This window comes from Ctenopharyngodon idella, chromosome 14 (assembly GCF_019924925.1).
Source record: "Ctenopharyngodon idella isolate HZGC_01 chromosome 14, HZGC01, whole genome shotgun sequence".
Classification (NCBI taxonomy): domain Eukaryota; kingdom Metazoa; phylum Chordata; class Actinopteri; order Cypriniformes; family Xenocyprididae; genus Ctenopharyngodon; species Ctenopharyngodon idella.
This window is the reverse complement of record NC_067233.1, coordinates 21,345,229-21,415,639: the sequence shown is the minus strand read 5'-3', so window position 1 is coordinate 21,415,639 and position 70,411 is coordinate 21,345,229. Positions and strand designations below refer to the sequence as shown.

Genomic DNA, 70,411 nt, shown 5'->3' with positions numbered 1-70,411 from the left:
GACTATACCTTTCTGGCTACGAGGGTTACTGTAGGCCCAGGGTTGAGCGATGTCCACGCTTGTGGTCCAGGAGCTCCAAATATGGCTAAACTTTGCCGAGATGCGGGATGCAGAGAAAGTATTTATTCTCGATGCCCTCATCGTCCAAGCTGACACTTTTTGGCAACACTGTCGAGGACTTCGTGCAGCAGTTCTCGGCAGTGAAGAAGCAGATGGAGACTATTAAGCACATCTAGCCTCGGCTTGGGTATTCTTCTAGACCCCCGAGAGCCCAAACTCCACCTGCTTAATGCCAAGGGTGGCCTCCTGCGAAGGCTGCTCTGGCCCCGCAACAGCCTGGAATGGCAGCCAGACCTCAGCAGTCCACTGACAGGAAGGTGGCACCGCCCGTCCGTCAGCAGGCCATCAAGAACCCTCATAAGGCTTAGAATTGATCCTGAGATGGGCGACCCAGGGAAGAAGAGACTGCAGACCTAGAGCCTCACTCCCAAAGGCCAGCCATCGAGTGTTTGCACCAGAACCTCGGTGGATGGACGCGAACATTTCCCCTCCCCCACATTCTGTTGCAATGGGTCTATGTAGAGCCAGTAAGTGTCACGAATATCGATGAGGTGCAGCCCCCTCACCAACTGCCTCCACAGCGGGCCCTGGGAGCAAGGTAGGTGTTTTGACACCCCATTCGCCACAAGTACCAAGAGACGCGAAGCCTCCAGACATGGCATCATCCCCTGCTCCCCCTCGCCGCAAACTACACACCTCGGGTACACCAGACGTGGTTCAGTTGGTGCCGCTGGTACAGAGTTTGGACACATAGTTAGTGCTTTTAGAACAATCTGGTTCAGCTGCAATTCAGTTCTTTCTACCTCAGTACGAAGCGAGAGCACTGCTATACTTTGGGTGGAGATCTCTGTCCTCCTAGCAAAGGATGAAATAGAGTCTGTTCCTCCGGCTGAGATGAAGAAGACGTTTCACAGCCCTTACTTCATCGTACCCAAGAAAGGAGGTGGATTGAGACCAATCTTAGATCTGCAAGTTCTGAATCAGGCCTGTACAGGCTCCCATTCAAGATTCTCACTCAGAAACACACGTGTCCAACATCAAGATTGGTTTGAGGAGATACACCTGAAGGACCTTTACTTTAAGGCCATTTCTTCGGTTTGCCTCCGAGGGATAAACAATTTCTTAAAATGTTATGCATAGTCCTGTGACGTCTGTTTTTATATTGTTTGTAAAATATATAATAGAAAATTAAATTATAAAAGTAGCCTATATAAAATTACAATCAGTACTTTTTACTTAAGTACATTAAAAATGAAGTACTTTTGTACTTTCACTTGAGTAATATTGTATTATACGTGTCTGTACTTTTACTCAAGTACTTGATTTGTACTTCGTCCACCACTGGCAAATTGTGACGTTGATGTTTTATTTAGTAAATGGTTTGTTTGTCAGTCAATGGTTTCTACTCATCAAAGTTATTTTAATTGCGGTCGATGCTCAGTGATGCTGCAGTTACAAAAGCAACCAGGGTGACGAAAACAGCTAATTAACATAATAATATCTTCATGAAAATTAAAAATTGCAGAAGCATTAGTCGATGGAAAGTTCCCACCATAGAAAAGAAAAGTGTTCTTGTGCAAGACGCTCAACCCCAAACCTCTCCAGTAAATGATGTCAACTTCCTTTTCTCTCAGAAGTGTGCAGTAGTCTGAATATACGGTGAGCACAGATGAGTATCAGCAGATCTTCTGTCAGAGTAAGAAGCGATTGTGTGACTGAAGCAGCTTCTTCTCTCTTCTGCTGGATTATTGGGCTCTTCTGGACTCTAGAGAAATGAAGCTCATCTTTGGACTGATGCTGCTGAAAACTGCTGCATGTGAGTCGACTTTCAGCTCAAACTCATCTAATGATGAAGCTCTGACATAAAAACACTGTAATATTTAATTAAGAGTGTTTCCAAAAACATCTGCAGGATCTAGTAATAGAGTTGTTGTTTTAAGTGTTTAAATGGGTTTTTTTGTGTGTGTTTTAATAGTGTTTTCTTCACAGTGTAGTTTGTGGAATATTAATCGGTGAGATGGAAGAGTTTAAAGGGTTAGTTCACCCAAAAATGAAATTTTTGTCATTAATTACTCTCCCTCATGTCGTTCCACACCCGTAAGACCTTCGTTTATCTTCAGAACACAAATTAAGATATTTTTGATGAAATCCAATGGCTCAGTGAGGCCTCCATTGACAGCAGGATGTGACTGCAGTGGTTCTACCTTAATATTATAAAGCGACAAGAATACTTTTTGTGCGCCAAAAAAAACAAAATAATGACTTTTCAACAATATCTAGTGATGGTCGATTTCAAAACACTGCTTTGAAGATTTATGAATCTTTTGTTTTGAATCACTGGTTTGGAGCGCCAAAGTCACATGTTTTCAGTAAACGAGGCTTCGTTATGTCATAAGTGTTTCAAAATTGCAATGGTTCATGTGACTTTGGCAGTTTGATACATAATCCGAACCAGTGATTCGAAACAAAAGATTCGTAAAGCTTCATGAAGCAGTGTTTTAAAATCGCCCATCACTAGATATTGTTTTTTTTGTATAATATTAAGGTAGAACCACTGTACTCACATGAACTGTTTTGAATATGTTTTTAATACATTTTTGGACATCTGAAAGTGTTAATTATCTTGCTGTCAATTGAGGCCTCACTGAGCCATCAGACTTTATCAAAAATATCTTAATTTGTGTTCTGAAGATGAACGAAGGTCTTACAGGTGTGGAACGACATGAGGGTGAGGAATTAATGACAGAATTTTCATTTTTGGGTGAACTAACCCTTTAAGTCACAGTAAAAGAGTTTAGAATGTGTGTTAAATACTCATGAAATCAAAATCTGACTTCTATGTGTTAAAGTTCACTATGGATACTAGTCAGGAGTCCAGATTCATCACTCTTCTTATAACTCTCCCAGTGCAAACATTACAGCTGTGCTTCTAATGATAACATATTAATTTAAAGAGCTTACAAACTAAGCTAGCATTTTATTTTTTAAAAGTTTACCTGCAGTTCTGTTCTATTATATTCTATACTGTTCAAATACCTTCTCATGTGGTTTGGATAGTGTTCTGCTGCTCTCTCTCTCTCTCTCTCTCTCTCTCTCTATCCATGTCTCTATCCTATAAGTTCATAGTATATCTTTGCATTCATCTATACTCTTTTTTTTTTCTTTTTAGCAAACTAAACTCAATTTACTGTGTTTATCCAATTGATCTGTCCAATGTATTTGAATGAACAAAATTTTAAAAATGTATCCCAACTTCTGGAAGTAACTAAAACTCATTAGAAAAAAAAAAAGCCCATGCATGTAAAAAAGGAACAAAAAATAATGTTGAGATTTTTTTACAGTGTATATGATATACTGCTCAACATTACAAGATTAGATTATATCTCAATGATGCTATACAATTCTATGAATGTTTGTGTAATATTTTAATTCACTCTATGTGTATGTGTGTGTGTATGTGCGTGTGTGTGTGTGTGTGTGTGTGTGTGTGTGTGTGTGTGTGTGTGTGTGTGTTTTGTTCTTCAGGTCTGGAGTTTAACTGCAGTTTTTATCAGTCAGATCCCTGTTACGCAGCTCTGGGACACAAACTCAGTCTGCAGATGGTGGACGCTAGTAGATACAGCCTGAAGATACAAAAGATAATAAGCAGCACAGAAAAAGATCCAGTTTGTAGAGTAAAGAATGACACAATGATGAACTGTGATCTTTTCAATAACAGACCTGAAGTGTCAGTCATTAATGGGACTCTGATAATAAACCGTGTGATCAGAGCAGATTCAGGGACTTACAAATTATATCTCGAAGACTCAAAAGGCACAGAAACATCTAGAGATCTTCAAGTGATTGTTGAAGGTACAGTAACTCTCTCATCAGACTCATTACAATCTCATGTTCTCCAAAGATCTCACTCTCATGCAAATCAATCAGATGAATCTCTGTGAAGGTTTTTATTCATGTAACACACAGTAAACACACTACATACTCCAGGAATAGTATGAGTAGTGTGGAAGTATGGCATTCTGCTACAAATCAGTGTTATTTTACTTTCTATTTTAGTGTTAATATAGTTTTATAGTTTACAGTATTACTTTGAAATTGTCGTGAATATGGCTCCCACGGCTCATCCTCCGGACCGCCGGAGGGAGCCATCTCCGGAATATTGACTCTTTGCCATTCGGACTCCATTTCCCATAGGCCCTCATTCCTGGGACTGATTGCACTTTCACCTGCACCACATCACACACACACTATTTAAGCCTCACACGCACACCACATCTTTGTGAAGTCTTGATTTGCTACGGTAGTCATTTCTGAGCGTTATTTCTGTGGACTGATCTCTTGTTATTACCCGGACCGTTTGTTATCTGTGAACCTCTGCCGCCTGCCCTGAACTTTGCCTGTACCTTGGACTGTGATTGTTTGCTGCCTGTCTTGATCTCTGCCTGTGACCCGTCTCTGATTCTCGCTGCCTGCCTCGACCCCTGCCTGTCCCTGACTACGGTATTGCTCTGCCCTTTTCTGTACTGCTGCTGTGTGTAATAAAGCTGCTTATGGATCCACACTGTTGACCCATCACTACAGAAATAGCTTTCACTTTTATATTTTTCAGTTTTCATGTTATTTTTTTGTAAATATTGCTATTTAGGTTTAATTTATTTTTATTTCAGTTTTTATTTATTTCTAGTTAATAAATTTAGTGCTTCAGCTTAAACTTACGTTTTCCAACTAATATTTATATTTTATTTTATTTCATTTCAATTAACAAAAGTTTTAATAGTTTTAGTCAATGATAATAACCCTGCTACAGCAATTTAACAGATTGATTGATTGTCTGTGTTGTTTCCAGAGAGGTCAGTGTCTGTGGTGTTTGTGCTGCTCTGGTGTTTTCAGCTGATGTTTCTGTTGGGTCTGTTAGGAGGTTTTCACATCTACATGAGACACACGTCAGGTCAGAGACATTTATCATCATCATTATGGATCTGACATGCAAATATTAAGAGTGTGAAGATGATGATGAGAATCTGATGCTTTTAGGAAAGAAACAGGAAGATCAACAAGTGAGAATGAGAAGATTTAGAGAAGGACATGAACACACAGCAGAAGATTGATGAGACCAGCAGCAGATCTCATCACATCTATGAGAAATCACTTCAGAACGTCCAAGACTTTCACATCCGACATTAATTTTACACATCTGGAGTTATTTATTTATAAACAGCTTCACAAACAATCTTTTCAAACACACAGTATCATTATTTGTAAAGTGTTAGTGAATTTGTTGAGATTAGCAGTCTGGTAAACTCATTTTACAAGTATAATAAACACAAAAAGGAGTTGAGTTTTGTGTATTTTTTCCCTTACTACTATTTTTTTATTGGTTGTTTAATATTTTTTCTTTATTATGAAAACTGAAAACACTACACTGGTGACAGCAGAGATAACATGAACAAAGACTGGATCCTGAGAGCTGCTGTTACTATGGCAACAGACAGAAGTGTGCTGATGGAGACCTCGTGTGGTGAACTCGAGTAATGACAGAGATCTTAGTGTCATTTCACTAACAATTTACTTCATATTTGTGGGTTTCAAAGTGCAAGGTTTTGAAAACGTCTCTCTCTCTCTCTCTCTCTCTCTCTCTCTCTCTCTCTCTCTCTCTCTCTCTCTCTCTCTCTCTCTCTCTCTCTCTCTCTCTCTCTCTCTCTCTCTCTCTCTCTCTCTCTCTCTCTCGTACTGCTCAAAGTAACAAGATTAGGTTTTAGCAAATTTACACACTTAAAACACCTCAATGATCCTATGAAATACTATGAATGTTTGTGTAATATTTTAATTCATGGCGACAGGTGTGTGTGTGTGTGAATTTTTTATTAGTAACCTTAATGTATTAACTAACATGAACTAACAATGCATTTACAAATTAATACATTCGTTACAATATTTATTAATCTTTGTTAATGTTAGTTAATGAAAATACAGTTGTTCGTTGTTTGTTCATGTTAGTTCACAGTGCAGTAACTAATGTTAACAAATAAAAAATTGATTTTAATAATGTGTTAGTAAGTGTTGAATTTAACATTAACAAAGATTAATAATTGCTGTAGAAGTATTGTTCGTTCATAGTTCATGTTAACAGAAGTAGATAACTAATGTTAACTAATGAAACCTTATTGTAAAGTGTTAAATATCTGCTCTTGATCTTTTAGTTTTGCGGTGTCTGTTTTTTGCTCTCTGTGGTTTTGAATTTGCAGTTTTTTTTAGACGGATATTAGCATGTTTAGCCACATTCATGCATTTTTCTTCACAAGATCTTTGTCATTATAGAATATTGCTCAACACATCGTTCTTTAAGAATTGTAAATGGAGTCTGTGTTGAAATTCAGATGAACTCGGTATTGAGTTAAATTAAATTCTAATTTTTCCTGTCAAAAGCTGCAATCTTGTTTGATTTTTTTAAGCAATTTCAATTAATATAGTACATTTTTATTTTAATTCACAGAAAGCACACATTAATTTATTTATTTAAACATATTTGGAATTTTGCAATATAAAAAACAAATTTAAATAGATAAATTATATTAAATTATAAATTATAAAATTAAGTTTAGTAAATGAGTCCAGCTGTAACTCTTGTTTCCTCCTGCAGATGTCACTAGAAACCAGGAAAGTGTCTCTCCGCCCCGGTTCCGTTCTGAAGTGCACTAGATCATCTCAAAGGCCCTGTCCCAAATGGCACCCTAAACCCTCATGGTCTTCCTCTGAGTCTGCACTTTCACGACGTAATGCCACTTTGACTGCCAGGTAAAGTCCTCTGCGTTGCTCACAGGCCCTGTCCCAAATGGCACTCTTCTATGCACTTTTGCCCCCTTTGCGGCCGATTTGCGCCCTCGATGCACGCTTTTGCTGAGCCCTCACTGGTGCGAGCTCCGCGGCAGACTTCTTCCCGACAGTCAATGCGACGTTACGTCACGAAAGTGCGGACTCGTAGGAAGGCCGTGAGTGTTTAGGGTGCCATTTGCGGGCTCAGCAGAAGTGCGCATCGAGGACGCATAGCAGCCGCAAGGGCGGCGCTCACGAGCACCTTCTTTAAGCTTAAATGACGAATGGGACACCCTACGGTCTTGTGAACTTAACGGACATGCGCACGCAGCGGCCATTGTAAGTCCACAAGACCGAAAGTGCACATGAAGTGTGCCATTTGGGACAGGGCCAAAGTCGTGGAAGGCACCCAAAGAACATGCTTTGCTGGCTCCTCCGTCCTCACTACCCTTGATGGAGGAGCAGCACAGGTATGGAGCTGGAAATATGACTAAACAATCTGAATTTGAATTGTGTAAATTTGAATTAGCTATCGACAAGTGTTATTTAACAGAATTGAATATTAAGTGCCGTTTTATATAGATTTGAATTTGAATTTGAATTTTTTAAACTTGAATCCTGGACATTTGAAATTGAAAATTTATGGCATAATTTTCTACATATGTATTTTCAAACAGCGTATGTTTTGTTCTGAATTCTTAGACTGAAAATATTCACTTCTTAAAAAATACAGCTTCAAGTTTTCAACATGAATAACAAATTCAAAACACCAAATTCAATATTCTAAAATTCAGATAGTACTGAAAGTAAGTCAGAGGTCCAACTTCCGGGTTCCACGGGGAAGAGTAGAGGATCTCGGGAAAAGTCGAACGTTGCATTTTGGCCAATTACAGAGTAGTAATAATTCTCAGCATGTGAGACATTTATCTCTGGAGGTCTCTGTTATGCCTATTTGTTTTAGTATAAAGTATATTTAGTATGGAAGTGATTAGCATGTGTAACAGTCACACGTAACACTATAATTACTATATTTCTGCTGCATTCTGTTATCGAAGTTGGATGTTAGGCTATTTTGCTTGCTGGCGTTTTCAGCTCAAGAACGTCACAAATTATCATTCAGAAATGTGTAACATAGCAGGCACCATTACATGATTTATTTCAGCTCAATATCATGCAAATTGTAGGCTTATTAAGGCATTTAAAGGCTAACAACTCCTCAATCCAGCTTGTGGCCATTTTGCTTGGTGACCTCGTTTGTTTGCCATGCTGCCTCCTTTATACTGGCTTACTTCCTGATTCCTGTCATGTGATCAGTCACATGACAGGCAGACCCAGACTCATTTAAAGACATACACACATTAAAGTAAAAGGAATAAAATGGACTAAAATGACTAAGACAACATGTAAACCTATTAAAACTCAAATATATATAAAACCATCATGATATATATTGAGCGGTACAACATGTGTCCTGTGTGACAATGTCACAGCATAACACCACAGTGAGGCGGTGGTCACGCTGAACTCCAGCAGTGTCATTTTTATAGACCACATTTTATTTTGATGAACAGGCTGTGATGTCAATTTAACAATCCAGCTGATAGCCTGTTGTGTGTACTGTAGGCGTGAGGCGCCGGCGCGATCACTTGGATTTCTTTCCCCGCAAGACTGTGAGCTACGCGGAGGACTTTACCCGGAAGTCAAAGCGGCATCACATCATGAAAATGCGGACTCAGAGGAAGACCGTGAGGGTTTAGAGTGTTATTTGGGACAGGGCCTTTGAATCATAACGAGCGCGGGCTTTGACTGTGACGGTCGCTGCTGAGAATGAAGATGAAGATCACCGGATAGAGTGCTGAATTTGGATCTGTTCCATTTTCTAAAGATATGGAGTACAGTGAACAAATAAAATTGATGTGATTTGTGAATTTATGTTGTGCTCTGGTGTATCTTATGGTTGTATTGTCAGTCGCTGCATAGAAGAAAACGCCTTCTTTGTCGCACAGCAAACAAACTAAATATTACAAAATGGTTAAACAATTACAGGAATGTTGTTTATTTTAACGTTTTAAATTGTAGTCTTGTTTAACATTATGTAATCCTCTGAAACGAGTTTGCAGCACAAGTCACGAACAGAAATGTTATTTCAGATTAAGTAGATGAGTACACTGCATTTAAATAAATGCCACTAAAAACATGTATTGATGTGACAAATGAATACAACAGAATCAAAACATTAATGCCACGATTTTAAGATTAATACATGGGAATTAATACACATTCACACTTGGATACATAAACAATTTACGTTTTATTGCTGTCAATACGTAAGTATTTTTTCTATAAATACGTCAATATTGTACATTTTTGTGTATATGAAAACGTAAATGTACGTGTGGTAGAAGCACACTTTACGTAAAAATACACGTATTCTCATGAGATCACGTTGGTCATCCCCCATATTGGAACGGTCAAATCCAGTCTGTGACACTCGAGAGCAAGTTGTTCTGCAACCTAATTCTGATGTCTATATCTGCAATAGACCTAATAGATGATTTTCACACCATTTCTGCATAAGAATATTGCATATTAGGTAATACATAAAAACACAAACCAGCACATTCTCACTTCTGAAAGTTTATCCCACTTCATCTGGAATTTTTATCTCTGTGGTTTTAGAGCCATAGTCTGCACAATGCTGTGACATTTTAAAATTTACATCCATTTGGATTACACAGTCTTAACATAAATTCAATGTGATGCATATTTGTCAGTCAGTATTGAAACAAACCCATCAGAAACGTAAAGACACATGATTTTGTTCCTCATATTTGTTTAAGTGGTTTAATATCAGGAATACTGTACATTTGTGATCCACTTTATGTTCCCTGAAGTTATAAAAAGCAACAAATGGGTGACAAAAAACAGCTTATTAACGTAATAATGTCTTCATGAAAATGTAAAAATGCAGAAGCATAAGTCGATGGAAAGTCCCAACCAGGATAGAAAAGAAATGTATGTGTTAGTTATTTTTGTATCCTCGTGCTTGGACTTCTCCAGTAAATGATGTCAACTTCCTTTTCTCTCACAAATGTGCAGTAGTCTGAATATACGGTGAGCACAGATGAGTGTCAGCAGATCTTCTGTCAGAGTGAGAAGTGATTGTGTGACTGAAGCAGCTTCTTCTCTCTTCTGCTGGATTATTGGGCTCTTCTGGACTCTAGAGAAATGAAGCTCATCTTTGGACTGATGCTGCTGAAAACTGCTGCATGTGAGTCGACTTTCAGCTCAAACTCATCTAATGATGAAGCTCTGACATAAAAACACTGTAATATTTCATTAAGAGTGTTTCCAAAAATCTGCAGGATCTAGACGTGGTGTTTTCTGGTCATAACAGTGTGTATTAGTGGAGTTTTATGATATGTCAGATGGAAGTATTTTAACAGTCAAACTCTGTGTTAAAGACCCATGAAATCAAAATTATATATATATATTTATATATTTTTTATAATTATATTCTGCATATGGTCTTTATGGACAAAGTATAACAGGTATTTTTGTGTCTCCATACCAGAAAATTCAAATATCATTCTCTCATTGATTAAAACCTGTTACTTTAGCTTTTACAGTTTTTTTCATCTGCTTACACACAAAATCTTTACTTTTCACACAATTTCTGAAAGCTGACACTCAAACAGCAGAACCACACACCAAATCTGCTAAACCATACACTAATTCTCAGCCTTTGACTCAGTTTTCAATTTCATAAAACACTTTTTGCAAAACACAACACACAATTCTCTAGGTAACACACAAAAATCAGTAACACGGTAAGGTTCATTAGTTAATATTAGTTAACTACATTATTTAACATGAACTAATAATGAACTGCACTTATACAGCATTTAATAATCTTTGTTAATGTTAATTTCAACTTTACTAATACATTATTAAAATCTTGTTAACATTAGTTAATGCCCTGTGAACTAACATGAACAAACAATGAACAATTGTATTTTCATTAACTAACGTTAACGAAGATTAGTAAATACAGTAACAAATGTATTGCTCATGGTTAGTTCACGTTAGTTAATACATTACAGTTTTTTTCTTTAACTGCTTACACACATTTTCAAAACTTTGCCTCTTTTTTTCAAAACTTTACACACAAATCCAAGAATTGCACACACAAAATGCAAAATGCCTCACATCTCTTGCAAAATGAAGCACTGCATTCAAAATATCACAAACACATCTCAAAAGCAAACATTTGTCTTATGCTTCAAACTGTCACAAGTGAGGCTCCCGCACTTCCTCCCCCGCACCACCGGAGGGAGCCTTCACCGGAATATTGAGTAACCATCATTCAGACTACATTTCCCATAGGCCCTCATTCCTGGGACTGATTGCACACACACCTGCACCACATCACACTCACACTATTTAAGCAGCACGCACACACACACACACTGTGAAGTCTTGATTTGCCCCGGTGATCTTTTCTAAGCGTTTTCTGTGGATTGTTATACTGTTGCCGTTTGGACTGTTTACCTCTTGTGATTCTCTGCTGCCTGCCTTGATCCTTGCCTGCTTACTGGACTGTGTTTGTTTGCCGCCTGCCCTGATCTCTGCCTGCTTCCTGATACCGTTTGTCTGCCGCCTGCCTCGACCATTGCCTGTCCCCTTTTACGTCTCTGCCTCTGCCCTTACCTGTGTGTATACTATTCTTAAATAAAGCTGCAAATGGATCCCCATTCTGTTGACCCATCATTACAGAAGACTTCGCCAACTAGCGATCCAGCAGCTATCATGCAGCTCACCACTGAGCTATCCGCCCAGGCCAACCAGCTCGCGGTTCATCAACATCAGTTGAACCGACTAACTTCACTTACCGAGGAGCTGGTAAAGACTCTACAGGGCCTTCGGTTCAGACCCCCCGAGGCCGCCGCCTCGCCGCCCGCGGCTCCCAACAACCAGGCCTTCACTCCCGCTCCTGCGGTGAACCCGCGACTCGCCTTCCCAGAGAAGTTTGATGGCAATCCAGCTAAATGTAAGGGATTTCTGCTTCAATGCTCACTCTTTGTTAACCAACAGCCTGCTCTGTATCCCACCGATTCCAGTCGGATATCCTTCATTTGCTCGCTGCTGTCTGGTAAAGCGCTGGATTGGGCCACGGCAGTGTGGAGAGAGGACGGCTCCGTGTTTCCCACATTCTCTGCATTTCTTCAAAAGTTCAAAGAGGTTTTCGAACATCCCGCGGGAGGTAAAAGCGCTGGAGATCAACTGCTGTCGCTGTGCCAGGGCAAAACCACCGCTGCTGAGTATGCTCTCACGTTCCGAACTCTAGCAGCTCAAACAAACTGGGTCGATGATACGTTGAAGTTGCTGTTTCGCAAAGGTCTGTCTCTAGAACTTCAAGCCGAACTAGCCTGCCGCGACGAGGGAAGAACGCTTAGCGAATTCATAGAACTGGCCATCCAAATTGACAACTAACTTCGCTCTCGACATCCGATCCGATGGCCCACTTCCCAAACCTTAACCAACCCCACTCCAGAACCCATGCAGCTCGGCTATACTCCGCTACACCCAGAAGAAAGAGAAAGAAGAAGACAACTCCACCTGTGTCTGTACTGCGGCCAAGCCGGTCACATCAAAATCAATTGTCCCATCCGGCCAAGTCCCTCTAACCCGAAAGCGGTGAGTTCCCAGCAATCCACCAGCTATTCAGCTAACAGTTTCAAAATACCAGTACATGTGACTGTTAACAACCAGCGCATATCCACTCAGGCGCTCAGACTCCGGGGCGGCAGGCAATTTCATGTCAAACACTTTCATTCAGGAACACAACATCACTCTAACTGCTTGTGATTCTCAATTGACAGTGGAGGCGCTAGATGGTCGGCCCATCGGAGAGGGGAAAGTCGCCCACATCACTGCTGAAGTTGTTCTGCAAGTAGGAGTATTACACCATGAACCCATCAGATTTTACGTCATCCACTCACCCAACAACTCAGTCATCCTTGGTCTCCCGTGGCTCAGGACCCACAACCCACACATTTCCTGGAAGGAGGGACAGATTATTCAATGGGATCCATCCTGTCATGAACTTTGTCTGAAACAAGTCACCCCATTCCCAGTTCAAGCTGTATCTGTCCACAAAGTTAATTCCGACGAGTCCCACATCCCCGTCGAGTATGCTGACCTGGCAATCGCTTTCAGCAAGAGCAAAGCCACAGAGTTACCCCCACATCGATCCAGTGACTGTGCCATTGACTTACTACCAGGTACCACGCCCCCCAAGGGCAGAATATTCCCTTTATCCCAACCTGAATCTGCTGCTATGAAAAAATTCATTGAAGAGGAGCTAGCCAAAGGATTCATCCGGCCCTCAACGTCCCCAGCGGCATCAGGCTTCTTCTTTGTCAAGAAGAAGGACGGCAGTCTCAGACCCTGCATTGACTACCGCGGACTTAATGATATCACCGTCAAATTTCGTTACCCTTTGCCCCTGGCTCCAGCAGCTCTAGAGCAGTTACGGCAGGCTAAATACTTTACCAAGCTGGATCTTCGCTGTGCCTATAATCTAATACGCATTAGAGAGGGGGACGAATGGAAAACTGCCTTTTCCACCGCCACTGGCCACTACGAGACCCTTGTGATGCCGTTCGGGCTGGCCAACAGTCCCTCCGTGTTCCAGTCCTTCATCAACGATGTCTTCCGTGACATGCTCAACCGCTGGGTCGTAGTTTACATAGATGACATCCTCATCTATTCCAACACGTTTGAGGAACACATCCAACACGTCCGGGCTGTTCTACAACGCCTCATTCAACACCAACTCTACGCCAAGGCCGAGAAATGTGAGTTTCACCGCACATCCACGTCTTTCTTGGGGTATGTCATCAGTCACGAGGGAGTGGCTATGGACGACGGCAAGGTGAGAGCAGTTCTAGAATGGCCACGACCACGAACACTGAAAGAACTGCAACGATTCCTGGGGTTCGCTAATTTCTACAGGCGGTTTATAAGGAACTTCAGTGGCATTGCAGCACCTCTAACCTCCATGACCAAACGACAATCCACACGTCTCACCTGGTCCAATGAGGCTATACAGGCTTTCCAGGAATTAAAGGAACGTTTCACCACTGCTCCCATTCTCCGTCACCCAGATCCAGAGCTCCCCTTCATCGTAGAGGTTGACGCATCCAGCACAGGCATCGGGGCCGTACTCTCACAACGTCAAGGAAATCCAGCCAAAATGTTTCCATGTGCATTCTACTCGAAGTTATCAGCAGCAGAACGAAACTACGATGTAGGCAACCGGGAGCTACTAGCTATGAAGGCAGCATTGGAGGAGTGGCGGCACTGGCTGGAGGGAGCACAACACCCATTCACCATACTCACTGACCACAAGAACCTTGAATATCTCCGTTCAGCCAAACGCTTAAACCCCAGACAAGCCAGGTGGGCCATGTTCTTCACCAGATTTCAGTTCACCGTGACATATCGACCAGGCTCAAGGAACCTCAAAGCCGACGCACTGTCTCGCCAAGTGGAGGAGGTAGAGAGAACAAAGATCGAGGAAAACATCATCCCCGACAAACTTCTGGTCGCTCCCGTACAATGGGACATCATGACAGAAATCACCGAACTCAACGCACAGACTGTACCACCCCCGGAATGCCCACCAGGTCGCACGTTTGTACCAGAAGCCCTCCGCAGCAAATTACTGTATTAAGTGCATACTCTTCCCAGTTCTGGTCACCCGGGTATTACTGCCACACTCCATCTGTTACAGAACTGGTTCTGGTGGGACACCATGCTAGCAGAGACCACTCAGTTCGTAAAAAAACTGCACAGCCTGTCAAACCTCAAAACCATCCCGTCAGGTACCCTCCGGTTTGTTACAGCCACTGCCCATTCCTCAACGCCCCTGGTCCCACATAGCAATTGACTTCGTCACCGACCTCCCTGTGTCCCGTGGCCACACCACCATTCTTACGGTTGTGGACCGATTCTCTAAAGCCTGTCGACTCATTCCACTACCCAAACTACCATCTGCTTTTGAAACCGCAGAGACCCTCTGCAACTACGTATTCCGTTTCTACGGCCTGCCTGAGGACATTGTATCGGACAGAGGGCCACAGTTCACATCCCGGGTATGGGCAGCTTTCTTTAAACACCTGAATGTCAATGTCAGTCTCACATTAGGATACCACCCCGAATCCAATGGCCAAACAGAACGCATGAACCAAGAGCTCACCAGATTCCTACGCACTTACTGCCAACAAAATCAAAATGACTGGAGTCGTTACCTGATGTGGGCGGAATACGCACAAAACTCTCTCCAGAAAACCGCCACCGGCGTGACTCCCTTCAAATATGTACTTGGCTACCAGCCACCACTTTTCCCTTGGTCCGGTGAACCGACCAACCTACCATCCGTGACAGAGTGGCTGCAACGCAGTGAGGAGACCTGGGACCTCGCCCATCACCATCTGCAGCGCGCTGTGAGAAGGCAGGAGGTACAGGCCAATCGTCACCGGCGTCCCAGTCCAGAGTACACCGTGGGCCAATGGGTCTGGCTATCCACACGAGATCTTCGCCTCCGACTTCCATGCAGAAAGCTCAGTCCCAGGTTTGTAGGGCCTTTTCAAATTATTAAACAAATTACACCCGTGTCATTCCGATTAGACCTACCCGCTAACTACCGTGTTTCTCCCACTTTCCATGTGTCGTTGCTGAAACCCTCTGGTGGTCCGAGGGGGGAGTCGGAGGGAGTCGAGGCCCGCAACCCCCCACCCATGCTGATCGAAGGCGAGGAGGCTTACCAAGTTCGAGAACTACTCGATTCCAGGCGCCGGAGTGGGAGACTTCAGTACCTGGTTGACTGGGAGGGGTACGGCCCGGAGGAGCGATCCTGGGTCGATGTGGATGATATCCTGGACCCCTCACTCACAGAGTTTCACAGGACGCATCCGGAGAGACCAGCCCCTCGACCACGTGGTAGACCCCGGCGTCGTCCGCCTCCTCGCGTCTGGAGCCGCTCGCAGGGGGGGGGCTCTGTCACAAGTGAGGCTCCCGCACTTCCTCCCCCGCACCACCGGAGGAAGCCTTCACCGGAATATTGATAAGCATCATTCTGACTACATTTCCCATAGGCCCTCATTCCTGGGAGTGATTGCACACACACCTGCACCACATCACACTCACACTATTTAAGCAGCACGCGCACACACACACACTGCAAAGTCTTGATTTGCCCCGGTGATCTTTTCTAAGCGTTTTCTGTGGATTGTTATACTGTTGCCGTTTGGACTGTTTACCTCTTGTGATTCTCTGCTGCCTGCCTTGATCCTTGCCTGCTTACTGGACTGTGTTTGTTTGCCGCCTGCCCTGATCTCTGCCTGCTTCCTGATACTGTTTGTCTGCCGCCTGCCTCGACCATTGCCTGTCCCCGTTTACGTCTCTGCCTCTGCCCTTACCTGTGTGTATACTATTCTTAAATAAAGCTGCAAATGGATCCCCATTCTGTTGACCCATCATTACACAAACACATTTGCCATAATATTCTATTTTTGGATATATCATATACACACAGTTACTCAAAACCTAAAGCTCTTCTTTCATGAGCTCCTGTGTACATTTCTGTACAAGACTGAAAGTAATTGGCAGAGAGATGTTGAAAAATTCACAGTAAACAGGAAAGCAAGATTGAAACCAAACTATTTTTTATTTTATTTTTTTTACTGTAAGCATTTGTGGTTGTGAATACAGTATTGCACAATATGTAAGAAAATATAATACATCAACCATGTGTAGTTGGACAAAAAAAAAAAAAAAAAGCTAGCATAATTTTGAAAAAGGTGAATATTCCAAAGGAATGGTGTGTATGTGTGTCCTGGTAGGGGACCAAATGTCCTCACAAGTATAGTAATACCAGTGCATTTTGACTTTGTGGGGACATTTATATACAGAATATACAGTATAAAAACCATTACGCCTATGGAGTGTCCCCATAGAACATGGAAACCCAACGTGTGTGTGTGTATGTGTGTTTGTTGGTGGGTGGGATGGTTGGGTGTATCTAGGCTTCATCTCTCCTCCTGGCTGGGTCCGGCCACAATACTTCATCCACGTCACATGCTATGTCCTCTCTTGCGTATCCTTGGATGGAGGCAGCGTCAGTGTCTTCATATGCCTCCTCCATTGCCTGGAGAAGTGTTATGTTGACATAGGGATGATGATCATGCACTTTCCAGCACCATGTGGAGAAAAATTCCTCAATAGAGTTTAGAAATGATGAATATGGAAGCAAGTAAACAACAGAAAAGTTGTTTAAAGCCTATAACTTGACCTTTGGCCTATTTATAGGCCTATTCTAAAGCCATGATTGGTTGGTGTTAAGTAAAGCAATGAGTGTTTGCACATGTGAGGAGTTAGTGTGAGGCACTGATGAATTAGTGTGGCATTTTGATTGGTTGTGTTTGAAAAAGGAAATCAAGATACTTCCTGTTAGATTTTTGTGTGTTACCTAGAGAATTGTGTGTTGTGTTTTGCAAAAAGTGTTTTATGAAATTGAAAACTGAGTCGAAGGCCGAGAATTAGTGTATGGTTTAGCAGATTTGGTGTATGATTCTGTTGTTTGAGTGTCAGCTTTCAGAGATTGTGTGACAAGTAAAGATTTTGTGTGTAAGCAGATGAAAAAAACTATAACTGATGTTTAACTAATAAAGGAAGACTTTAACTAATAAACAGGAAGAATCTTGATTTCCTTTTTCAAACACAACCGTTGTTTCTTTCCTACTACACATGGTTGATGTATTTCTTTTCTTTCGTACTGTAATACTGTATTCACAACCACAAATACTACAGTAAAAAATAAATAGTTTGGTTTCAAACTTGCTTTTGTGTTTACTGTGAATTTTTCAACATCTCTCTGCCAATTACTTTCAATCTTGTACAGAAATGTACACAGGAGCTCATGAAAGAAGAGCTTTAGGTTTTGAGTAACTGTGTGTATATGATATATCCAAAAATAGAATATTATGGCAAATGTGTTTGAAGCATAAGACAAATGTTTGCTTTTGAGATGTGTTTGTGATATTTTGAATGCAGTGCTTCATTTTGCAAGAGATGTGAGACATTTTGCATTTTGTGTGTGCAATTCTTGGATTTGTGTGTAAAGTTTTGAAAAAAAGACAAAGTTTTGAAAATGTGTGTAAGCCATTAAAAAAACTCTAAGAAGTCTGCAAACTAAGCTAACATTTTATTTTAAGAAGTTTATCTGCAGTTCTATTCTTGTATTCACACCTCATCACATCCTCTTACAACTCTCTCTCAATTCAATTCAAATGAGCTGAATTGGCATGACAAACTATACATTGTATTGCCTAAATATGAGCAGGAAAAATAAAAATAAAGAAAGCAGAGCAAATTGTGTGATGAACAAGTGTAGAAAAACAGGGGAGAAAAGTACAGTGTATGTACTATGAGTGGTGTGTGTGTTTGCGTACGTGTGTGCATGTGCGTGTACAAGAGTTTGTGTGAGTTCACATGTCATGCAGTGATGGCTGGGCAGGAACACAAAGCAGAAATGGATAAAGCCCCTGTGGTCTCTCAGGCACCACACTGGTCTTGCTGCTTGGCAGAGAGAGTGTGAGCGGCCAGGGAAGCTCAAGCTTGCAGGACAGGACTGGAACAAACAAGAGACAAAGCAAACACAAGACAAGACACAACGAGACAGATGGCAGAGACTAAAGCTGTGAAGTAGCTAGTACGACTAAATAAGAGAACTAATAACGCTTTAGATTACAGCCCGGAAAGTACTGCATAATTACAACGAATTTACAGCGTATCTTTCAATAATTATAGTGTACCTATAAAGTAAGTACTTGTAAGTATAGGGGAACAATATGTAAAGTCTTGGGAATAAAGGGGGAACAACCAGGAAAATAACAAATTATTTATACTCTAAGTATTTTAGAACTAAGAGGTACTTATACTATTATGATAGACAACAATCTTACGTTTGGGAGCAATTTAGCGAGAAAGTGCACTGATTAAGTTGTTTCAAGGCAAGTAGAAAGAACTATTGCAATCTTTTTTAATACATGGAGAAATATACTTTTGTTTCATGTAGTTACAGGGTAAGTAATAAAAAAAATCGCAAACAATCTGTTATCACTCGGAAACCTTTATTTGAAAAACAACTTATTTCAAAACAGATTTAAAGTTACAAAACTTCTTATTCGTTTCTCTTGTTTGGCTTCCTCCTCCTCTTGTTCCTCTTCTTCTTTTTCTTTCTTTCCACTGATGAATCTTAAGAGGGAATCCCATGTCATTTGCTATTCTGTATTAAAAGAAAATACAGTACACCCGGAAATGTGCTCACCGTTTACTCATCTTTTACCCTCATGCCATCTGAGATGTATACGACTTTCCTTCTTCAGATGAACACAAACAAAGGTTTTTAGAAAAATAAATCATATCTGGGAACACTTTATAATGTAAGCTCATGTGTTCCTAAAAGTCGAAGCATCAAACAGCACAAACAACAATAACTACAGTAATCCATACGACCCCAATGGATGAATCAATGTCTTCTGAAGTGAAACGATACGTATTTGTAAGAAAAATACCAAATATTTAAAAATTTTAAACTTTCGACCAACAGTCACCTGCGCGTGCATGAGAGGGTTGAGAGTTCATGCTTGACGTAACTTGAAGCGTGACGTAAGCGTGCCGAGAAACTCACACGAAAAGTCACGCAGATGTCGTTATTTTATTTTATTTTTTATTAATGCTCACAACAAAATACACAGAATAACAGATAATGATAATGAGAAACAAACAAGACAGAATCACAGAGACGGCAGTTCTCGTGCGAGTTTCACATGAATCTCCCGCGAGAACGTCATGAAAGCTTCACGTTGCTCATCACAATATGCTTCGAACGCAAAGTCGACTCTCATGCAGGCGCTGGTGACAGTTGGTCGGAAGCGAAAATTTCTGGGTGTACTGTATTTTCTTTTAATGGGATTCCTTCTTAAGATTCATCAGTTGAGAAACAAGAGGAGGAGGAAGCCAAGCAAGAGAAACAACAACAACAAAAAAGGGGACAAAACGTGTTACTTTCTGTCAGGACTTTAGAATTTGAAATGAAAAGTTGATTTTAAAAACAAAATGAATAAATGAATAATAAGTGTTGTAAACCTTGAAGTTGTTTTTCAAATAAAGGTTTCTGAGTCAGTGATAACAGATTGTTTGCGGGTTTTTTTTAGTTTTTTTTTTAAATTACTTACCCTGTAACGACATGAAACAAAAGTATATTTCCCCATGTATTAAAAAAGATTGCAATAGTTCTTTCTACTTGCCTTGAAACAACTTAATCAGTGCACTTTCTCGCTAAATTGCTCCCAAACGTAAGATTGTTGTCTATCATAATAGTATAAGTACCTCTTAGTTCTAAAATACTTACAGTATAAATAATTTGTTATTTTCCTGGTTGTTCCCCCTTTATTCCCAAGACTTTACATATTGTTCCCCTATACTTACACGTACTTACTTTATAGGTACACTATAATTATCGAAAGTTACGCTGTAAATTTGTTGTAATTATGCAGTACTTTCCGGGTTGCGTTACCGAGGGAGAACTAATGCTAGGAATAAAGTAAAAGAGCTAGTCAAAAAATTAAGGTTAAAGGAAGACTACTAATGGAGAAAATAAGGGAAAAACTAAATACTAAAGTTAACAGAACTCTAGACTAAGAACCTAAGGAACAGGACCAGGCAAACAATTCAAGGTAGACCAGGCTTAGGGAAATCATAACAGTCAGGAAATCCAGAGGGTGGGATGGGAGGGAGGTACAGTCAGACACAGGGACCAGCTTGACTGGTCTGGACTTCCATCTGGGCTTGGTGACTGTGGAAGATTCAGGGGGAATCTCTTGAAGGACTGTGAAATAAATCCAGGAGCCCGGACTGCACTAATAGAGAAGGAGAGTGTCTTTGAAACAGACTCAACTGGAACGGGCAATGGAACGCCCTCTAGGCTTACAGGATCAGACTCAGAAACAGACTCAGAAATGTCCTCAGAGGCTGGACACTGGACTGTGCTCAGGGGCTGGAGAGGGCTCTGGGACTGCTCTCTCTGGAGCTGGCTGCTCGGAGATGGCTTCCGTGGCTATAAGGGGCTGAATGAGAGCCTTATAGGTACATGAGTGATATGAGCAAAGATGAAACTCAAATCACTCAATTACAGCTAAACATCTGCCATTAAGATCAATGTGAATGAATGAGTGAATGAAGGAATTAATGAATGTGAACTTTTTAAGAGTTAAGATCAGATCAAGTGTCTGATAGAGTTCTGTGGAACTCTAATTCTGGGAATGTTTGTGACATTCGTGTCTAATAGTAATTTATGATGAGAGATTTTTATACACATTTATACTCTCTCTCTCTCTCTCTCTCTCTCTCTCTGTATGTGTGTATGTGTGTGTGTGTGTGTGTGTGTGTGTGTGTGTGTGTGTTTTGTTCTTCAGGTTTGGAGTTTAACTGCAGTTTTAATCAGTCAGATCCCTGTTACGCAGCTCTGGGACACAAACTCAATCTGCAGATGGTGGACGCTAGTAGATATAACCTGAAGATACAAAAAAGAATAAACTACAACTCAGATGATGATCCAGTTTGTAGAGTAAAGAATGACATGATGAAGGAATGTGATCTTTTTAATAACAGACCTGAAGTGTCAGTCATTAATGGGACTCTGATAATAAACCGTGTGATCAGAGCAGATTCAGGGACTTACAGATTATATCTCGAAAACTCAGACGGCACAGAAACATCTACAGATCTTCAAGTGATTGTTGAAGGTACAGTAACTCTCTCATCAGACTCATTACAATCTCATGTTCTCCAAAGATCTCACTCTCATGCAAATCAATCAGATGAATCTCTGTGAAGGTTTTTATTCATGTAACACACAGTAAACACACTACATACTCCAGGAATAGTATGAGTAGTGTGGAAGTATGGCATTCCTCTGTGTTTGTCATGTGACTGTCATGTGTCCCTCCCTCCAGCTCCTATTGGCTCAGTGGAAGTGTCAATCATCTGCTCCTCCAGTGGGGTGATGAGGGCGTTCTGCTCCTCTGATGGGGATCGGCTCCTCTTCAGCTGGACTCTGAATGGAGATCCACTGATGGATGGAAACATCATTGTTCTGGATGAGGGAACTGATGGAAACATCAGCTGCAGCGTGAAGAACCACGTCAGTCACCGACAGAAGACCATTAGACCAGTCTGTCCTGATGGTGAGCTTTTAATGCAGTTGACGCAGTTCAGCGCTTCCAGGTTCTACATCTGAACGCTGACTCATTGTTGGCCAATAATGAGTCAGCGTTCTGATGTAGAACCTGGACTCTGAACGTAAACAGCAGAATGACACAGAACTTCAGTTGTTAAAGACATGTTCAACACAGGACAGAAAACTGCACTTGTTAAAACATTTCATGGGATTTTTGAACTGGATGATTATTAGGAACACTATTTGAGAGCTGAGATCAGATCAAGAGTCTGTCTGAGACAAGTCTTCTGTTGAACTCTAATTCTGAGAATGTTTGTGAAATTTGTGTCTTATTGTAATTTATGATGAGAGATCTTTATACACATTTAGACTCTCTCTCTCTCTCTCTCTCTCTCTCTCTCTCTCTGTGTGTGTGTGTGTGTGTGTGTGTGTTTTGTTCTTCAGGTCTGGAGTTTTACTGCAGTTTTTATCAGTCAGATCCCTGTCACGCAGCTCTGGGACACAAACTCAATCTGCAGATGGTGGACGCTAGTAGATATGATCTGATATTACGCAAAAGAATAAACAACATACAAGATGATCCAGTTTGTAGAGTAAAGAATGGCAAGATAAAGGAGAGCGAATGTGATCTTTTTAATAACAGACCTGAAATGTCAGTCATTAATGGGATTCTGATAATAAACCGTGTGATCAGAGCAGATTCAGGGATTTACACTTTAAGACTTCATCACTCAGACGGCACAGAAACATCTACAGATCTTCAAGTGATTGTTGAAGGTACAGTAACTCTCTCATCAGACTCATTACAATCTCATGTTCTCCAAAGATCTCACTCTCATGCAAATCAATCAGATGAATCTCTGTGAAGGTTTTTATTCATGTAACACACAGTAACACACTACATACTCCAGGAATAGTATGAGTAGTGTGGAAGTATGGCATTCTGCTGTGTTTGTCATGTGACTGTCATGTGTCCCTCCCTCCAGCTCCTATTGGCTCAGTGGAAGTGTCAATCATCTGCTCCTCCAGTGGGGTGATGAGGGCGTTCTGCTCCTCTGATGGAGATCCGCTCCTCTTCAGCTGGACTCTGAATGGAGATCCACTGATGGATGGAAACATCATTGATCTGGATGAGGGAACTGATGGAAACATCAGCTGCAGCGTGAGGAACCACGTCAGTCACCGACAGAAGACCATTAGACCAGTCTGTCCTGATGGTGAGCTTTTAATACATGAATGTCCATGTATTTGAACAGTGACAAGATGAGTGAATCTCACAAAACATGTCAATAACATGTCAAAGTTACATTTCACCCCAAAATCAAGAGAAACTATATTTTGAATGAAGAAACTTTGGATTCTTTTACAACCATCCATTTTTTGCATTGTGACATTACTTTCATAAGTAAATGAAAATCTCCCTAATTTTCTGTACTGTACTGTAATGTTCCAGAATTTTGATGATAATTGTTATTTGATATTATTACTGTAATTGCATTTTTACTTTATATACTTTTTAATATGAACAATTTAATCTACATAATTTAAGGATAGATAACAAATACTTGATTTGAAATTCAGTAACAACTCAAACAAAAATGTGTCAAATAGAGACCTCGTAATTAATTTTGTAATTAGTTTTCGGCAACACTCAGCCCATGGATGCACAAATGAAGGCAGCGCACACAGATACAGATGCAGGACGCTTTAGTGAGAGCACAAGGACACAGAGCGCAAATGAATGCAACAGACTGCTGCATCTTAAAGGGTTAGTTCACCCAAAAATGAAAATTCTGTCATTAATTCCTCACCCTCATGTCGTCCCAAACCCATAAGACCTTCGTTCATCTTCAGAACACAAATTAAGATATTTTTGATGAAATCCAAGGGTATCTGATCCACACATAGGCAGCAACATCATTGCACCTTTTGAGGTTCAGAAAGGTATTAAAAACATCATTAAAACAGTCATGTGACTGCAGTGGTTCAACCATAATTTTATGAAGTGTTGAGAATACTTTTTCTGCGCAAAAATAAAACAAAAATAATTACTTTATTCAACAATTTCGTCTCTCCCCTGTCATTCTTCTAAGCAGTTGACGCAGTTCAGCGCTTCCAGGTTCTACACCTGAACGCTGACTCATTGTTGGCCAATACTGAGTCGACCTTCTGACGTAGAACCTGGACGTTGAACATAAACAACATAGCAGAATGACACAGAAGAGAAGAGATTATTGAATAAATTCGTTATTTTTGTTTTGCTTTTTTTTGCACAAAAAGTATTCTCGTCTCTTCATAACATTAAGGTTGAACCACTGCAGTCACATGACTGTTTTAACGATGTCTTTAATCTCTTTCTGGACCTCAAAAGGTGCAATGACGTTGCTGCATGTGTGCTTCAGAAATCCTCGAATTTCATCAAAAAATATTTTAATTTGTGTTCTGAAGATGAATGAAGGTCTTACGGGTGTGGAACGATATGAGGGTGAGGAATTAATGACAGAAATTACATTTTTGGGTGAACTAACCCTTTAAGACAGGCTCATTTAAAATGATTATTAACTCACATTAAAAATGTGACGCTGTGTGCTGAACTCCAGTCAAGCTAGCGAAGAAAATATGTGCTTTTTCAGACAATACAAAAGCCTGTCATTATTCTTAAGAAGAAATTAAGATGTTCTTAAGAAAATTTTAGAGAATTTCATAAGTTCCCTTTCGAGGGAACTCGCGCTGCGTCCGATAGGATCGCTTTGGGAACGCCCTCAGCGTGATAGCGTCTGATGCACGTCTGTCAACTAGTCCAATGGCGAGAGTGAACGTCACGGGCGGGTGACGTCACGACCAGGAAAGGATAAATACACATCCGGCGAGACCGGCTTCAGCTTTTTTGCCTCAGCTAAGCGCTCTATGTGAAACTGTCTTTGTCTATTTATTGTTGTCTGTCCCGATATAGTGCAGCTCAATATATATACAGTTATGGCGAACACACAGGCATTTAAACCGTGTACTCCTCCCTGCCCTCGTTTCCTGACGGGTGGGGATACACACGATTTGTGCGTGATGTGTTTGGGAGCGGAGCATGCTCTTTCAGCCTTCAAGGGGGCTGAATGCGAGCATTGTGAAAAGCTTCCTTTAAGGACGCTCCACTCCCGCCTCGCACTTTTCGAGGAAAGTGCGCAGGCAAGCGTTCCCCACGGCTCTGGGCCCGTGTCTGCCGAGGCGGCGCGGAGAAAGATGTCGTGGGGTTCGCAGATGGATCTGTCAGCGGGGCTTGAGACGGGCATGAGTGCTCTTTCTCAGCCTTCACCTGGCAGATCCCTCGCCCCCTCGCTGGTGTCGGAAGCCCGCCCCGCGGCTTCTTCCGCCCAGGGAGAGGGCTCGTCGCGTCAGCACTCTAGTTCTGAGGAATTAAATGTGCTGAGCGTCGATATGGGGGAAGATGACTCGCCATCACTTTCCCCTGAGTATGAGGAGCTGGTGGATGTGCTTTCTCGCGCTGTGTCTAAGCTAAGCATTGATTGGCCAGCCGAGAATCAGGGCGCTCGTCCGAAAAGCAAACTGGACGAGCGCTTTTTGTCATCAAATAAAGCACTTCCACCACGGGGTCTGCCATTCTTCCATGATCTGCATGATGAGCTAACGAGATCATGGAAGAAACCATATTCATCACGCTTGTTCAGCCCTCATGTCAAGCACTATTCTAACATAAGAGGGCTGAAAGAATATGGTTATGGGACGATGCCCTGGGTTGAACAGACGCTTGCGAGCTATCTGTCCCCGGGTTTAGCGTCGTCCCTGAAGACCCCCACGCTTCCCACAAAACCACTTAAAGCTACATCAGGGTTAGTGGGAAAAGCGTATACGGCAGCAGGTCAGGCTGGTGCGTGCTTGCACACTATGGCTATTCTGCAAGCATACCAGGCAGACCTGCTGAAGGATCTGGATGGCGGGGAGGGGATTGGCCCAGACGCAGTTCGAGAACTGCGTCGAGCCACAGATCTGTCTCTTAGGGCCACCAAGGAGACCGCCAGAGCTGTTGGGCGGTCTATGGCAGCCTTGGTGGCGACAGAGAGGCACCTGTGGCTCAATCTGTCTGAATTAAAAGATAAAGACAGGGCCTTTCTCCTCGACGCCCCGCTTGTGCCTTCTGGCCTGTTCGGCGACGCGGTTACATCAGTCGTCGACAGGTTCCAGGAAGCTAAAAAGCAAGCGGAGGCGTTTAAGAAATATTTACCACGCCGCCATCCATCCTCTGGAGCTGCTGGGCGTGAGCAGCCCCAGCCGTATAGCCCCTCATACCGAGCGCAGCAGAAAGAGAGTGTCGCTTCTCGTGCTCCACCTCAAAGACACGGTGGGCCGGGACGGCACTCTCAGCCCAAGCCTTCTAAGCCGAAGACAGATCTGAGGGTTTTGCTTCAGGCGAAGAAGGCTGGGCAGAAGAAGTCCTGACGCCAGGGGTGTCAGGCTTCTGAGGGCAGCCCCGCACGGGGTGGTGCGGTACACACCTCAGTATACGGTGCCCGTTCCACCTCGTGGCCCTCAGGAGGCCGTTCTGCCAACCCCGCCACCTCTGGTGTTTCGGGGCGCAGCGGTTCCCACCGAATTAGTGACGCAGTGTTCACAAAAACACGACGCTGCGTCACATCCTCTGAGGAGGATAAATTTACATCAAAAATGTGCTGTGAACAAAACACCAGAGGCCAGCCTCGAGAGGCTGGTTCCCTTAGTAGATTTTCTGGTAGAGTGGAAATCTCTTCAAAATATCTCACGTTGGGTCCTGCAGATTATACACAAAGGTTACAAAATCCAGTTTTGGTGCCATCCACCTCTGTTCAAAGGAGTGCTGCAAACATCAGTGCTTCCTCAGCAGGCTCTGGTGTTGGAGCAAGAAATAAGAACCCTATTAGCAAAGGAGGCTATAGAGAGGGTTCCGGTTGCCGACAGGGAGTCGGGGTTTTACAGCCGGTATTTCTTGGTTCCAAAAAAGGATGGGGGGTTGCGCCCTATTTTAGATCTAAGACATCTGAATCGAGCAGTACGAAAGCTAAAATTCAAGATGCTGACGATAAGTCAAATCGTGACTCAAATCAAATCCGAGGATTGGTTTGTCACAATAGATCTCAAGGACGCATACTTCCATATCTCCATCCTTCCACAGCACAGGAAGTTCCTGAGGTTCGCTTTCGGGGACGAGGCGTACCGATTTCGGGTTCTTCCGTTCGGCCTAGCTCTCTCACCCCGCACATTCACGAAATGCGTAGATGCAGCACTGGCCCCGCTCAGGCTGCAGGGCATACGCATCCTGAATTATATCGACGACTGGTTGATTTTAGCACAGTCAGAGGAGATGGCGGTTCGGCATCGAGATGTCGTTCTCGCGCATATTCAGAAATTGGGGTTGAGACTGAATGCAAAGAAAAGCGTGCTTACTCCACGACAGAGGACCACTTTTCTTGGTGTTGTTTGGGATTCAGTGATAATGCAAGCATGTCTCTCTCCAGTTCGCATCACTGCCATTCTATCAGCCATGAAAGAATTGAAGCTAGGCCAGTCACGCACTGTAAAGCAGTTTCAGAGACTGCTGGGTCTGATGGCAGCAGCGTCCAACGTGATATCTTTTGGCCTGCTGTACATGAGACCCTTACAGTGGTGGCTCAGGACCAAAGGGTTCTCCCCGAGGGGCAACCCACTTCGTATGATCAAGATCACGTGGCGCTGTCTCCACGCCTTGATCATATGGAAGAAAAATTGGTTCCTGTCCCAGGGCCCTGTGTAAGGAGCTCGATGTCGCCGTGTCACTCTGACGACGGACGCTTCTCTCACAGGCTGGGGAGCGGTAATGGAAGGCCGCTCAGCTCAGGGTCTGTGGAAGACTCATCAGCTCTCATGGCACATAAATTGCCTGGAGATGATGGCGGTCTTCAATGCGTTGAAGTTCTTCCTTCCAGACCTGAGGGGCCATCATGTGCTAGTCAGGACGGACAACACATCAGTGGTCTCGTATATAAATCGAAAGGGGGTCTGCGGTCGCGCCCATTATACATCCTGTGGTCTCTGGGGAAGATGCTCTCCTTGAGAGCTATCTACATTCCAGGGACTCAGAATATTGGAGCAGACATCCTGTCGAGGCAGGGGCTGAGGCCAGGGGAATGGAGACTTCACCCGGAGGTGGTGAAGCTCATATGGGAGATTTATGGCCAAGCGGAAGTGGATCTGTTCGCGTCTCAGGATACGACGCACTGTCCACTTTGGTTCTCCCTCACACATCCAGCTCCTCTGGGACTGGATGCCATGGTACAGGCGTGGCCGAGGCTGCGTCTGTATGCATTTCCCCCAGTTGCTCTGCTCCCAGAAGTTCTGGAGAAGATTCGCCGGGAAGGGATAAGTCTACTGTTAGTAGCACCTCACTGGCCGAGCCGCATATGGTTTTCGGACCTGATAGCTCTTCTCGATGGCTCACCTTGGAAGATTCCGATCAGGAGGGACCTCCTGTCTCAGGCGGGGGGCACAATTCTCCATCCCCGTCCAGAAATGTGGAATCTGTGGGTTTGGCCTCTGAGGGGGCCAAACTCATAGAGGCTGGTCTCTCAACTGAGGTTGTAGAGACCATTCTTCAATCCAGAGCTCCTTCCACGAGGAAACTATACGCTTTGAAGTGGAAACTTTTCACTTCCTGGTGTCAAGAACGGCAGTTGGATCCAGTCTACTGCCCGATAGGTTCAGTACTTGAGTTCCTACAGTGCCGCTTCTCATCTGGGTTAACCCCATCTACACTTAAAGTATATGTTTCAACTATATCTGCTTACCATGCCCATGTGGATGGTACTACTGTCGGGAAGAACCCATTGGTTATTCGTTTCCTCCGTGGCACCCAGAGGCTGAGGCCTGCAATGCGCACGAGGGTCCCTGCTTGGGATTTGGCCATTGTGTTGGAAGGCCTATCTACAGCTCCATTTGAGCCACTTGAGTCAGTCTCAGATAAGTTCCTGACACTTAAGACTGTCTTCCTTCTTGCTATATCGTCCCTTAAGAGAGTAGGAGACCTTCAGGCCCTTTCAGTGTCCCCAACCTGTCTTGAGTTTGCGCCGGGGATGGTCAAAGCCTTCCTCTACCCCAAACCTGGGTATATCCCTAAGGTTTTGACTAATGTTCCAAGGCCTATTGTGCTGCAAGCTTTTTGTCCTCCTCCATTTGTTACCCCAGACCAGGAGAAACTGAATCTACTGTGTCCAGTGTGAGCACTGGACACATATGTCCACAGAGCAGCCCTGTGGAGGAAAGCAGACCAGTTATTTGTGTGCTTTGGACCACATAACAGGGGTCGTCCTGCCTCTAAACACACTGTAAGCAAGTGGATAGTTGAGGCTATTTCGCTCGCTTACGAGGTCTCTGGCCAGCAGTGTCCTTTAGCTGTCAGAGCGCATTCAACTAGGAGTATGGCGGCCTCCAAGGCCTTAATTTCGGGGGTTTCCCTCAAAGAAATTTGCGATGCGGCCGGTTGGTCCTCGCCTCTCACTTTTGTGAGATATTATGACCTTGACCTGGATGCAGCTCCAGGATCATCGGTGTTACTGTCCTAAGTGTGCCACAGTTTCACACAGACAGGTATTTGTGATTATGGCGTTTTGGTATATCGTTCCCAAAGCGATCCTATCGGACGCAGCGTGAGTTCCCTCGAAAGGGAACGTCTCAGGTTACGTATGTAACCATAGTTCCCTGAGAAAGGGAACGAGACGCTGCGTCGCGTTGCCATACTCCCTGCATCCCTGTGATCGATTTGCTTCGGCAGTTTGAGCTGAAGCCGGTCTCGCCGGATGTGTATTTATCCTTTCCTGGTCGTGACGTCACCCGCCCGTGACGTTCACTCTCGCCATTGGACTAGTTGACAGACGTGCATCAGACGCTATCACGCTGAGGGCGTTCCCAAAGCGATCCTATCGGACGCAGCGTCTCGTTCCCTTTCTCAGGGAACTATGGTTACATACGTAACCTGAGACGATTTTTTTTCAAGAATAACATTTATAAACATATTTATGAACTTAAAAGAATTTATGTCTAGAAGTTCTGAACTTTTTTCTTAAGATTTTCATTACTGCTGCCCCTGAGCGCTAATGGGCAAAGATGGCATGAATGAGATGGATAGAGAACTGCAGGTGTTAAAGACATGTTCAACACAGGACAGAAAACTGCACATGTTTTTGATCTGGATGATTATTTGAGAGCTGAGATCAGATCAAGAGTCTGTCTGATACGAGCCTTCTGTTGAACTCTAATTCTGGTAATGTTTGTGAAATATGTGTCTGATTTCTCTCTCTCTCTCTCTCTCTCTCTCTCTCTCTCTCTCTCTGTGTGTGTGTGTGTGTGTGTGTGTTTTTTGTTCTTCAGGTCTGGAGTTTAACTGTAGTTTTTATCAGTCAGATCCCTGTTACGCAGCTCTGGGACACAAACTCAATCTGCTGATGGTGGATGCTAGTAGATATAACCTGAAGATACAAAAGATAATAAGCAGCACAGAAAATGATCCAGTTTGTAGAGTAAAGAATGACAGGATGAAGGAATGTGATCTTTTCAATAACAGACCTGAAGTGTCAGTCATTAATGGGACTCTGATAATAAACCGTGTGATCAGAGCAGATTCAGGGACTTACAGATTATATCTCGAAAACTCAGAAGGCACAGAAACATCTACAGATCTTCAAGTGATTGTTGAAGGTACAGTAACTCTCTCATCAGACTCATTACAATCTCATGTTCTCCAAAGATCTCACTCTCATGCAAATCAATCAGATGAATCTCTGTGAAGGTTTTTATTCATGTAACACACAGTAACACACTACATACTCCAGGAATAGTATGAGTAATGTGGAAGTATGGCATTCTACTACAAATCAGTGTTATTTTACTTTCTATTTTAGTGTTAATATAGTTTTATAGTTTACAGTATTACTTTGAAATAGCTTTCACTTTTATATTTTTTAGTTTTCATGTTATTTTTTTTGCAAATATTGCTATTTAGGTTTAATTTATTTTTATTTCAGTTTAGTTTTTATTTATTTCTAGTTAATAATTTTAGTGTTTCAGCTTAAACTTGTCACAGACACGCCAGGCTCCACCGCTCACCAATCACAGCGCACAGACTCTCCAGAGTACTGATCACCCGCACCTGCACCTCATCATCACTGCAATCACCACCCGCATAAAACCCACACACTCACACACAGTCTTTGTCCGGTCTCGTTTGCATTACGTCTCATCTGTATGCTTACCTCAAGGACTCCAACCGAACTACTTACCTGTCTCCAGCGTCTCCTGTTCTCCTCGTGTGATTCCCCTCTGTGTGTGAGTGTTCCTGGTCTCCAGTGTCAAGTTTCTCCAGCGTCTTCCGAAACCACCCGTGTCTACAATCAACAAGGACAGTATCACTTCTCTGCACTCTCCACTTCATTCATCTCATCGCACTTCATTCACCTGCACCACTGTTTACTCTTGCTGGTATCTAATAAACGTCTCTACCTGTTATATCTGCCTCGGTCCCTTCTGTACTGTAACAGAAGACCGGACCATAACAGCGAGATACCAGCATGAGCCACCCGGACCCGTTTCAAGAGCTCGTGGACGCCCTGCGCCGAGCACTCACCTCCGGCACCACACATCACCTGCTCCAGCGATCACTTCCGCAAACACCGTCTCCACTCCTTCACCGCCGGTGCACGCCAGTCCCATGGCCAAACCAGCGCTCTACTCTGGCTCGGCGGAGGACCGCAGCGGATTCCTCCTGCAGTGCGCACTGGTCCTGGAGATGCAACCGCACCTCTACCCCACTGATACCACCAAGGTAGCGTTCATTATTTCTCACCTGCAAGGCAAAGCGCTGCAGTGGGCCGACTCCATCTGGTCCCAGAACAGTCCAGTCACACAATCCTATTCCAGTTTCGTCACCCATTTCCGGGAGGTCTTCGGAAAGCCCACGTCTGACTCTTCGATCGGTGAGAAATTATATAACTTAAAACAAGGCTCCATGACTGTGAATGAGTATGCTTTGCAGTTTAGAACGCTAGCTGCCTCCAGTGGATGGAACGAACAGGCAATAATTACCACCTATCGCCAAGGATTGGATCCTCGCGTCCATCCGCTTCGCCACCCGTATGCAGTCGTGTATCGAAGAACACCAGGGCCAGTCGCTATTCAACACTCTCCTCCGTCGACCAGAGTCCGTCAGCCCTCCAGAACCAGCCAACGAGCCTATGCAAGTGGAAAACTCCCGTTTATCGTCTGCAGAGAGACAACGGCGGCTGACCCTGAATCTTTGTTTATACTGTGGTTTACCTGGGCATGTACTCTCCTCATGCCCAACCCGTCCTCCACGTCCCATGGTGAGTGCAATCCTTCCCTCCATGAATAAATTGAAACCACTCACTATTGTAAACCTTACTGCCGCTGATGTGTCTCTTCCAGTGGTGGCGCTCCTCGACTCAGGGTCAGCCGGCAACTTCATCTCCGGCGCCCTCTGCAGACAACTCAAGCTCAAGACCACGCCTTCTCCGACTATCTACCAGATCCATTCTGTAACGGGAAAACTTCTCACTAAGAAGCGTGTAAGTCGCTGTGCTGGCCCTCTCCAGCTGCGGATCGGCGTGTTGCACCAAGAATCCATCTATCTGCTGGTTCTGGAGGATTCCACCTCTGACGTGATCATAGGGCGTCCCTGGTTGGAGCAACATAACCCTGTCATCTCCTGGGGCAGCGGAGAGATCCTGAAGTGGGGCGAAACCTGTTTCTCCTCCTGTATCTCCAGAGTTCCCGTTTCATCGTCTCCTCGCTCCAAAGAAATCTCCCTCTGCGCCACGTCCATCGAGAGCCCTGTGGAAAACCGCTCTGTAGAAATTCCATCCTGTTACGCCCCCTTCAGCGACGTCTTCTGCCCACAGCGAGCCTCCAAGCTGCCTCCTCATCAGCCATGGGACTGTGCTATTGATCTGCTTCCGGGTGAGCCAGTGCCCAGGGGAAGGATCTACCCCCTGTCCATCCCGGAGGAGAAGGCCATGGAGGATTACATCAAGGAAGCTCTAGACCAGGGATACATCCGTCCGTCTACTTCCCCTGCTGCTTCGAGCTTCTTTTTTGTGGCAAAGAAGGACGGAGGCTTGCGGCCATGCATCGACTACCGCTCACTCAATAAGATCACTGTCAAGTTCCGTTATCCCCTTCCTCTCGTCCCAGCGGCCCTGGAACATCTCCGTGGTGCCACTGTGTTCACGAAGCTGGACCTCCGCAGCGCGTACAACCTCATCCGGATACGTGAGGGGGACGAGTGGAAGACCGCCTTCGTGACACCTACTGGCCACTACGAATACCTCGTTATGCCGTATGGCCTGGTCAATGCCCCCTCCGTATTCCAGGATTTCATCCACGAGGTGCTCCGGGAGTTCCTCCATCGTTTTGTCCTGGTCTACATCGACGACATTCTGATATACTCCCGGAGCTTGGCCGAACATCGCCACCACATTGCGGAGGTCCTCAAACAGCTCCGGAAATTCCACCTCTTCCTCAAAGCCGAGAAGTGCTCATTCCATCAGCCCTCCGTGCACTTCTTAGGCTACATCATTGACCACAGTGGCATCCGGATGGACGAGGGGAAGGTGGAAGTCATCAACCTGGCCCACTCCATCCACAGTCAAAGAACTCCAACGTTTCCTCGGATTTGCAAACTTCTATCGCCGGTTTATCAAAGATTACAGCTCCATCGCCCATCCACTCACCAACCTTCTCAGAAATAAGCCCAAGTCTCTGTCCTGGACTCCAGCTGCCACCAACGCCTTTGAAGCTCTGAAGGAAGCCTTCACCACCGCTCCCCTCCTCGTCCACCCTAACCCAGACCTGCCCTTCGTGGTAGAGGTGGACGCTTCCACCACCGGAGTGGGGGCGGTACTCTCCCAGCAGCAGGGGAATCCAAGTAGACTTCACCCATGCGCCTTCTTCTCCCGCAAGCTCAACCCGGCGGAGGCCAATTACGACATTGGGAACCGCAAGCTGCTGGCTGTGAAGTTGGCCCTTGAAGAGTGGAGGCATTGGTTGGAGGGAGCCAAACACCCCTTCCTGGTTCTCACCGACCACAAAAATTTGGAGTATCTCAAGGCTGCAAAGAGATTGAACCCACGACAAGCCCGCTGGGCTTTATTCTTCACCCGCTTCGACTTTTCCATCTCCTACCGACCAGGTTCCAAAAATGTGAAAGCAGATGCCCTCTCTCGACTCCATGCTCCTGACGAACCTCCAGAGGAACCAGAAACCATCCTCCCAAGATCTATCCTTGTAAGCCCCATCACCTGGTCGGAGGAGACTTTACCCTCCTCCAATGCCTCCACCAACGCTCCGTCGGGTTGTCCACCAGGCTTGCGCTACATCACCAGGACACAGCGCACTCCACTTATTCACTCTGCTCACTCGTCACTTGGCACTGGCCACCCGGGGGTCAATGAAACCCTCTCGTTGCTCAAAGAACGCTTCTGGTGGCCCAACATGGCATCGGATGTCAGAAGGTACGTGCAGGGCTGTAGGGAGTGCGCCATCTCCAAGAGCCCACGCCATCTTCCATCCGACAAGCTCCATCCTCTGCCCGTTCCCAATCGACCCTGGTCACACCTAGGAGTGGACTTTCTCACCGACCTGCCAGTATCCGATGGTTTCACCTGCATCCTCGTCATCGTAGATCGTTTCTCCAAATCATGTCGTTTGATTCCCCTGAGGGGTTTACCCACTGCTATGGAGACCGCTGAACTGATGTTCAATCACGTGTTCAGATACTTCGGAATCCCAGAGGACATCGTCTCTGACAGGGGACCCCAATTCACCTCACGGGTGTGGAAGGCCTTCTTCTCGCTCCTAGGTGTGGCCGTCAGTCTCTCATCGGGCTACCATCCCCAATCGAACGGGCAGACGGAGAGGAAGATCCAGGAGATCGGCCGCTTCCTCCGTACCTTCTGTCACGGCCACCAGAACTCTTGGAGCCAGTACCTGGGTTGGGCCGAGTATGGTCAAAACTCCCTGCGTCAGCCATCTACTGGACTCACCCCTTTTCAGTGCGTACTTGGTTTCCAACCCCCTCTGTTCCCCTGGACTGGGGAACCATCGGACGTTCCAGCGGTGGATTACTGGTTCCGAGAGAGCGAGAGGGTCTGGGACTCAGCTCACCATCAACTACAGCGGGCCCTGCGCAGACGCAGGATGACAGCCGACCTTCGTCGGTCCAAGACTCCCTCCTACCAACCGGGACAGAAGGTCTGGCTGTCAACTCGGGACATCAGACTGCGTCTGCCCTGCAAAAAATTGAGTCCCAGATTCATTGGCCCGTTCACCATCACCAAGCAGATCAACCCTGTCACTTACCAGCTCCAACTCCCTCCACAATACAGAATTCATCCCACATTCCACGTCTCACTCCTCAAACCTCACCACCCCTCTGTTCCTCTCTCCAGAGGGCCTGGCGTTGCAGCTGACGAACCCCCCCTTCCACTCATCCTGGAGGACGGAGCTGCATATGAGGTTCGCGAGATCTTGGACTCCCGACGCCGTGGTGGTCTACTAGAATATCTCGTGGACTGGGAAGGCTACGGCCCTGAGGAACGCTCTTGGGTTCCCAGAAACGACATACTCCACCGGCTCCCCACGGCTCACCAATCACAGCGCACAGACTCTCCAGAGTACTGATCACCCGCACCTGCACCTCATCATCACTGCAATCACCACCCGCATAAAACCCACACACACACACAGTCTTCGTCCGGTCTCGTTTGCATTACGTTTCATCTGTATGCTTACCTCAAGGACTCCAACCGAACTACTTACCTGTCTCCAGCGTCTCCTGTTCTCCTCGTGTGATTCCCCTCTGTGTGTGAGTGTTCCTGGTCTCCAGTGTCAAGTTTCTCCAGCGTCTTCCGAAACCACCCGTGTCTACAATCAACAAGGACAGTATCACTTCTCTGCACTCTCCACTTCATTCATCTCATCGCACTTCATTCACCTGCACCACTGTTTACTCTTGCTGGTATCTAATAAACGTCTCTACCTGTTATATCTGCCTCGGTCCCTTCTGTACTGTAACAAAACTTACGTTTTCCAACTAATATTTATATTTTATTTTATTTCATTTCAGGTTCATTTCAATTAACAGAAAAGTTTTAATAGTTTTAGTCAATGATAATAACCCTGCTACAGCAATTTAACAGATTGATTGATTGTTTGTGTTGTTTCCAGAGAGTTCAGTGTCTGTGGTGTTTGTGCTGCTCTGGTGTTTTCAGCTGATGTTTCTGTTGGGTCTGTTAGGAGGTTTTCACATCTACATGAGACACAAGTCAGGTCAGAGACATTTTTCATCATCATTATGGATCTGACATGCAAATATTAAGAGTGTGAAGATGATGATGAGAATCTGATGCTTTTAGGAAAGAAACAGGAAGATCAACAAGTGAGAATGAGAAGATTTAGAGAAGGACATGAACACACAGCAGAAGATTGATGAGACCAGCAGCAGATCTCATCACATCTATGAGAAATCACTTCAGAACGTCCGAGACTTTCACATCCATCCGACATTAATTTTACACATCTGGAGTTATTTATTTACTTATTTCACTTCACAAGATCTTTGTCATTATAGAATATTGCTAAACACATCGTTCTTTAAGAATCGTAAATTAAATATGTGTTGAAATTGATAAGATTAACTTGGTATTGAGTGAAATGAAATGAAAATAAAATAATTTGAAATGAAACTGTTTTTGCTGTCAAAAGCTCGTTGGATTTTTTAAAATGTATTTAATATAGACCTAGTCAATTTTATTTCAGAAAGTGCACATGAATCAAATTTAAACAAGTTTACAATATAAAAACAATAAATCTAAGATATCAAATTATAAAATTAACTTTAGTAAATGAGTCCAGTTGTAACTCGTTTCCTCCTGCAGATGTCACTAGAAACCAGGAAAGTGTCTTTTCTTTCACACTTAATTCAAACATTACATTATGGACTTGTGTGTTTATTTCTATAAAGATTATTTGACAGATTTAAAACTGAACTACAGATCTTTAGCCTCTCTATTCTCACCTGTGAATGAAACATAAAATCACATGTCATGTGTGGAGCAGTTTGAAGTCAGTAGTGTTTTGCTCTTCTGAGGGTTTGAGGAATCGTCTGATGATCAGCGTATCAGAGCGGATCTGTCCGGATCTCATCATGTAGCTGTAGATAATTCATCTTTCACATGCTTGCATAGGTGGCTTTCAGAGTCTTGAAAGAAACCGAAAGAACACTGAATTTGAGTGATAAAGGATTCATGATTAAGTGCAAATAAACATGGCAGTTTTAATTACTTGGTTAATACTTTTGTGCTTAATGATGAGAGTCACTTCAGCATCTGAAAGCATCCAGTCCTGCCTCCACATCTCTGTTTCTTCTGTTTCAGAGTCTCTTTACTTTTGACAGTGGAAATGTTCAAAGTGTTGTTTTTCATGTGGAAAAAAAAAAAAAGAAAGAAAGAAGGAAAGAAATCAAGTTCATACATATATCTCGAACCAAACCAAAACTCTTTAGGGACATTTTTTAGACCAATCAACATGAAATATCATGGCAAGATCAAATGTTTGAGAGCCTCAGACAAGAGATTGAGGATGACTGTGAGTCTGGGGAAGAATTATTTAAGACAGTTTTACTAAAAATGCATGCACATTTTTGACCGTAGAGTTGAGACTGTGTGATGATGTCCTGCCTCCATCTTTCCTAGAGCTCCAGTAATGTGCTTCCCAACTCTGACTGAAGTCTATGGTCCCTCCAAGGATGTTCTAATTCTTACATATGTGTCTTTGAGAAGCTCACTTTCCTGCTCATAAATTTTCTTTGAGAGATCAGTTCCGTTACTACAGACCGTCCGTACTGTAAAGAACAAACACCACAATTAATAAACATATTTTTTTCATGTGATTCAGTGAGAGAAACATTGAGGATTTACTGACCGCTGAACAACAAGGATGTACGATCATAACAAGAGCTGAAGCAGAAGATCACCTAGTTGTGTTTCAGTGTCTGTTGGTAGATTTGATTAACTGACTTGTAACGAACAGTGCAGAAGAAACATATACAAGTCAGCTGAAAGGACACAAATGTTGCAAAAGTTGCAAATTCAAAAAATGTAACAGTTTGGGTACAGTGATTTGTCCCTGAAACCATAGATATATATGTTGCTTTACATATGTCATCCCCCGTATTGGAACAGTTAAATCCAGTCTGTGACACTCGAGACAGAGCTTGACATTAACTTTTTTACTTGGAAGCACTGGTGCTCCCAACTTCCAAAACTTTGGAACACCACAACTAATTTATATTTATATATAATACATTAAGTCTTGTCATTCAATTGTCCGAGTAAAAAAAGTTGCTTGTCCGTAAAAAAATTGGATTTTTATGTTGTAAATATAATTTATTCTAAAGCAATATTCTCATCAGTGTTCAATCAGCTTTGACATATTAAATCTGCACATTTATGATATTTACCATGAGGCTTTTTTTTTTTTTTTTTTACCTTTATAAAAGGCTTTCTTCCCCCTAATCTTATTAAATGTATGCTGCATCTGTCATTTCAAATTATTAAATTTGATCAATATTCAATTAGAATAATAAGACACCATAGGGCTGTTATGATCAAATTAAATTAATTTACAATGAAAAATTGATAATCTTTTAAATTTTACAAATTAGAAATGTTGGGGGAAAAATTATACTTTTAAACATGAAACTAAACCGCCAGTAGGTGGCGGCAAGTGACCGTCTTAATGAGTGAGTCATTGAGTCATTAATTCAAATGATTCGTTCAAACGGCTGATTCATTCAAGAATGAGGCTGTTGTTTATGAATGGGCCATTGAATCTTTGACTCAACCGATTCGTCCAAAACGCTGAATCATTCAGTAATGAAAACAGGCTGAGTGTTGCTGTGAGATGCGCTATGGTTCTGCTGTGATCTTTGTTTGGAACTATTTTCTCTACTGAAACAGAACAAAAATATAATTTAGTCAATGTTAAGTCTAAAATGTAAGTGATTTAATTTTAACTACTTGTTTATTGAACTGTTGTATGAAATCGACGATATTCAGGAAAGCACTCTGGTTGTGTGATGTTGATTATCTGTATCATATGTTATAAAAACTCAACTTTTTGAATTTTTACCTCAGTATGTGAGATTCTTGCTTGTGCTGCGCTCATTTGTTTCGATGAAGTTTAATTGGTTATGTGATAGAGCGGTGGACCAGATACTGTATCAGTTCACAGCAGGCACATACTGCGCTGTAATTAAGCAAACGTTTTGTAGAGAAATGAAAACAGGTCGCAGCTCAACAATTATTTTCACTCGCACACATGCTCCCAAATATACAGTGGGTACGGAAAGTATTCAGACCCCCTTAAATTTTTCACTCTTTGTTATATTGCAGCCATTTGCTAAAATCATTTAAGTTCATTTTTTTCCTCATTAATGTACACACAGCACCCCATATTGACACGAAAAACACAGAATTGTTGACATTTTTGCACATTTATTAACAAAGAAAAACTGAAATATCACATAGTCCTAAGTATTCAGACCCTTTGCTGTGACACTCATATATTTAACTCAGGTGCTGTCCATTTCTTCTGATCATCCTTGAGATGGTTCTACACCTTCATTTGAGTCCAGCTGTGTTTGATTATACTGATTGGACTTGATTAGGAAAGCCACACACCTGTCTATATAAGACCTTACAGCTCACAGTGCATGTCAGAGCAAATGAGAATCATGAGGTCAAAGGAACTGCCTGAAGAGCTGAGAGACAGAATTGTGGCAAGGCACAGATCTGGCCAAGGTTACAAAAAAATTTCTGCTGCACTTAAGGTTCCTAAGAGCACAGTGGCCTCCATAATCCTTAAATGGAAGACGTTTGGGACGACCAGAACCCTTCCTAGAGCTGGCCATCCGGCCAAACTGAGCTATCGGGGGAGAAGAGCCTTGGTGAGAGAGGTAAAGAAGAACCCAAAGATCACTGTGGCTGAGCTCCAGAGATGCAGTCGGGAGATGGGAGAAAGTTGTAGAAAGTCAACCATCACTGCAGCCCTCCACCAGTCGGGGCTTTATGGCAGAGGGGCCCGACGGAAGCCTCTCCTCAGTGCAAGACACGTGAAAGCCCACATGGAGGACTCCAAGATGGTGAGAAATAAGATTCTCTGGTCTGATGAGACCAAGATAGAACTTTTTGGCCTTAATTCTAAGCGGTATGTGTGGAGAAAACCAGGCACTGCTCATCACCTGTCCAATACAGTCCCAACAGTGAAGCATGGTGGTGGCAGCATCATGCTGTGGGGGTGTTTTTCAGCTGCAGGGACAGGACGACTGGTTGCAATCGAGGGAAAGATGAATGCGGCCAAGTACAGGGATATCCTGGACGAAAACCTTCTCCAGAGTGCTCAGGACCTCAGACTGGGCCGAAGGTTTACCTTCCAACAAGACAATGACCCTAAGCACACAGCTAAAATAACGAAGGAGTGGCTTCACAACAACTCCGTGACTGTTCTTGAATGGCCCAGCCAGAGCCCTGACTTAAACCCAATTGAGCATCTCTGGAGAGACCTAAAAATGGCTGTCCACCAACGTTTACCATCCAACCTGACAGAACTGGAGAGGATCTGCAAGGAGGAATGGCAGAGGATCCCCAAATCCAGGTGTGAAAAACTTGTTGCATCTTTCCCAAAAAGACTCATGGCTGTATTAGATCAAAAGGGTGCTTCTACTAAATACTGAGCAAAGGGTCTGAATACTTAGGACCATGTGATATTTCAGTTTTTCTTTGTTAATAAATCTGCAAAAATGTCAACAATTCTGTGTTTTTCTGTCAATATGGGGTGCTGTGTGTACATTAATGAGGAAAAAAAATGAACTTAAATGATTTTAGCAAATGGCTGCAATATAACAAAGAGTGAAAAATTTAAGGGGGTCTGAAAACTTTCCGTACCCACTGTATTTTGAAGTCGCACACATTAATTTTAGGGAGCATATGCGACTAAAATGGTCACAATTTTGAGCCTTGACTCAAGAGCAAGTTGACTGTGCATCTGCAACCTAGTTATGATATTTATATCTGCAATAGACCTAATAGATGATTTTCACAGCATTTCTGCATATGGATATTGCATATTGGGTAATACATAAAAACACAAATCAGCACATTCTCACCTCTGAAAGTTTATTCCACTTCATCTGGAATTTATATCTCTGTGGTTTTTCAAACCCATCAGAAACTTAAAGACACGTGTTTTTGTTACTTATTTTTTGTTTCAGTGGTTTAATATCAGGAATACTCCACATTTGTGTCTCTATGGAGAAAAACACTAGATATTCTAGATAAATGTCTGATTTTCCATTGTCAGTGATTCAGTTCCAGGCCTCGTTGATTCAAACTTGTTAGAAGACGTGCAAATTGTGACAGATATTTTCTTTAGTAGATGGTTTGTTCATCTACGCATCATCACACCATTTTACTTGCAGTCGATGCTCAGTGATGCTCATTTTAAGCCATGAAGTTATTAAAAGCAACAAATGCGTGACGAAATCAGCTTATTAACATAATAATGTCTTCATGAAAATGTAAAAATGCAGACGCTTAGTTGATGGAAAGCCCCCAACAGGATAGAAAAGAAACATATGTCCTTGTGCAAGACATTCAAACTTCTCCAGTAAATGATGTGAACTTCCTTTTCTCTCAGAAAGTGTGAATATATCGTGAGCACAGATAAGCGTCAGCAGCTTTTCTGTCAGAGTAAGAAGTGATTGTGTGACTGAAGCAGCATCTTCTCTTTTCTGCTGGATTATTGGGCTCTTCTGGACTTTAGAGAAATGAAGCTCATCTTTGGACTGATGCTGCTGAAAACTGCTGCATGTGAGTCGACTTTCAGCTCAAACTCATCTAATGATGAAGCTCTGACATAAAAACACTGTAATATTTCATTAAGAGTGTTTCCAAAAACAATCTGCAGCGATGTAGTAATTGAGTTTTAAATGTTAAACGTTTTCTGTTTTAAGTGTTTACATGTTTTGTTTAGTGTTTTAATAGTGTTTTCTTAACAGTGTACAGTTTGTGAAATAATAACCGGTGAGATAGAAGAATTTAGTTCAGCATGTTTATTAAAGACCCATGAAATCAAAATTGGACTTTTATGGCTTAAAGTTCACTATGGAAATACTAAGGAATCCAAATTCATCACTTCAACTCTTATTATAAATCTCCCCGATTTTAATCTATTACAGCTCTGCATCCACTGATAGATTACAACATATTACTTTAAGGAGTTTGCAAACTAAGTTAGCATTTTATTTTTAAAAGATTATCTGCAGATCTATTCTATGTGTCACATGGTTCAGTGGTTTTCACATGGTTTTCAGCTGCTTCCTCTCTCTCACCACTCATTCTCTCTGTCTGTCTATCCACTCTGTTCTTCTCTCTTTTCTCAGTGATTTCATATCTCTATATTTGCACTCATCTACATATCTTAGTGTACTCCTCAAAGTTACAATATTACTTTTTTTAAAAATATACACACTTAAAGGTGCAGTATGCAAACTCCCAGAATTGTTGAACACTGTTGATAATCGAAATCAACCCAAACAAACCCACCCCTCTCTTCATTGCTCCACCTCCAAAACTGAAGAACACTTCACTTCCCACTCTTAATCGCCTCACTCCGATCTGGTCTTGAACCCTACATGCCGGCGCGCTAACAAGGACACTAAACACTGAATTCTCTTGTGTCAGTCGCTAGTGTGGTATGCAGAGTGTGGTACTGAGTATTTCTCATACAGTTTCTTCTCCTATATATATATTTATATATATATATATATATATATATATATATATATATATATACACTGTATTCCAAATTATTATGCAAGTGACATATCAGTAGGATTTCAGTACAATAAACATTCAGATTTTAGTTTTTCTAAGAAAGTGTTTGTTTATTTATCCATGTCTTTTTAGATAACTGGTATCAATCTCAGACAAAATAATCTGCCAGATCTATGGAAACCCTACTTAGAGGTTGTTCCACATTATTAAGCAAGTCACAGTTCTCATGCAATATGGAGAGGAAGAAAGATCTTTCTGAAGATGAAAAGCATGAAATGGTGCAATGTTGTGCAAAAGGCATGAAAACAACTAATATTGTGTGAAAACTAGTGATTAGTGAGTGATTTAGAGCACAGCAGAACTCGGTCAGATAAAGGCTTATTAAGGAAAATTCCTGTCAAAGAAGTTAATTGTATTAAAAGGACAGCTATAAAAAAGCCAGTGTTGAGCAGCAAACAGGTATTTGAAGCTGCTGGAGTCTCTGGAGTCTTGAGAAGCTCTCCATGCAGGCTGGCAGTTGTGCGTAAAGATGCATTTCAGCCACTCCAAACCAAACCTCACAAAGAGAAACATTTACAGCGGGTGTAGAAATACATTTTCAAACAGTTTTATTTTTCTGTGGTGTTTTTTGCAGCATGGGATAGTGCATTGTATTTCAGAAGGCAGTATCCTCCTTTTTATACCATAGCTGAAAATGATCAGTTATGAACTCCACATATCTTGATGAAGTCATCTTGACACCCTCAGAGACCCTAAAGAGATCTTCCATCTCACTTCCCAATATTCCAGCCCAAATCATCACCCGCCAGCTCCTTGCTGACGTCGCAGTCTTGTTGGAACGTGGTGGCCATTCACCAACCATCCGGAAATCCATCCATTTAGACCATCCATTGTAGTACAGCATTAGTCAGTGAATAAAACTATTTAAAAATTAGTCTTTATGTATTTCTAAACCCACTGTAAATGTTTCTCTTTGTGAGGTTTGGTTAGGAGTGGCTGAAATGCATCTTTACACACAACTGCCAGCCTGCATGGAGAGCTTCTCAAGACTCCAGAGACTCCAGCAGCTTCAAATACCTGTTTGCTGCTCAACACTGGCTTTTTTATAGCTGTCCTTTTAATACAATTAATTTTTTTTTTGACAGGAACTTTCCTCAATAAGCCTTTATCAGTAACGCTTTAGATTACAGCCCGGAAAGTACTGCGTAATTACAACGAATTTACAGCGTAACTGTCGATAATTATAGTGTACCTATAAAGTAAGTACGTGTAAGTATAGGGGAACAATATGTAAAGTCTTGGGAATAAAGGGGGAACAACAAGGAAAATAACAAATTATTTATACTCTAAGTATTTTAGAACTAAGAGGTACTTATACTATTATGATAGACAACAATCTTACGTTTGGGAGCAATTTAGCGAGAAAGTGCACTGATTAAGTTGTTTCAAGGCAAGTAGAAAAAGGCCCCCCAGCATGGGGTAAAAGGCACACTGTATTCATACAAATACTTTAGCTAAAATAATATGTTTTTAATAATGACTCGGTTAATACTTGTTCAAAAGAATCATTTTAGCAATGTTTGTACTATTTTCTGTTTATTTTGATAAATAAAAGAATTCATTTTTGTTCAGTAAATATACTGTCATTAAAATAAGCCTATGTGATATATATTTTTATATATAAAATATAAAAATAGATTTTAAAAATACAGAAATACAGAAACAAAATTATTTTAAAAAGTAAAGATTCTGAAAGCATTGAAGGAGATCCCATAATAGCCTATTTAAGATAGATGTACAGTAGTAACAATAAATTATATTTTTTTATGATATGATTAACATATTTTAAAATATGATTGTTTCATTATAAATATGGGTATTATCTCTAAGATGGATACCCAATTTGATATATGATATTTGCTATGCGAATCTAACCATGTCATGTCAACAAATCAAATGGAAAAGTTAGCCAGCTATTCATTATCATGTTAATTATTGTGCCTTTTGCCCCAACATCAGCGGCGCTTTTTACCCCAAATACCATACTTTTACATATTCACCCGACCCGTTATTGAAAAACTGTTGCTTGAGTTATCTTGAAAAAAACTGAAAATCATTAAGAAGACCTTTGTCTGAAAATACAAACATTAATTTAATGGATTCTTATTTGCTACTTAAATCAACAACATTTAAAAAAAAAAAAACATCAAATATTAGATCAAACTACTCAGAATCAACTTTGCGTTGCGGCCCACGATCGCGTCCAGGATCAGACAAATTTGCACGTGCATTTTGAAAAACGTCTCGGTTACAAAGGTAACCCTCGTTCCCTGAAGGAGGGAACGGAGACGTACGTCGGACAGACCGACGAATAGGAATCTCGCTAGAGAGGCCAATCTACTTCGAGTGTAACTACAACGAGCCAATGCACATTGGCATGCAATCATATGCATCAGCTGCTCGCCTCGCAGCGCGGGTATATAACGAGCAGCAGGTGCGTTGCATCTTCAGGTTTTCGCTGAGGAGCCGAACCGGATAGGCGGCAGCATCAGCGGGGTACAGCGACTGTGGCGACGGGACGTACGTCTCCGTTCCCTCCTTCAGGGAACGAGGGTTACCTTTGTAACCGAGACGTTCCCATTCAGTCGGTCACGTTCGACGTACGTCGGACAGACCGACGAATAGGAATCCCTACCAAAGCGCCACAGGGGCTGCCCTCTTCCAGCGCTCTGTTGTAAGCCACCTGAACCCCCTTGCCTACGGACGGTGGGACAGGGCTAACACAGAGAGTGTCGATCACTGCTGTTCCCCAAAACCCATTCAGTGAGACTATTGGATAACGCTGGGAAAGCGTACCCTTCCGCTGAGAAAGGAACGCTGCGGAAGCCACATCCTTCCCGAAGGAGTTAAGTGGAGAAGTACATATGGACTAACCCGTAGGCTGTACTACATATGGAAGAACTGGGGTGACTCCAACTCGATGAGAGGTGGGTTCTCCCAGAGGGAAAGACACGGGCTTCGTTTAGGAGCAACCGTGGAACTAGACATATGGGATCCCAGTAGGGTCACACATATGGTACCCAGCCTAAACCCGGTTCTCAAGGATACACTGGAGTATTATATTGCCTAGCGCCAGACGCTCCGCCACGTCGGCTGCCGAAGGGAGATCGGAGGACTCAACAGGGTCTGCCTTGTAGGGACTCTCTGGAGAAAAAAGCGCATGTAAGCGCAGCAAGCCGACACTAAGCCGGGGCCTCTCCGTGCCTCTGACCTGAGGTGAGAACACGGGAGGAGACCGGCTCGACACGAAGGCTATAGAACCTAGCGAACGTGTTAGGTGTCGCCCAGTCCGCAGCTCTACAGATGTCTGTTAGCGAGGCGCCACGAGCCAGCGCCCAGGAAGATGCGACGCCTCTCGTGGAGTGCACATGCGACCTGAGCGGGCAGGGCACGCCCTGAGCTTGGTAAGCCAGGGCGATGGCATCCACTATCCAGTGGGCCATCCTCTGCTTGGAGACAGCCTTTCCCTTCTGCTGTCCTCCGTAACAGACAAGAGCTGGTCTGAGATCCTGAAGCTTTGAGTTCTGTCTATGTACAGTCGCAAAGCGCGAACTGGACAGAGCAAAGCCAGGGCTGGGTCTGCCTCCTCCGGGGGCAGCGCTTGCAGGCTCACTACCTGGTCCCTGAAGGGAGTGGTAGGAACCTTGGGCACATAGCCAGGCCGGGGTCTCAGTACCACGTGGCCGTCACCCGGCACGATTCGTCGACCGAAAAAGACTGCAGGTCCCCTACCCTCTTGATGGAGGCCAAAGCAACCAGCAGCAAAGTCTTCATAGACAGAGTCTTTAAGTCTGCTGATTGCAAGGGCTCAAAGGGAGCAATCTGAAGTGCTCTCAGCACCAGAGCAAGGTCCCAAGAGGGTATGGAGGGAGGACGAGGAGGATTCAACCGTCTCGCCCCCCTAAGGAACCTGACGACCAGGTCGTGCTGACCAACAGACTTGCCATCTATGTGGTCGTGATAAGCGGAGATAGCAGCAGTATGGTACTTTGAGGGTGGAGGGGGACAGCCTACGCTCCAACCCTTGCTGCAAAAAGGAAAGCACGATTCCGATCGAGCATCTTCGGGGGTCCTCTCGACGAGAAGAACACCACTCGACGAACAGGTTCCACTTCAAGGCGTAAGCCTGTCTCGTAGACGGTGCACGTGCCGAAGTGATGGTGTTAAGTACCTCGGGGGGTAAGTCACCTAGAACCTCTGCATCCCGTCCAGGGACCAGACATGGAGTTTTCAGAGGTCTGGACGCGGGTGCCAGAGAGTGCCCCGTCTCTGAGAAAGAAGGTCCTTCCTCAGAGGAAAGGGCCAGGGAGGGGCTATCGCGAGGAGTGAGAGTTCTGGAAACCAGGTCCGGTTGGGCCAATAGGGCGCAACTAGCAGGACCTGCTCCTCGTCCTCCCTGACTTTGCACAGGGTCTGTGCAAGTAGGCTCACTGGGGGAAACGCATATTTGCGAAGGCCCCGGGGCCAGCTGAGCGCCAGTGCGTCTGTTCCGAGTGTTCCCCGGACAGGGAGTAAAACAACCGGCAATGGGAGGTTTCTGGTGAGGCAAACAGGTCTACCTGAGCCTCTCCGAACTCTCTCCAAATCAGCTGGACCACCTGGGGGTGGAGTCGCCACTCTCCTGGCCGCGCAGCTCGTGATAGCTCGTCGGCCACACGGTTGAGCACACTGGGAATATGAACGGCACGAAGCGACCTCAGATGCTTCTGACTCCAGAGGAGGAGATGGCGGGCGAGTTGCGACATGCGACGGGAGCGTAGACCACCTTGACGGTTGATGTACGCAACGGTCGCAGTGTTGTCCGTACGGACCAGTACATGCTTGCCCCGTAGCGGCCCTTTGAGGCGGCTCAGGGCAAGGCGTACCGCTAGCAACTCGAGCAGCAGCTAGCAGCCCCACCCATCTCTGGGTCACCCGTCTTAGGGGTGATTTTTCACTAACCACTTAAACAGTAGCAGAGACGGGAGGTGTCATCTTCCTGCAGCGGACACAGTAGAGCAGACTGGGCCGGAGTTTTTTTTTTATTCTGCAGGGGACGACACCCTTGGCGACGAGCAGACTGAGGGCCCACGAGGAACTCAATGGTTTGTCGGGGGAGGCTCCCCGGTCTGCCACTAACTGAGGAGAACTGCTGGGCTCAGTCCCCGACAGTGTCACCGAAAAGGCCACCTTGTGAGATGGGAGTGTCGAGAAAGCGTTTAGCTTGACGACCTCTTGCACCTCAGCAAGGTAAGCCAGGGGGGCGCTTCTGGACCACTGAGGTGGACGTCGTCTGGCCGAAGGCCTGCGCCGTGACTTTGATCACGGTTAGTCAACAAGCGCAGCTCAACCCCGGCTCAGAACTACCCTCATGCATAAAGAGTGCCTTGGCCTCACATGCAGGATGGGTGTGGTCTGTGAACAGCCACCCCACCCATAAGGGTAGTGAGAGAGTAAAAACTTATGCAGATTTTGGCACTTTTGGCATTCCATATTTATGGCACCAATATAGCTCCATACTGCCAAGTTTTTCATGCACATCCGGAACACCCGGGAAAGCATGGCTGTAAACTCTGAATCTGAGTCAGCATAAGCACACACCATTACAGTGGGCAGCGTCACCCTCATTTCCAGAGCATAACAGCCCTCTCTCCGATGCTGCAATCGATATCTGACCCTCAGCTGGAGCCCTAAATGGAATGCTAGGTTCCCCTATGAAAAGGACCAGCAATCCAATCCAGAAGCTGCACAGCATGTAATGCGCTAGACGGAGGGGCCCTAGGGGGTTGGTTCCCCGAAGGAACCCCTCAACCTCAAGACACCCAAGCCATTTCACCAAAGTAGACCTCTTCTGGTGCACCAGAGAGGGCGCTACAATGGAGATTAGGCAAGGAGACCGCGCATCTAGAGCGCCGAGCGAGCGCTGGGTTGCCGTGACAACCCGCGCTGCAGCCCGACAGCTCGACGGCACACGACACGCAGAGGAGCGAGAGGTTTGCAGACCCGCGGCTGTGCTTTTACACACAAGCGGCAGCTGGCCAACAACAGAGGGGACTCAAGCTTCCCGGAGAAAGAAGAGTCACGACCGGCGTGTCGACGTGATCGTGTTCTCATACGAAAACATGAACCACCCACGAACATCGTTTCAGCACGCGCCCAGACATGTGAAACAGTGATCGTGGCCGTCAGTGAGGACAGGAAACGACCGCATCCAGAAACACACAAATAGAATGTCATCTTTAAAAAGACGCAAGCTCTATTTGTGTAAGCTCTTTTAGGGACTTTACTCTTTTAGAGTGCTGAAGCACGCAGGTGAACGGCCGCCGCAACACAGACAGGGATTGTGTGCAGCCTGTCGTGTGCTCTTTCTCTCTTTGAAGGCGCTCACTCTTACCAGCCGTAAAAACGGCTTTCAGCGCTCGAAGCGCAACGTACCGGCCGTGAGAACAGCCTTCTGACGCTGTCAAAACAGCTATTTGCTCTATAATGGCAAACGAAACAAAAAACAGAAAATAAAGAGAGGACTTCGACCCCGCTGCTGTGCTGTTCGCCCGCACTCGAAAAAAAAGAGAAGTTCAACCAAAAAGCTTGACTCGTCTTCTAGCAGACACTTGCTTGCAGAGAACAGGAACAAACACCGTTCGGCTCCGAAGCGAAAAGCTGAAGATGCAACGCACCTGCTGCTCGTTATATACCCGCGCTGCGAGGCGAGCAGCTGATGCATATGATTGCATGCCAATGTGCATTGGCTCGTTGTAGTTACACTCGAAGTAGATTGGCCTCTCTAGCGAGATTCCTATTCGTCGGTCTGTCCGACGTACGTCGAACGTGACCGACTGAATGGGAACTGATGTTTAGGAAAGTGCTGCGGCAAGTTTTGTGCCATCTAGTGGTTTATAGGAAAATAATATCAAAGGCGCCTTTAGCCCCGTTGTACCCTATAGATTTTGGGTGAATTTCAGGTCATCTCTGCATGTAGACAGAAGAGATGGGGGAAGAGGGGATGAAGGAAAGGAAATGTAGATTAAGGCAATGATGAGGTGTGATTGCGTCTCAGATGGGGATGCTAATTTTGCAAGAGAGGGTTCAAATGTTAATTTCCTTTGTTTTCTCAAAGAGTAGCCCTCTCTTGGTCTAGACAGTCCAGCATCAGTCTTACACACCAGAGCTCCTCTTGAGTTCAGGGGAGTGAGATTTACCTGCACAGCTCTCACTAGCTGGCCTCCGTTACAGACACAATGCAACGAGTGGATGTCTATTTATCATAGCAGAAGTGAAGTAAAATAATGCTTCATGAAAAATAAAGTGAAGATGATAAACAAACGACAAGGAAGCACAAGAAATGAACATACAGTCAACAACAGTAAATACAAGCAAGAGTTGGTTGCTAGTTGCCAGCAGCACATCAGCTCCAGACCACCAGTGACACTCAAATCTGTCCTGTAACTATGGCTAACATTACAACATCAGCATTTCTTGGTTCTATGAAACCACAAAACCAATGTTACTCACGTATGGAGCAGAAACAACGCAACCTCGGCGTCCATTTTAAGGCCTTCCTTAGGTCTCTCCAGCTCTGATCTGATATCAACGTGGGTCCTAAAGCTCCTGCCTGATAGCCCTTCTTTTTCCAGTGATGTTCTTCTGAGATTTTCTCTTTTGTATTGTCTCTCAAATTCTTTCGAAAGTCTTTCTTCAAATCTCTCTCTTCCCCCATTATACGGCCCCTAATGCTGATTGGCTACATATATGTTGTGGTGCTCGATCCAAGTAACTTTTCAACAACATTTTTGAAAAATCACTTAAAACTTCTTGGAAAACAGATCAAAATTGTTCTCAAGGATTCTATAAAATTCTATGAATGTTTGTGTAATATTCCTGATGATAGAGTGTTGGATAGAAATAGTGTGTGTGTGTGTGTGTGTGTGTGTGTGTGTGTGTGTGTGTGTGTGTGTGTGTGTGTTTTGTTCTTCAGGTCTGGAGTTTAACTGCTGGTTTAATCAGTCAGATCCCTGTTACGCAGCTCTGGGACACAAACTCAATCTGCTGATGGTGGACGCTAGTAGATATAACCTGAAGATAAAAAAGATAATAAGCAGCACACAAGATGATCCAGTTTGTAGAGTAAAGAATGGCAAGATAAAGGAGAGCGAATGTGATCTTTTTAATAACAGACCTGAAGTGTCAGTCATTAATGGGATTCTGATAATAAACCGTGTGATCAGAGCAGATTCAGGGATTTACACTTTACGACTCGATCTCTCAGACGGCACAGAAACATCTACAGATCTTCAAGTGAATGTTGAAGGTACAGTAACTCTCTCATCAGACTCATTACAATCTCATGTTCTCCAAAGATCTCACTCTCATGCAAATCTATCAGATGAATCTCTGTGAAGGTTTTTATTCATGTAACACACAGTAACACACTACATACTCCAGGAATAGTGTGGAAGTATGGCATTCTGCTGTGTTTGTCATGTGACTGTCACGTGTCCCTCCCTCCAGCTCCTATTGGCTCAGTGGAAGTATCAATCAACTGCTCCTCCAATGGGGTGATGAGGGCGTTCTGCTCCTCTGATGGGGATCTGCTCCTCTTCAGCTGGACTCTGAATGGAGATCCACTGATGGATGGAAACATCATTGATCTGGATGAGGGAATTGATGGAAACATCAGCTGCAACGTGAAGAACCACGTCAGTCACCGACAGAAGACCATTAGACTCGTGCAGGACATGCAGGGGCTCAAATGTAAAAAAAAATATATATATATATATATATAATGAAATATATATATCACTTCCAATATAGCAATATACACTACCGGTTTGGACACATTACTATTAATGTTTTTGAAAGAAGTCTCTTCTGCTCATCAAGCCTCCATTTATTTGATCAAAAATACCGAAAAAAAAAAAAACCCCAGTAATATTGTGAAATAATATTACAATTTAAAATAATGGTTTTCTATTTTAATATACTTTAAAATATAATTATTTCTGTGATGCAAAGCTGAATTTTCAGCATCATTAGTCCAGTCTTCAGTGTCACATGATCCTTCAGAAATCATTTTAATATGCTGATAATAACGTGTAAATAATAACTTTTGACCGGGACTGGATCTGGACTGGATACATTTCACATCACAGGCCTGTAGGTGGCACTTGGGCTTCATTTAAACAACTATGGCTGTTTCCATGAAATGGTAAATCATTATGCAGTACTAAATACGAGTAAATTGGAAATTACTTACCATTAATGCAGCTTCTGGTGCTGTGTGGTTTTGTGTAGTGCTTTGTAGTCATTTCATATCCGATTTTTAAGTGACGCAATTGTAAAATGAAACAAACCGCAGATCAAGATTACACCACAAATGCAAATTTCCTCTGTCCATTCAGACGGTAAAGAACTATACTCGTAGTCTTATTTATTAGCCATTTCACGCTTGTTAAAAAATTAAAGTAGACAGTGGCTATGCAGTTTTCATCAATTTATGAATAAGACCGGGAAATTACCACTCCATTTCGTATTGTCCAATGAAATTTCAGCTTGTTGTTCCACATCACAATTGGTTGGTTTATTAAACATGACAAATGAGCATCAATGAATTATGTAATCAAATATTTAATTGAAACAACACGCTAGCTTTGATTAATGATGAGAAAGGTTTAAAAATCATGATTGTTTGGCTTGTTTTTACCTGCCGTTGAGCCTCAGGCATTCATTGAAAGAGTCACACTGTTTGTGAAATTTGTGTCCGATTGTGATTTATGATGAGAGATCATATACACATTTTTACTCTTTCTCTCTCTCTCTCTCTCTCTCTCTCTCTCTCTGTGTGTGTGTGTTTTGTTCTTCAGGTTTGGAGTTTAACTGCAGGTTTAATCAGTCAGATCCCTGTTACGCAGCTCTGGGACACAAACTCAATCTGCAGATGGTGGACGCTAGTAGATATAACCTGAAGATAAAAAAGATAATAAACAACACACAAGATGATCCAGTTTGTAGAGTAAAGAATGGCAAGATAAAGGAGAGCGAATGTGATCTTTTTAATAACAGACCTGAAGTGTCAGTCATTAATGGGACTCTGATAATAAACCGTGTGATCAGAGCAGATTCAGGGACTTACAGGTTATATCTCGAAGACTCAAAAGGCACAGAAACATCTACAGATCTTCAAGTGATTGTTGAAGGTACAGTAACTCTCTCATCAGACTCATTACAACCTCATGTTCTCCAAAGATCTCACTCTCATGCAAATCAATCAGATGAATCTCTGTGAAGGTTTTTATTCATGTAACACACAGTAACACACTACATACTCCAGGAATAGTGTGGAAGTATGGCATTCTGCTGTGTTTGTCATGTGACTGTCACGTGTCCCTCCCTCCAGCTCCTATTGGCTCAGTGGAAGTATCAATCATCTGCTCCTCCAGTGGGGTGATGAGGGCGTCCTGCTCCTCTGATGGGGATCCGCTCCTCTTCAGCTGGACTCTGAATGGAGATCCACTGATGGATGGAAACATCATTGTTCTGGATGAGGGAACTGATGGAAACATCAGCTGCAGCGTGAAGAACCACGTCAGTCACCGACAGAAGACCATTAGTGTAAAACACTGTCCTGGTGAGATGATATCAACAACCCAACAATGATTGATTGATTGATTGATTGACTGATTGATTGATTGGTGTGTTGTTTTCAGTGTCTGTGGTGTTTGTGCTGCTCTGGTGTTTTCAGCTGATGTTTCTGTTGGGTCTGTTAGGAGGTTTTCACATCTACATGAGACACACGTCAGGTCAGAGACATTTTTCATCATCATTATGGATCTGACATGCAAATATTAAGAGTGTGAAGATGATGATGAGAATCTGATGCTTTTAGGAAAGAAACAGGAAGATCAACAAGTGAGAATGAGAAGATTTAGAGAAGGACATGAACACACAGCAGAAGATTGATGAGACCAGCAGCAGATCTCATCACATCTATGAGAAATCACTTCAGAACGTCCAAGACTTTCACATCCAACCGACATTAATTTTACACATCTGGAGTCATTCGGTCTTTTACTTCAGTCTGTTGGCTTTGGTTGATTTCATTTACAGTGCCTGTTTAGATGTTTAACTGTTCAAAACTGTTCCCATAGATTACTTTTGAGTGTTTTGACACATTCCTGCATGTACCTTCACAAGATCTTTGTCATTATAGAATATTGCAAAACACATTGTTCTTTAAGAATTGTAAATTGAATTTGTGTTGAAATTGTTAAGATTAACTTGGTATTGAGTTGAACAAAAATAAAATTATTTGAAATTCAGCTGTTTTTGCTGTCAAAACACGAAAGCTTGTTGGATTTTTAAAGTTTAAGTAATATAGACCTAGTGAATTTTCTTTTTTTTTCAGAAAGTGTACATAAATGAAATTTAAACAAGTTTGCAATATAAAAGAAATCTAAATGGATATCAAAATATAAAATTAACTTTAGTAATAATAATAATAATAATAATAATAATTTGTTACATTTATATAGCGCTTTTTCTGGGTACTCAAAACGCTTCACATATGGAAGGGGGAATCTCCTCAAACACCACCAATGTGCAGCATCCACCTGGATGATGCGACAGCAGCCATATGCGCCAGAACGCCCACCACACACCAGCTGATTGGTGGAGAGGAGACAGTGATGAAGCCAATCAGTGTATGGGGATGATTGTAAATGATAGTAAATAAGTCCAGCTGTAACTCTTGTTTCCTCCTGCAGATATCGCTATAGAAACCAGGAAAGTGTCTTATCTTTGACACCTATTAGTCAAACATTACATTGCAGACTTTTTTGTTCATTTCTATAAAGTTTATTTGACAGATTTAAAACTGCACTACAGATCTTTAGCCTCTATATTCTCACCTGTGAATGAAACATAAAATCACATGTCATGTGTGGAGCAGTTTGAAGTCAGTTGTGTTTTGCTCTTCTGAGGGTTTGAGGAATCGTCTGATGATCAGCGTATCAGAGCGGATCTGTCCGGATCTCATCATGTAGCTGTAGATAATTCATCTTTCACATGCTTGCATAGGTGGCTTTCAGAGTCTTGAAAGAAACCGAAAGAACACTGAATTTGAGTGATAAAGGATTCATGATTAAGTGCAAATAAACATGGCAGTTTTAATTACTTGGTTAATACTTTTTTTGCTTAATGATGAGAGTCACTTCAGCATCTGAAAGCATCCAGTCCTCCACATCTCTGTTTCTTCTGTTTCAGAGTCTCTTTACTTTTGACAGTGGAAATGTTCAAAGTGTTGTTTTTCATGTGGAAAAAAAATAAGAAATCAAGTTTATACATATATCTCGAACCAAAACCAAATCTCTTTAGAGGCATTTTTTAGACCAATCAACATGAAATATCATGGCCAGATCAAATGTACTTTTTGAGAGCCTCAGACAAGAGATTGTGGATGACATGATATTTAAGACAGTTTTACTAAAAATGTATGTACTTTTTTGACCGTAGAGTTGTTGCTGGTGATGACGTCCTGCCTCCAGTTTTTTTTAGCACTCCAGTAATGTTCTTAAAGTCTCTCCCATTATGGGACCTCCAAGGATGTTCTATTTCTTACATATGTGTCTTTGAGTAGCTGCACTTCTTTCCTGCTCATGAATTTTATTTGAGAGATCAGTGCCGTTACTGCAGACCATCCATATACTGTAATGAACATGCCAAGGCAGCCAAAGCCCTGTTAAGTCACGGTCGCCACGCCAGAGCCCCCTCATGTCATCTTGTGTGTTTCAGCTGCACACACTTTCCCCAAGGTGGCGGCGTCTGCTACAGCACCTCCCGAGGAGGAGGCTGTCCAAGAACTTTCTTCCTGTCATGTCATGGCAACAGAAGCCGATCACGAACTGTCCACACCCCATGTCATGGTCAGGAGGGCTGTTTTTTGGTCATTTTCCCCGCCATGGCCGCCAATGGTGTTCTGATCTGCTGAGGTGGTCTTCACCTCCTCCAGCTCCACCCTGGCAGTCTTCATCCCCGCTGACACCGAGGCCTCATAACCCTTCATTCTTTGCTCCACAGTCCAGGTCAGCCACCTTCATATGGGGAGGATACGTCACATTTGGTATCATTTAGGTTTTCATGTCTTTTATTTTGTATTGTCACAGTTATGTTTCCTGTTTGTCATGTGATTCCCTTGCCCTCATGTGATCTTGCCATGTGCTTCCCCTGTTTATGTGTCAATAGGCTTGTTCAATTTCATGCAGCGCCGCACAGACCGATCGGCGGCTGACTTGAAGCAGTGCATGCCGGTAAGAAATTTTGTCCGACTTGAGACAGCGCCGACGCCATGTGACTGTGACGTATGGCTTCAAAGTACCGATTCGAGATCAGCCGTCTGAGTCAGCCAGCGCAGTTTCTCAAGAGGAGCTGCACGAGCTCTGATGACGACACAGCTGTTCCACGACTGGCCGGATTCACCGCATGACAACGATCACGTGTGTTTCGTGTTTATTGTCACGCCTTCAGTTCAACTAATGCTCACAAATCTGTATTTTTATAACAGTTAAAGCTCTTTCATGTAGTCGCAATGTTATATTGTGTCATGTTTATCAAAATAAAACTGATAAAAAACATAGACGCCACTACATTGATATTTAAATAATACATGCTTATGTCGAACTTTATTCTTGTGAAAACAGACGCTGTAAGCAGTACATAAAGTATTGAATGAAAATGTCTCTGAAACATCAGTGTATTAGTCAAATATTGCATTTATTTCACTTCAGCTGTGATAAAGTATGCAAACGCAGTGCGAGCGTCGATCGGTTGCATCCAGCCGCAGCTGATGTCGAACACACCTATTTTCTGAATAGTTGTTTTGGTCATGAGTTTCTCAGTTCTGTTTCCTTATTGGTTTATTGTGTTGATTACTTTCAGGTGTGTCTTGTTAAGTCATTAGTCTTTGTGTATAAATAGCCCTCTTTTTACCATTGTTTCCCGTCTACCTTTGTTTCTTGTAACTGCTGTTTGGTGAGATCTGTTCATGTTTAGCTCATGCTTCTTAGTCAAGTTATGTTCATGTCTTTAAGCCTCCAGTTTTAGTTTTGTATCACGTTTATCATTTTTTAATAAAACTGCACATGGGTTCAACTTCGATTTGCCTTCAGCGCATTACATTACAGTTTGTTTAACTGACTAATGCCAAGTTCACATTGCACGATTTTCAAAGTCGCTAGATCACTGTTCTAGTGATGGCGAGATGAAGCCTCATGAAGCATTGAAGCTTTTCAGCCAAGTGGTTCACAAAAGGGTTCATTTCTTGAGGCTTCATTTGCTCACAATACCACCTGGTGGTCAAAGAGTGTAAAACAAGCAGATGCATTACAGATGATCTGATGTGATCTATGATACACTTTATTTTGCGCCAGTTAAGGCTTAGAATAACTGTGAAGAAAAAATCAATTTCCACATAGACTAATCTATTTATATGAATATAATGTGTATTTTCTGGTAGTATATAATGATTGTATAACATAACTGTGTAATAAACGTATTGGCTTCAAATGGGACAATTAAATGTGTTTAAATAAATTCTTTGGTCATAATAGGCAGGAGGGGCGATTATTATTATTCTAAAACCACACATTTTGAGTGGATCCCATGGGTCGCTTATATATCTGTCAAAATGTCGTGCCAATATTCGAACCGCATCCTAAACCAGTCAGGTGGAAGCGAGGCTTCGAACGTCATCAATGACGTCATTGGACTAAAGCGATACAAGCCTCGGCACAGAATGTAACATCACTACACTGTTCTTTTCACACTGCACGACTATCTAGGGTAGCATTCAGTTGCTGTTGTGTGTGCATTGCACGATAGATCGACGACAGGGTTAGACATTGCATGACTTTACAATCACCGACAGCTGTCTGGTCCGCAAACTACACTTCACAACCAAACACACGCGAGAAGTGATAAGAAAATAATGCAAGATCTCATGTGAGATCGGAATTGTTATTAAAATATGTTAGCCCGCAAGAAGCTTGTGATCCTAATTGTCTGTGCGCTGATTTGCAGTGAAAAGGACAAAAAGAAAAAAATATTATGAAGGAGGAAATGGTTGGGGAGACACAGGTCTTCAGGGAGACTCCTCCTGAACTTCCCGCCGCCCCGTGTTTTGCTCTCTCATTGACTGTAGGTCATCGCCGATGTAATTTTCAGTCAGAACACATTTCACACAGCAGGATTTTGGATCGCAGACAGGTCCAGATATTTAGCATGGCAAATATCTCACAGGCGTCGGCGACACATCATCGATTCTCTCAGTTCTCGTCTTTGATAATGCACTCTGCGTGATTGTCATTCGCGTGAACGAAAAGATACAAATTAAAAAACATGTGACAGTAGAGATAATGGGCACAATGATTTGTCCCTGAAACCACAGATATATATGTTGCTATACGTAAGCTGTCCGCCATATTGGAACGGTCAAATCTGGTCTGTGACACTCAAGAGCAAGTTGACTGTGTGTCTGCAACCTAGCTATAAGCATGTGTGATATCTATATCTGCAATATGATTTCCATGTCATTTCTGCATATGAATATTGCATATTGGGTAATACATAACACAAACCAGCACATTCTCACCTCTGAAAGTTTATCCCACTTCATCTGGAATTTTTATCTCTGTGGTTTTACAGCCATAGGCTGCACAATGCTGTGACATTTTAAAATTTACATCCATTTGGATTACACAGTCTTAACATAAATTTAATGTGATGCATATTTGTCAGTCAGTATTGAAACAAACCCGTCAGAAACTTAAAGAGAGGTGATTTTGTTCCTCATTTTTGTTTCAGTGGTTTAATATCATGGAATACAGAAAATAAACATATGTATGTTAGTTATTTTTGTGTCCTTGTGCAAGACATTCAAACTTCTCCAGTAAATGATGTGAACTTCCTTTTCTCTCAGAAAGTGTGAATATATCGTGAGCACAGATGAGTGTCAGCAGATCTTCTGTCAGAGTAAGAAGTGATTGTGTGACTGAAGCAGCTTCTTCTCTCTTCTGCTGGATTATTGGGCTCTTCTGGACTCTAGAGAAATGAAGCTCATCTTTGGACTGATGCTGCTGAAAACTGCTGCATGTGAGTCGACTTTCAGCTCAAACTCATCTAATGATGAAGCTCTGACATACAAAATACTGTAATAGGCCTTTATCACAGTACGCGTGTCGTCACATCCGGCTTTGATTAGAAGCGTAAAGGAATTTCCACCTGTATTATTGTCAATGGACAGGCGCCGGTTTTAAGAAGAAAATGATACTCGTTTCATTTACCTTAACAATAAACTTTAATATATAAAACTGTTTATTTAGACTTACATGATATCCTACCATGTATGTCATCTTTCATTTGAATGTGTAACATTATCTGAGCGAGGCGATCATCAGCGCTGCCGGTGTACTGACTGCATGAGATTAACGAGAAGTGCGCAGCTCACTGCCAGAGAAATCCTCGGACTGATTTCATTTTATTTGTAATGTTATTTTGTTTATTTTTGCAATATATAACCACCCATTATTGTCTACAGCATAATGCTATCCAATATTGCACTCAAACACGGAGGATATGATTCGTTTACGATAATCAAACCTGTTATTTTTGCCTGAACATATTCCTTTATTCAAACAACTTCAATTTGATGCCAGCATCGTAAAGTAAGTCCATGAAACAAAAGTGAATATTTTTGTTTAATACAATAAATTTCCCCCAAACCTTTAATTTAATCCACCCAAAATAGACTTTAGTTGTATTGATATTTTAAGCTTTGACTAATTAAATCTCTTTAAAGTGATATGTTGTTTGTATTGTATTTTTTCAGTTCTGTAAGGTGATAAGACTCTGACATATTTTGCATACACATACAGAATGGCTTCCGCGCTCCCCTTTAAATAACGAAATATGTGTCAGAATATTATGACACCTTTTTTCTTTGTTTCACAATACTCAATTAATGATTGTAAACAGAGGTTGGTGTCTTTAGAATAAGTATCTGTGCTAAATTTTACAAAAATAAATCACAACATTCCCGTGCTATGGGCACAGCCAATACTAAAGGCTACAGCGGAAGTTTTTTTACGCTCCTAATCGAAGCTTCCGTTTTTCGAACGCGGAAGTGTAATAAACTGATCCACTGATAAATTACAACATATTACTTTAAGGAGTTTGCAAACTAAGTTAGCATTTTATTTTTAAAAGTTTACCTGCAGTTCTATTCTATGTGTCACATGGTTCAGTGGTTTTCACATGGTTTTCAGCTGCTTCCTCTCTCTCTCCGCTCTCTCTCTGTCTGCCTATCCACTCTGTTCTTCTCTCTTTCCTCAATGTTTTCAGTTTTCTCACAGTTCACATCATTGCACTCATCTATATATCTTAGTGTACTCCTCAAAGTTACAATATACTGTTGATATTTGAAATCAACCCAAACAAACCCACCCCTCTCTTCATTGGTCCGCCTCCGAAAGTCACGAACACTTCACCGCACACTCCTAACTGCCTCGTTCCGAGCTGGTCTTGAACCCTACATGCCGGCGTGCTAACAAGGACACTAAACACTAAATTCCTTTAAAACCTCTTGGAAAACAGATCAAAATTGTTCTCAGTGATCCTGTAAAATTCTATGAATGTTTGTGTAATATTCCCGATGATAGGGTGTTGGATAGAGATAGGTGTGTGTGTGTGTGTGTGTGTGTGTGTGTGTGTGTGTGTGTGTGTGTGTGTGTGTGTGTTTTGTTCTTCAGGTCTGGAGTTTAACTGTAGTTTTTATCAGTCAGATCTCTGTTTCGCAGCTCTGGGACACAAACTCAATCTGCTGATGGTGGACGCTAGTAGAAATTACCTGAATATACTAAAGATAATAAACTACAACTCAGATGATCCAGTTTAAAGAGTAAAGAATGACAGGATAAAAAAGAGCGAATGTGATCTTTTCAATAACAGACCTGAAGTGTCAGTCATTAATGGGACTCTGATAATAAACCGTGTGATCAGAGCAGATTCAGGGACTTACAGATCATATCTCGAAGACTCAGACGGCTCAGAAACATCTACAGATCTTCAAGTGATTGTTGAAGGTACAGTAACTCTCTCATCACACTCATTACAATCTCATGTTCTCCAAAGATCTCACTCCTATGCAAGTCAATCAGATGAAATCTGTTTAATTGTGTTGTTTTCAGAGAGTTCAGCATCTATGGTGCATGTTCTGGTGTTTTCAGCTGATGTTTCTGTTGGGTCTGTTAGGAGGTTTTCACATCTACATGAGACACACGTCAGGTCAGAGACATTTTTCATCATCATTATGGATCTGACATGCAAATATTAAGAGTGTGAAGATGATGATGAGAATCTGATGCTTTTAGGAAAGAAACAGGAAGATCAACAAGTGAGAATGAGAAGATTTAGAGAAGGACATGAACACACAGCAGAAGATTGATGAGACCAGCAGCAGATCTCATCACATCTATGAGAAATCACTTCAGAACGTCCAAGACTTTCACATCCATCCGACATTAATTTTACACATCTGGAGTCACTTATTTCACTTCACAAGATCTTTGTCATTATAGAATATTGCTAAACACATTGTTCTTTAAGAATTGTACATTCAATATGTGTTGAAATTGATAAGATTAACTTGGTATTGAGTTAAAATAAAATATTTTGAAATTAAATAGTTTTTGCTGTCAAAAGACACAAGCTCGTTGGATTTTAAGTTTATTTAATATAGACCTGACAGTTTTCATTTTATGAAGAGATCCCGAAGGCTGGATCTCCAGGATCCTCTTGCCTGGGTGCTGCGGATGGATGACTGACCTGCAGCTCGACGTCACAGGGATCCCCCGGAGACGGAGCAGGGCTGGAGACATCCGGCAGTGATGGGACTGGAGGACTGGCTGAGCACTGCGGTGACGTCAGCGTGGGCAGATTAACAGGGTCACCTCTGTCCTCGTGAATTTGGGATCCGGTTGACGCGTCGCGGCCGGTGGAAACTCTCCGTCTGCGGGGGGCTTGCACGAGAACTTCACGGCCGTTGGGGACGATCCAGGCTCTGGGTCTGGCGATGTTCTGGACCGGGACGCGACGCTCACCGGATGGCGGTTTCTTTCCAGGAAAGTCCGGAGGTGTCTGGGAGGTCCACGGGATGATGGTAGTTCGCTCCGAACCGGAATAGTGACTTCAGGGTCTCATCGTCAAGGTGGCAGGTCAGTGCAAGGCAGGTAAATTCCTGGGTGAACCCAAAAAAATCGTGGCTCAGGAGCGCAAATTTCTTTGCATAATCCATCTTTGGGGTCCGGTATTCTGTCCGACGTGCTCCAAGGAAGACGGAAGCATTAGATAAAAGTAACACAACGAAGTTTAATCTCAGAAACTAGAAGAACAGGTAACAGCAAACACATAAACAAAGTTGACATAAACAATACCGGACACTGAACATAACACAGACAGGAACTTAAATACACAATACAAATGACAAACAGCTGGGAAGGTAATCAGTGTCCATGGTGAGTGATGAGTGGCGGGAACAGAGAAGCACATGACAAACAAAACAAACGGGACAAGGCAGTGACTGTGACAGCAGGTAGATATAATCTGTAAGTTATGAAGGAAAAATGCGAAAGATGCTTTTTCAGAGTTTAGAATGTGACAAATATGAATATTATCCAAACTATCTTGGACAACAAAGACACATGCACACCTGTTCCTAACTGCATTATCATCATCAAGCTTTGCACTATTAGTTCTGTTAAAATTTTGTTTTTGTCATTTATGCAAAATCCCATATCTGTTATCAACCCTCAAAACATTGACTGAACTGGGCAACTGAGGCTGTAAAATTCCTGAGAAATGGTGTGTTTATCTTCCTGTTCTTTGTCCTGCACGCGCTTCACTCTTTCAGTGAAGTTCTCTGACTTCCTCTAGCGATAAGAACTGACAACTTGGAACACTAACTTGAAGGGTTATCTTCTTTTCTGTCAGGATCACAGTCATCAAATGTGATTGATAATGCATAGAGTTTGGATTGGCGGTATGGTTCTGATGGATAAGAGCAGGGAGAGCAGCAATAACCCCCCAAAACAAAACGATATGCTGAAACACAAACTGACTGTGAAAATCTGAATGCCTGAAAGCTTAAGGACCAACATGTTGCCAACAATACCGGAAGACTTAGCAATGAGCATGTTGCCTTTACCCAGATGACCTGAACGAGTATGTTGCAAATACCCGCATAAGGCATAGCAACCGCACGATGCCAAAAAGCTTAGCAACAAAACACGCATGTCCCATGAATGACATGCTGTCTGGAATGAGTGAAGATTGAGTTATCAAAATGAATCGACACTGCTTGCTTAATATTTGAATCCACTGTCCAAGTCTCAGTTCTTTTCAGTGATGAATGTAGTATCACTGCTGGTATTGACAGTTAATCCTCTCATGCAGGCGCAGAAGTGCATGCTTGTTGGCTGTAGTTTTGTGGTAAACCTTCATCCGTGTGAGTGGTCTTAATCTTCACTCAGAATGTGACGATGGATTCTCTTCTTAAATGGTGTCCTTCTTTGCTGCGTCAGTTGTTCACTTGGGCAAAACATCCTTAACTGCTCACCGGCAACAGACAAACTGCTGTGGTCTAGAGATGAGAGATGGAGATTTCCTCTTTACTTGGAAATACGTCTCTATACTGAAGTAATGTTGGTGACAACCTCCGGTTAATGCAGACTTAGCAACAACAGTCAGTAACAGCTGATGGTTTAATGCAACAAGCGTGATGCTGATACCTAGATTTACTTAGCCACGAATATGAGAATTGCTTAAAATCCCCAAATCAGTAGAACAAGTTATGTATTTGTTGATGTGTACTTGCATAAATCCTAAATGTTTACAACAGTTTAGTCAAGAGACCATTTAAACTGGTGAAGTGGTCTGTATCATTGCGTCGCCTGTCAATTACGCAACATGTTCTCCAACCAATACGCCCATATAGGTCGTTTGTCACTTCCCTGAAATATGACCCAGAGGAGCGTTTACTAAAGTGGCGCCCCTATCGGAAACAGGACAGTTTCATTTTAATGCATTGTTCCCTTTTATCTGTGTCATATTTCGGGTTTCGCGTAGCTCAATTGGCAGAGCATTGCAATAACAATATGCCATCAGTTGATCATGTGATTGTGGGTTAGATCCCAGGGAACGCATGTGCTCATAAACAGTATATGCACTATAAATCACTAAGGGTAGGTTTAGGGGTGGGTGTAGTCGTTAATAAAAAAATGAGTTTTGCTAAATGGAAATAGGAGAAATGGTGTAAAAAGTCCACACATTGCATTTAAATGAACATGCATTTTGATTGGTAACGACAGTCATACGTCATTTTATGACAACAGACGTAACACGACACTGTCATTATTTTTACGCCAGCTAGAGGGCGCATGACTTTAAAACGTAAATATAGGTCGTAATAAGGTGCTTGAAAAACATCCTATAGGGTCGTTTTTTTTGGAAGGACAGTCTCCCCTAGTGACAGCAAATCTGATACAACAAGCATGTTGTAAATCACAGACTAGTATTAAACTTGTATTAAACTATCGGCAGTCTGGTCGGGGAAGCATACACCCATTGCCAAATACATAAAGTAGTTTTTTTTTCTCTTTCTCTCTCTCTCTTTCATTGGGGGAAGCTTACACCCCTTGCGGCAGTCTAGTCGGTGAAGCATGCACCTGTCCAATACATAAACTTTTTTTTTTCTCTATTGGGGGAAGCTTACACCCCTAGCGACAGCAAATCTGATACAACAAGCATGCTGTAAATCACACACTAGTATTAACTAGTGGTAGTTTGGTCGGGGAGCATACACCCGCAGCAATAGCTCTGCGTTAGATGTAGCGTGCAGCTAAGCAATAAAATGCAGTGCTTCCTCATCATGAACATGATTTCTGCTCCCGTTGGGCTGATTCCTTCGGCTGTAGAAGTGAAGATGACGACTCCCATGATTCCACACTCCTTTACAGGATCATCAAGCTACAATGTTGTAGTGTTAAACAAGAGACCTCTGTGATGAATTGTCGAATTGTCTCTGTATATAAAGGACAAACAAGTTACAATACTCTGATAAGTTTTAAGCCACAGCATGTTTCCAATAGCAGCCATAGCTTAAAAACAAGTGTATCCAATAGCAACTATAGCTTTAAGAACAGCGTGTTTCCAATTGCGACTATAGCTTTAAAGGCCCACTGAAGAGTGTTGGAACGCGCATTATTATTCAATGTGTTGATGTAATTTCAACTGAAACAGGAAGACAGGGCGATATATCGAACAGCCCCGCCCCTTTTTTAAAATAGCCAATAGCGTTGCATTTATGTTACAGTTCGCCAGAGCCGTTAGACTCGTTAAACAGAGTCTAACGGAGACCGTTAAACCTCTGTTTCTTTCTAATCTCTAATCGTTTCTCCTCATAATGTACTTTATATCGCTTATATACATGATTCTGTGCAGAATTCAAATGGGTCCGATACCTTTTGTGGTCTGTGCCGACTCACGGATATGATCCGCTCTGTGCTTTCGTGTCTCTGGACCGGAGCAGACTGCTCGTGTGGACTTAATTCGCGTCAAAGGAAAGCATATTTACACTGTCTGAATCATTCCCTATTCTCTAAATAGTGCACTATGTGCCATTCATCATGTAGAAACTAGTAAATGTGTGAACAAATGACCGATTTCAGCCGAGGCTTCAGTGTCTGTAACGCTGCATTCACACGGGGTGTCGGCGTTAACACTTGGGCGTGTCTGGAGCTTGTGTTGACACGACCGTTATAGTGATAACAGCCAATCACATCACTTTCCGCACACATCAGTGTCTGCATAAGGCGATCTGATTGGCTGAAGCCTGCGTTGGCTCTTGAAAAGTTGAGAAAAAATGTTGAGATGCCCCGTGTGAATGCAGTATAACAGTGTAGGAGGAGGCGGGACTTCAGATTCTAGAAAGCATTTGATTGGACCGAAGATTTGATGAGAAACTGAAGTGTGATGTGATGTCATGAAAATCCGTGATCCATTTTAGCGGAAGTGAGAGACTAAGTTTTGAATGTTTATATCTCCTAAATGTGAGTTTTGTCATTGTTTTGGAACACACCAGCTTATTCATATCCGTTTGCACAATGAATCATTGTTTTCCTGTCTCTACCGCAAAGCTGATATCAATTTATTTATATTTGCTATACAAACGAAAAATATTTGCTATACAAATGAAACCCGACCTAAACCTAAGTTGCTTCAGTCCAGTAAGTGTTAATCTTAAAATATTACTAACAATATCAAAGTTATTCTTACGTTTACTTGATAAAAATCAGTGCAGATTTGACAGCAGAAAGACACGTGAAGCTCGAGCTGAAGGACGTTTGTACAGTTATACTGAAAGACTTTTACTGCATAAAACAGTCTAAACTCTCAGACAGACGACAGAAGGACTGCGACAGGTTTATCAGATCATGTTGATCGTTTAGAGGCCTTAGAAATTTGCATATCAAAATATAAGCTGGCTTTATAGATAAGTTCAGGAGTTTAACACAAGTCAGGTCAGAGACATTTTTCATCATCATTATGGATCTGACATGCAAATATTAAGAGTGTGAAGATGATGATGAGAATCTGATGCTTTTAGGAAAGAAACAGGAAGATCAACAAGTGAGAATGAGAAGATTTAGAGAAGGACATGAACACACAGCAGAAGATTGATGAGACCAGCAGCAGATCTCATCACATCTATGAGAAATCACTTCAGAATGTCCAAGACTTTCACATCCATCCAACATTAATTTTACACACTTATTTCACTTCACAAGATCTTTGTCATTATAGAATATTGCTAAACACATTGTTCTTTAAGAACTGTAAATGAAATATGTGTTGAAATTGATAAGATTAACTTGGTATTGAGTTAAAATATAATAAAATAATTTGAAATTAAACAGTTTTTGATGTCAAAAGACGCAAGCTCGTTGGATTTTAAGTTTATTTAATATAGACCTCACAGTTTTCATTTTATTTCACAAAATGCATGACTCAAATTTAAACAAGTTTGAAATATAAAAAATCTAAATAGATATCAAAATATAAAATTAACTTTAGTAAATGAGTCCAGCTGTAACTCTTGTTTCCTCCTGCAGATGTCACTAGTAACCAGGAAAGTGTCTTATCTTTGACACTCACTACTCAAACATTACATTATAGACTTATTATTACTGTGTTTATTTTTATAAAGTTTATTTTACAGATTTAAAACTGAACTACAGAACATTTTCTCTCTATCGACATCTGTGTATGAAACAATAAATCACATGTCATGTGTGGAGCAGTTTGAAGTCAGTTGTTCTTCATCTACTGTGTTCTTCTACCTCCTCATTTCAGAACACCAATGTCACTGACATACATAATTATACATATATGTGCACATACATATACTCACACACACCCATATATACATATACACATAGGCCATGCATACTCACACTCATACCATATGCATACATGCAACAACCCACACACATCTATTTTCCTACAAATTTAATGTTAATATTTAATGGTAACACATTACTATTGGCACATCTGAATTATTTAATTATTCTTATAGCAAAGGAAGGCAGGTAGATATAATCTGTAAGTTATGAAAGAAAAATGCAAAAACAACAGTTTTTTTGAGTCAGAAGCTTTAATGACAAGCACTTTTTCAGCACCAGATTTGCATGGACTGGATATTGATTTCATATATATATTGTGGTATAAAATATATGAATTCTTTTTTCTTTTCTTTTTTTTTTTCAGAGTTTAGAGTGTGGCAAATATGAATATTGTCCAAACTATCTTGGACAACACGTGCTCCAAAAGAAACATGCACACCTATTCTAGTTGATAACAGATATGGGATTTTGACTGACGAAAACATTATGAATTTTGACAGAACTAATAGTGGAAAGCTTGGTGTTCAAGATGATGAAAGTGCAATTAGGAATAGGTGTTCATGTTTCTTTTGGAGCTCGTGCTCTCAAAACAGTGACTGAACTGGGCAACTGAGGCTGTAAAATTCCTGAGAAATGGTGTGTTTATCTTCCTGTTCTTTGTCCTGCACGCGCTTCACTCTTTCAGTGAAGTTCTCTGACTTCCTCTAGCGATAAGAACTGACAACTTGGAACGCTAACTAGAAGGGTTATCTTCTTATGTCTTAGTAAGATGATATTTAAATGCTTAGTTTTAAGCTCTGTAGTTTCAAAACATGCAATACAATGATGATTGAGAGATGAACAAATAACCCTTCCTCAAAAGATGATGATCATATTTGATACTCAAGATTCTTCGGAGGGAGAGAGAAATGGATAAACAAGTAAACCTAAGTTGCTTCAGTCCAGTAAGTATTAATCTTAAAATATCAAAGTTATTCTTACGTTTACTTGATAAAAATCAGTGCAGATTTGACAGCAGAAAGACACGTGAAGCTCGAGCTGAAGGATGTTTGTACAGTTATACTGAAAGACTTTTACTGGATAAAACAGTCTAAACTCTCAGACAGACGACAGATGGACTGGAGGAGATTGAGTGTGACAGGTTTATCAGATCATGTTGATCATTTAGAGGCCTTAGAAATTTGCGTATCAAAATATAAGATGGCTTTATAGATAAGTTCAGGAGAGGTTGTTGATTCTTTTGGTATTTGGCAGTTTCAGTGTTTTGTTTCATAATTTCAGCTAGTTAATAATAAATGCACATTTGCTTTTGATGCAATGACTTTATTAAAACAACACACACACACACAGGATTTGATCTATTACAGGCCTATCTTTCATATTTAAACTGATAATGATGAGTAAGTCACTTTGAATAAAAGCATCTACCAAAATCATGCAAATGTTTACATTTAGAGCTATCAAATCAAAGAAAGAAAGAAAGAAAGAAAGAAAGAAAGAAAACAATCATTATTTAGCTTTAGGTAGAACATTTTTCTCATAGTAACCATCACCGATTATGTTTCCAGCAGGTCTGTACTGACCAACGACAAAAACTGTTTTTCCATCAGTAGCCATCCCAACTCCGAGCTCTGTGGACGACTTCCACACAACCTGGGTGAAATGCCCTGCAGATTATATATATCACAATTACACAGAGATTATAATAAAGGCCATTAAAATAATGTCAATCTCTAAAAACAATTTCCTTATTGTTATATATTCCAATGAAATCATTTAATCCCAAAATTAATATTACCTGTTTGGGGTTGATATCCTGTTTTTTTAAAATTGTAATCTTTGATCTCACTGTACCACGAGTCTACAGCCTCCTTCCCTACAATATACAAAACAACAGGCTAAATATATTTTTTAATGTTCTCACTCATTTTGAACATGCTGTACTTAATTATTAAGCTGCAGATTTTACCTGTAGGTGTCTTTTTTTCGGAGCTAAAGGCATAAAACACATTCTCCCCATCCTTAGTGTTACTGTGGCCCAATGAGTTCCTGCTCAGCATGTCTTCTGCCCACTTCTGAGCCGCGCTGCACAGATCCTCATTGTACGTCAGCGGCGGGGCCTGATGCTGCTGACGGTACTGGTTGTGAGTCTCCAGGAACTCCTGTTTAAAGCTTTTGTCTGTGGAGAATCAAGCAAACACCAGCGCTCAAGAGATGGAGAGACAGATGGACGGACAGACAGACTTGGATAGATCTTAAAATCGTATTTTTCAACCTGGAAGTAAGCTAGTTTCTTTGAATGTGCAAATGTGAGATTTCCGATTCATAGAAGAATAACAAGTGCAGTAAATGGTAAAACTATTTGCTCTACGATCTTAAAAATAAAGGTTCTTTATTGGCATTGATGGTTCCATGAAGAATCTTTAACATCCATGGAAACTTCCCATTGCTTTATAGTGGAAAAGTTTATTTAGATTATTAAAATGTTCTTCCCTCTAAGAAAAAATGGCTCTTTTATGCCATCACTGCATGCGAAAAAAAACCCTTTTGGAACCTTTATTTTTAAGCCAGTGTGTATATGATTATGAAAATAAAAAAAAAAATAAAAAAAAATATATATATAATAGCAAATGCCAAATGTTTGCAATATCAAGCAGCATAACGGACTGTTTTTGTACAGGTAAAATGACTGGAAGTGAATGACACCGGAAGCTGCTCTTACTTCACTTCAGCTTAAAGTTAAAAGTCCTGCTTATAATTAAATACAG

General features: G+C 42.3%; 1 protein-coding gene and 1 long non-coding RNA gene across 3 annotated transcripts in view; both read left to right on the top strand.

Annotated features, from left to right (window-relative positions):
* Window positions 1-9,953: 9,953 nt before the first annotated feature.
* On the top strand, window positions 9,954-54,476 carry LOC127494869 (uncharacterized). Of its 2 annotated transcripts, none has more exons than XM_051861056.1 (7): window positions 9,954-10,144; window positions 51,116-51,448; window positions 51,649-51,891; window positions 53,001-53,333; window positions 53,534-53,764; window positions 53,844-53,936; window positions 54,023-54,476. In XM_051861056.1, exons 1-7 carry the CDS (start codon window positions 10,102-10,104, stop codon window positions 54,094-54,096), a joined length of 1,350 nt encoding a protein of 449 aa, XP_051717016.1. In that variant the 5' UTR covers window positions 9,954-10,101; the 3' UTR covers window positions 54,097-54,476. The 2 variants fall into 2 exon arrangements, with proteins under 2 accessions (XP_051717016.1, XP_051717015.1); XM_051861055.1 differs by lacking the exon at window positions 9,954-10,144 and adding an exon at window positions 41,960-42,135.
* Window positions 54,477-69,783: 15,307 nt separating this feature from the next.
* The window catches only part of LOC127494871 (uncharacterized), a 743-nt gene continuing 115 nt past the window's right edge, over window positions 69,784-70,411 (top strand). Inside the window, exons 1-2 of the long non-coding RNA XR_007924999.1 lie at window positions 69,784-69,924; window positions 70,324-70,411. The exon at window positions 70,324-70,411 is cut by the window's right edge and continues 115 nt beyond it. This is a non-coding gene — a long non-coding RNA (uncharacterized LOC127494871). The remainder of the gene's footprint in view (window positions 69,925-70,323) is intronic.

What these genes read in the sequence shown, in the direction of transcription:
- LOC127494869 (XM_051861056.1), top strand. Translation starts at nt 10,102, where the DNA reads ATGAAGCTCATCTTTGGACTGATGCTGCTGAAAACTGCTGCAT. An exon ending in GCTGCTGAAAACTGCTGCAT is followed by an intron (nt 10,145 to 51,115) that starts GTGAGTCGACTT and finishes TTTGTTCTTCAG; the next exon opens with GTCTGGAGTTTAACTGCTGG. An exon ending in GGACATGCAGGGGCTCAAAT is followed by an intron (nt 51,892 to 53,000) that starts GTAAAAAAAAAT and finishes TTTGTTCTTCAG; the next exon opens with GTTTGGAGTTTAACTGCAGG.